Raw genomic sequence first — 72,089 nt, 5'->3', positions numbered from 1 at the left:
ACTTATATCTTTTCTCATTTTTTCATTTCCACACCTTAAGAGAGTTAGAGAGGGAGATTGGGGGCAACTTCCAAGCTCTGGACCTTGAAGAATCAGGCTAGGAATTGGATTTATGAAGAAATTATGCAGCTCCTCTTCTTCTACTCTTTCTCTCTCTTTTTTTTGTGTGAACATGTTCTGATTTCTTTTTCTTATTGATTGATGGATCTAATTTTGATATTGTAAATTGATTGTGGATCTGGATTTTAAGATCTTGATTGTATTGAACGTTTAATTCTTTCTGTAATGCAATTCTTAAATTAGCTATTCATTTGAATTGAACCTAGAAGATTTTTATCAATGGAAGTTAAGTTAATTTCTCATATTTGAATTGAATGTCAAGGTTATGGATATCTTAGGGATAAGAATTTGTGATCTTGTGATCTCTTAATTTCTCATACTTAATGCAATGTTTGATTGATTTACACCTAAGGAATTAGGGTAGTTAACTGAATATTAGGATCATTGAGGCAAGGGATTGTCCTTTGATTAAATAAGTGAAATTGATCATCAATCAATTATGGAACTTAGAGTTCATATCTACTTCAGTTTTGCAATTGATAAAGAGGTAAAATCAGTTCTAACTCCATTTACACATCAATTCATTTCTAAATTTGTCACTCTATTTTGCTGTTATTTTTTTATTTCTACACTTTATTGCTTTTATTTGCAAATGCTCAAAACAGTTCAAAATTTGTTTAGCTTAACTAGTTATTGATTTGTGAAGCGGCAACTGATAGAATTAATCCTTGAGGACAATTACTTACTACAACTACCTAGTACACTTGCTAGGTAGTGTTCTCTCAACTTAGTGACAAAGGTCTCCTCAAAATTCTTAAAGGCCTTCTGTCTTGCCTCATCGGTCCTCCAACTTAACTGTCTACCAACTTTCCTTTTGCATTGGCTTCGTAAACTCAACATTTTCTCACTAGCGTCGACAGGTCCATCACTTGGAATACACTCAACGCAGTGCAGATGTCAGCTCTTAGCCTATTTTCAAATTGGGCACATAGATCTTTTTCACCGCCTTCATGCTGGAAATGGGGCCAATATTTCCTTAGTTCATGAAATTTGGCTGCATATTCTCCTACCGACATCTCCCCTTATTTCAACTCCAGGAATTCTCTCGCCTTCTGTTTCTGCAGATCTCTCGGAAAGTAATTTCCCAGAAAGCAAGTCTCAAATGCTTCCCATGAGATGTGACCCTCTTCTTGAGGTAAGGTTTGGCTGGCGAATCTCCACCAGTCTTCAGCTTCTCCATTCAGCATATAAGTGGTATAGCTCACTTTGTGATCTTCACGGTAGTCCATTGCGTTAAATATCTTCTCTATATCCACGATCCATCTTTGAGCTCCTTCTGGATCAAATTTTCCCTCAAACCTTGGAGGGTTGTGTTTCGTAAAGGACGATAGTGTAGCGTTCTAAATTACTAAAACACTGATACCAACTTTATAATATGATAGTTTAGAAAACACCAAAATCTGGTAATATTTTTATTTTCTTCTTCATACAGTTGACAAGTGTAATTCTCTCTCTCTAAGAGAGAGTTAACATGCATATAAGCTTCTCATCTCGTCATAATATAATCCAATTTCAATAGCATAATAGAACAAGAGTAAACACAATCCAAAATCTGATAATATCTAAATGTATTAAACTTCGATTCAGCGGAATAGTCAAGTACTAGAACAAAGTTAAGAAAGATAAACATTATCCAGATACATCATAACATAACATAATATAAGTAGACCAGACTTCCTAAGAGCAGTTCCCCTAAGACATAAATAAATAAATAGGCATTAATAATAAGGCGAGTAATCCTCAATGGGATCAGACTCCTCAGAAGATGTCAGGGAAGTAGAGCTAGAGGAAGTAGTCGTGCCATGACCTCCATCATTCCAGCTGTGCGAGGAGGTGAACAAGTAGCAGTAGGTGGGACTAAGGTAGATGGGTATGCAGGGTGCATGTAAGATGGCATGGTAGTATACCTAATGAAGGATTCCACCACATGGATATCCCTCTCCATTGGCACGGGTGGAGAAGTAGGGGTCATGAAAGGAAATGGCACAAGCGCTGGAGCTAGCCTAATAGTAGGAGTACGGGGGTCAATAGACATAGGTGTTGGGGAAGCAAATAAAGCAGGATAAGGTAACTGAGTGTCACTAGGAAGGACAAAAAAGACAATCTCAATGGGGTATTGGCAGCATACTGGGTGATCCATGAACCTCCACTCTCCAATCCATGAATCACTCAAGCAAGTCCGCAGAAGATACTTTGCTGAGCAGCGGAGTCGAACACCCACATATCCTCCTCAGAAGGAATGATCCACACCTTCACCTTGTTCCTGTCCATCTATATAAATAAAGGAAGAACAATACAAGACAACACAAACAAAGGGGTGAGTTCTCCAAACACAAACATCAATCATGAGCCATACCCCAAGGAAGGCGGCGTCACAGTCACAATTTAATCCAACAATCAACATTCAACATCATCAAATATTCAATAATATAGTAGGGTGATAAATAATATTCATAATCATTCTCATCTTCACAATTACTCAATCATCCCTAATAGTGATGCACATGATGCATGAATGCAGGTTTCGATCTCACCTATATAGCCACTCATGTGTCAATAGCATGCAAATGATGCATGGGGATCCCATTCCTCTATGACTAGCGACTTGCCCAGTTTTTAGTATAGAGATAGATAGATAGATTCAAGTCGTATGGCGATTAGAGGACTTCATTCCCTACTCTACACAGTGATATCATAGATAGAAATAGAATAATAGCACATCAGTCGATGTGTAGTGTCATTCGGCATGTTCAGGAATGGACCTCGACGACCCTAGTGTTATGGAGTTCACGTCAGGTTTGGCTAAGGTTTTGCAAGTGGGTCACGACCCGACTTCAGGGAGCTCAGCTGCCATGTGCCACTTAGGTCGGATGTTCCCCCTTTCGCCACCCCCCGAAGGTCTACTTTGGACCAAACTTCCAATACCCACAGTTGTGCCTCTGTTATGCCATCAAGTCGTTTCACAAGATAATATGATGCATGAAGTAGCCTTTTCATTTTTCTTGTGATAGTTTTCTCAACTCATTTCATTTAGCCGATTGGGGCTATTGCACAGTAATAATAGAAGGCATTATGGGCTTAGAATCATAGCATATAGCATAGAGCTAGACGTCATTATAGACTTAGCAACATGGATAGATAATCTCCATGAGTCATATGTCGTAGCATGGATAGATAGATTCCATGAGTTTCATAATAATCCTCAATGAGTTCATAATAGTTTCAAGATAGTATATTTCAGGAACTCAAGGCATAACATGAATCTCTCATCATAATTTCATAATCTCATGGTTTTATAAGTTCACCCTCATGGATAATTTTAGTGCAGCATATAATATATTGGACCATAGCTCAGGAAAATCCCTCAAGCCTTTATAATTCTTTTCCTTATTCTCAATTTACTCTCTTTCTTTCATTTTTCAAGTCTAGTCTCTCTCGAGATTTAGTACAATCCCATTTCTCAATCCTTGCAATCTCGTCATTCAAGTTTCTCCTAACCATTACATTTATTTCCATCAATCTCTAACACCTTCTAAACTATAAATCATTCAACTCAAACTTTTGTTCTCTTGATTTCTTCCTCTCAGTTTTTCTCTCCATAAAAGAACAAATCATCAAACTTAATTCCTCTCTAAACCATCAATTAAACAAGTTGATTCACAATAATCTAAGGGTGTTACCTCTCAGTTTTTCACTCTTCATTAGGTTATCTCAATCAAGCTTAAGTACTCTTTGTCACACCAATTAATTCAATCTATTTCACAACAATCTAAGTACTTTCCTCTCATTTGTCACATTTTTCTTGCATTATTACTTGCTGATTTTTCATTCTCAATACTCAACCACTCACAAGACAACTAGATCATAAAACTTCTAGTAATCCCAATCATATTCATGGTCCGTCTCCATCATACAGCCCTCAAGGGCACTAGATCATCAAGATCACACTATAATATAATCATTTTCGCTGCACATTACCATATTCATCAATTCTTTCATAAAGGTATGCAAATGATGCATGTGATGCTCTCAAATAGTGATTCCATAGCATAATTCATAATGAATAGTAAGCAACCCAAGTTTTCAGCCAAGCATCACTTCAAACATACCTCACGGTTTTCTAAGAACAATTATCAAGAATGAATAGTACTTTATCTCACATCATTCACATTTTTCCAGCAATTTACCCAAGTAATTTTCATAAATTTCAAATATCATAACATGGTAAAATCAAGACATGCACTTACTTTCATCTAAGGTCAATCATATAAGTTTGCAAGCAACAATCAACCTTTCACACAAGCATAGTCCAGCACGGTTCAATCAAATCCAGCCAAGGTAAGGCACTTTTCAATTTCATTTTAGCCTCCTTACACAAAACAAGGCATGCAAGGTGTATTTCAAACTTTTATAGTGTTTTATATGTCCAAAATCGAGGTTGTCCACTAGAATTAGCCTTTCCTTTTGTGTAATCCATTTTTGAAGTTTATACCAACCTTTTCCAAATAGTTTCAAGACTTCAAAATACAAAAGTTCAAGCCTTTCTCTTAAAAATCAAAATTGTCCAACATCATAGTTCATTTATTCACCAAGGTTCAAAGCATGCAAAATAAAGAAACCAACATGCAATGGCATAGCTCCATCATCCAAGTGCAGAACTTTTATTTTCAGCAAGGGATTATGCTTAAAAAGACCAAACTGAGGCAATACAAGGTGGTTTCAGCACTCAACCATTTAGTTTTCCAAAGATCTTGAAAGTAACTTGTTTCAAGAATGATTAAGCTTTAGAACAAGGAATCCGAAACATGTAAAGGTAGGAAATTAACATGAAACACCTTGTCTTACCATCCAAATACAAGATCTTTGGTTAGAAATGAAGATCAAGCTAAACAAATGGAAAACTGAAACACACAAGAGTTGATATCTACATGCAAGTGAAGGAATTTATCATGTAAGCTCACGGTTCCATGGTTCTAAAGGGCAGATCATTATTTGAACAAGAAATCCAACAAAACAAGTGCAAAACCAAGACATGCACAAGAAGGAATCGACATGCAAGTAGTGAAATTGCAAACTTTTTGAGGAATCACTTCATCCAAGCATAAAACTGAAAGTTTAGCAGTAGTAAAAGTGAAGAAATCAAGTGGAACTCAATATGCAAGTGGTAAAATCATCTTATCCAAAAATATTGAAGATAAAAATGAAATTTTTCCAAAGATTTTTCACAAATCCAACCAAAGGAAAGCAAGGTAAGGATGAAAGGTGAGAACTCCCCCTTGCCTTTGAGCTTTGAGACGTGAAATAGAAGAGATGAGGGCTGGAAATGGTAGATCTCCGAAGATGCTTGCTGGACCGAGAAAACAACACCAAGGATATTCAAGTTCCTCCTCCAAGGTGAGCTCTTTCAACACGAAATTTGGAGGAGAGGTGGAGGAAGATGTTGGTGAGGTAGAGATGGTGTGTTTGTATGGAGCTTCTCGGTTTTCTTGAGAGAGTTTGAGAGAGTGTGAAAGGTTTTGAGAGAATGGAGAATGAGAAATGAGAACGCAAGTGGAGAGAATGAGAGAGAGTTTTCGGATTTTGGGTAGTAAAATGAGCAAATGGGTTAGTTTGCCAATTTATATGGAGGTTCCAAGGCTTGAGTGACCAATTGCCACTATACACCTCACAGTTGGCTTATTTGGCAAGGCTTCTAAGTCCAAAACTGCACACGGCTCAAATGGTGTAAAATTGAAGGGAATTTGGGGAAAATTTGGATAAGGAGGGGTATCATGGTTTTTAAGTAGGAATAGTGAATTTTAGGGAAACTTGCAAGCAAAGTTTACACATTTTAGCAAGCTAAATGTATGAAATGGTGTAGGGCTGCATGCACACAGTTTTGATACCATAATTCTCAAAAATTGGCACAAAATTCCAGAGACAAGATTTTGGGCAGCATTTGCATGTAATTTGATTGGCCGAAAAAGAATGTGACATGACTAGGTTGACAAGTGGACGAGACATTTGACATGGTGCTAAATTCAAGAAAAGGTAATTGATTAATGCAATCATGGTGTCGGCATTTTGGAAGACAAGAAAAGCATATTCCAAAATGATTATGTCTGCAAATCGGGAAACAAAATCTTCTTTCATGAAATTTTAGTGGCCGATACTAAATTTTGGAAGATTCGGGTAATTACGATGTTGGTAATTTAGGGGACAAGGTCATGTTGCATGAAAATCTAGTGGCCGATACTAGATTTGGAAATCTTCAAAGTAATGATTACTAGATTTCGTGAGATTCCGTGCAATAATTTTGACGGCTAAGAAATGATTAAAAATCTAATGCAATGATTATTAAATCTTTGCAATTATTATAAAATCTCACATTTTTCAAGGCAGATAATTATGATTTCTCAATAATTTAAATAAGACAAAAATTAACTTTTCGGATAAGACTATCAGGGGCATTTTAGACAGTACAACTGAACAAAATCAGAGAAATTCTTGGACGATATTGAAACCAAATATATTGCATGCAGTTACCCTAAAATGCCGAACTCAGAGGTCAATCAATATTCTATCAAAAAAAAAATCAGCATCTATCTAATTATTCCGATACTAGCAAGTCAGAATTAGCAAGTAATTACGATTTAAGAGTTACTAGCTAATTTACGAAAATCGGGGCATTACAGATAGTCTCCGGTACTCCGCTGGCTCAGCATCCTAATTTTGTACTAGAGCTTCTAGTACTTGAGTCATGCGGTTCAGGATTTCATTCGTAACTCCCGCGGGTCTACCTCACCAGCCATGATTCTATATCGAAAGAGGTTAATTAACTTATTAGTAACCACTATTTGCGCCAGTGCACATAAACAATCAGGGTAAACAAAGCATTCACATCCCTATTTGGAAAACCAAACAGGTTATTCTAAAAGTTAATCAACTCATATTCTTGTTAAGCAAGAATATAAGAGCACATAGCATAGACAACTAGTACCATACCCAGTCCGGTTTGGAAGAATTGTTGTGATACCAAATTGTAACATCCTTATTTTATTCAAAACAATAAGAGTATAATTTTGGAATTTATATGAAAATTTAGTTAAATTTATTACCGATCAGATGAATCACATGAAATCATTATATATTCAGATTATCTTGCTCAAATGCATAAGAATTTTGAATAAAAAATAATAATAATTAAACAAATTTTAAGAGGAAATATCAAAATAACATGAACAAACATTGTGTTAATAATTTACAGGATGTTAACATTTACAAAATATTCATTAAAATACATGAATACATTAGGACTCTTTTCCAACATTTACAAAATACAAAACATAATAAGTCCTAATGAGCAGCTTATCCATCACGTGACTAAAGAGATACTAGTCATCCTCGTGCCATTTCTCTATCATCGCTATATCATCGGCGTCAAGGTCATCGTCCGATCAGAGATATAAATCACCAGGATTTGCAATAACCTAGGTACCCGTAATCCACTCAAACGTCTAATGAGATGGTCTTTCTAGATAATCGTGGTCATGGTACATGAACAGGTAGGTCAAAGCTGTTGGGGTCCTCACAGTGCTAGAAAATATATATACACAGAGGGTATGATAGATTCTACTTAAGAGGAAATCAAAAGAAATACTATAAGCTAATTCCATTTCCATCAAAATAAGGTCACTAGGTACATCTTTTACATCTACAGCAATCCTAAAGAAACAAAGTCTTAGATACTCATTAAATACATAATTCAGTCTATTAGCTACAAAACTATCTACTAATTTAATCCTCTTGGTAGGTGCTGTCATCTTGGTTCCCTGAAATGTTTACGTAAGAATGAGTCTCTATTCATATTACCAAGCATACATTCACACAGTAAAACAAAGATAATACAATAATCAATCATGTTACAAAGTCATACTCATATACATGCAATAATCTTTAAGTATTCAACTTATTACTCTTCATCTCTAACTTAATACTCGGAATTCTCATTTCACTTTCATTGCCCTTAGGATCCCTCGAGATCTTCCTTAGCATAGATAGTCACTAGATAGCCGCAGCTACATGGATACAACGTGTATTGACCCAGCTCCTTTTAGTAAAAGCATAGTCAGGAGTATTAGTCAAGAAATGAGTGTGAGACCTATGGTGCTCCTATTCTCATTTGTTTTGCGTAATTCAATAGGAGCATCCACCACCTTCATTTCCCCAAGACTTCTCAGTCGTCTCCATCTTCCACACTCCAGTGTACCTTTGAACTATCCATACTCATTCTTATCATATTTCATTCTCATTTTATTTCTCTTTCCATATTTCTCATCTCATCTCAATATTTCTCATTATCTATTTATTAACATATTATTCATGCTTTTATCTCTTTCTTTTACTCTAGTTCCCTCGGACTCAATCCACCATGTACATGCATATACAGTCAAAATAAAAATCATACACATCATAAAACAGGCTTCAAACATAACAAAAAACATGTTTTCATCTAACATATACTTAAAATTATACATTTCATCACAATGTCTTCATGAATACAAGCATACCACTTCCTTAGTAACAAAATAGAGCTCTTCTTACCTTAAAATAGAAGTTTAGTCAAGGGTTTTCGAAGGATCTTGCTTAAAACATGAGGTTCTTCCTAAATATCACAAGAGATCTCATTTAGGAAAGGATAATCAAGAAAATAACCAAAGGAATGGAGAACCAAGCTTCAAGAACTTACTAAGGAACAAGGAAAGTGAACTTTCAACCTTTGATTAGAGAAAGGTTGAGATTTTTCAAGGATTTGCTGAGAAAATGAAGAGAGAAGTCAGAGAGAACGTAGAAGATTGTAACTTGGATTATAATCCAAGTTTCTCAACTTGAAAACCCTTAAATACCCCTCAACTCGCAACATTCTCGCTATAGCGAGCGATTCTTGCTACAGCGAGACTTCCCCTCGCTACAGCGAAAAAACTAAACGAAATTGCACTTTACTGTCTGTCATTCTAGCTATAGCGAGAAGATCCTCACTACAGCGAGAGAGCATCAGAATGTCTTATTCTGGACGCTAATTTCTCGCCACAATGAGAAATTCTGCAACTTAAACATCTAAAACTCTTCTAATTTCAAACAACATGCATTAACAACTCATATCAAATACAAAACTAAATAATAAAAAATAGGGGTGTTACACAATGCATCTATCACAATCGCACTAATTGGTGTTTTTGTAACACATATATTAGTTACTCCCTTTTTACTTATATTTTCTCAACACTTACAATTTATAGTGCATAAAAGCAGAGTCGCTACACATTCGCATTATAAATTATTACATTAATAAAATAACTTTTATTTATATTAGATAATTGATTAGTAAGTTAGTAAATTAGAGAGGAAACATGTCTTAATTAATTAGATAATTATATTGATAATTGATTAAGGACAAGATATGATAAATTAATATTGTATAAAGTTGAGGTAATGTAGGTACATGTAAGATTTATCAATTTATAATACATGATGATAAAGAAGCTATGCGTTAGTATTATATATTGATACAATTTTATTATTATTTATTCATTTATAAAAAAATAATTTACTTATTTGTGCCTCTATTAGTCAAATCAATCCCCTTGCCTTTGCAGGAGAGCAAGATTTGTTTTTTTTGGAACCATAATGATAATGGTATCTTTTATGTGAAATCTACGTATAATCTGCTTTCCCTTTCTAATCAAAATCAAGTTTTTCACTCCAATATATTTGATCTGGTTTGGGATTAGGAAGGCCCTCCAAAATTAGGATTTTCCATTGGAAAATAGCCCATAGAAGACTTATAACTAATGTTGAAAGATATAACCAAAAAATGTCTATGTCTTCTGATTATTTCAGGTGCAATGAGGTTACTGGTTTTCTAGACAAATTTGGAATCAAATAATTCTCCTAATTATTAAGTTTTTTCTTATTTAGTAATGGGTTGTCTAGCTGGCTGTATCTTAATCTTCAAAACAATAGTCTCCCCCTTTTTCATAATTGGAGGCTTTTGTTTAGTATAACTGTGTGAAACCTGTGGAATAATAGGAACATGGAAATTTTCCAGTATTCTCCCTTAAGCAATAAGTCTTTTTTTTACAAAATCAAATATGAGTTTGACTATCTTCTTTTCTATGGTAGGACTAATCAGATGAAGGGAGCTGTTTGGCAGGGGGCTGTGTTCTTTACCAAATGGCAACCTCCTTTGCACCCTCAGGTGAAGCTCAATGTTGATGAAGTTGTCTCCCAATCTGCAAGATTTGTTAGCTGTGGTGGGCTTCTTAGGGACAATCTTGGACGTTTCACTTTTGGCTTTCACAGAACCTTGCCACTGTACTCTCCCTTGACTGCTGAACTTTAGGAAGTTTATTAGGGGTTAAAACTTGTCATTTCCAAGAAGTTTCAACATGTCTTGATTAAGTGTGACTCCAAGGAAACCATATCTTTACTCTTGAACATTCAAAGTAGTTTTATTTTGTCAATAGTGAGATTAGAGAATTATTGAGAGGAATTAGATTTATTAAGTTTGACCATGTTCTGAGAGAGGCAAATTAGTGTGCTATTTGGTTGGCGAATAATGGGCTAGAAAATTATTCTATTTGCTTTGAGGAGGCTTTGCCTTCTTTAGTCACATTCTTAAGACTGAATTCCTTAGGATCTTGGGTTCCAGACTTATAATCTAGGTCTTTGTGTGTTTTTGTTTTTTTAAGCTTCGTTTATTAACAAATAAATAAATAAAATTACTATTCATGAAATAAAAGAAGGTAAATCATAAATATAAAATTAAATCACATCAACATTCTACAAATATATAATAAATAAAATAAAATAAAATAATAATTCTAAAATAAAAATAAATAACATAATAATTAGGACATAAACAAAGAAATAATATAAAAATTATGAAGATAATTTATTGTTAATGTTAAAATGAAATAAATTTTATAAATAAAACTTGTCGTTATTTAGTGTAATTTAGATTACTTGCTACGAAAAAGAAAAAGGAAATAAAATTTTTGAATTAAAAAAGTTATTTTTTTATTAAATAAAGGCAAAAAAGTCTAAATTTTAAAAACTTTAGATTCGAGAGATTGATGGAGGTCGTGGTTGGGTGATGAGTTGATGAGTTGTTGTTGGCTAGAGATGAATTAAAGGAGATGAACTTTCATGGATGAGAAAGACTTTAATGGTGAATTTAAAATGTTAAGGATGATTAAAAGAGGACTTTAAAAGCTTTATTGAATGAAATTTATGATCTAAATATGCTTGAATATACATGAAAAATTTATAGAATGTATGAGAGACTTATTTTAATTTCTTAAACCTCTTTTCTTGCTTTTCTTTATTTCCCCTTCTCTTCACCTCTTTCTTTTTCTCTCCATATTAAAGTCCTCTCAAAATTTTTTAGTTTCTCTTTGATGCCTCCGCTCTATGGTTATTTTTTTTTCTTTTATTTTGATATGTTTTTGTTTTAAGATTTTTACAAAAGGTCAAAAAGACTAAAAATTCTGAATTTTTTCTTCTTCATGTATAAAGTAAACATTGCTTTATGGGTTTAATTATTTGTAATATTTTTTTTAATTTTAAAGTTAAATTTAAATTTTTTTATTTTGTTAAAGCAAACTTTAATTTTTTTAAAACATTTTGTTCTTATTCTTTTTAATAAAAAAACATTTAGAATATTTTTTAAAAATAAAATTTAAAAATTCTTAAACAAAATTTGGATATTCATTAAATGTATCATAAATCACAACTTAGTCTAAATTATAAATTAAAATAAATTTAACTTATTTTAAAAAAGTAAAAATACATTGAATAATTATTTTAAATTAGAATATTTATAAAGATAAAATTAAAAGTATAAATTACGATATTTGTAGTTTAATTTAATTCAAATTTTTTAAAAAAATATGAGAATAAAACACCAAACTAAATCACGTAAGAAAAATAATATTTTTAAATTTTTTTCAGTTAATAATTTAGTTGGTTTTATTTTATTTTTATATTACTTTGATAATTTGGAACGATTTGGATAAACTCTTAACCATTCCATCAAAAGGCGTTCAGTCATAAATAATCAAGACTACCATGTGTGACATATCTAAGAAACAATTTAATTAACAATATGTGCACTAATTAACTAAACTCAATTTGCTTCCATATCTCATTATCCTATTAAGTATATGAAAGCAACTAAAAGAACAAATCAGAAGGCTAAATAGAGAATTCACATTTTAGAAAGAGAAAGAATACGAAAACAAATGTATTCAGGAGATGCAGCCATAAGAATAAAAGTTGACATTGGTTGGCTATGACAATTGCATGGTTGACGAATAAGATACTCATCCAATAAAGAACGCAGAAATGATGAATAAAGAACATAGAAATGGTCACCATTAAGGCTAATCTTATTTTATTAATATACCTTAGAGCTGCTATATTCATTATTTAATCACAATAATATTTTAAGTTTTAAGCATTAGGTGTCCAATTTTAAATTATTGCACCAAATTGCAAGAATTTATTTTTGTCTTTATTTTTACTAACATGATATTTGATGAGCCTACATTAGAGAATAATATTCCTTTCCACTTACAGAAGTTGGTCCGAGGAGTAAGCGAATCAATATCGCTTAAATAAGGTCTTAAGTTTAAATTTTTGTATATGCAAAAAATTACTAATGATAGACTTAACTATCACGTTTAAGTATGCGACTTGAGTCAAATTTGGATTATAAATCGGATGAGGAAAAAAAGATATTCTTTTTTATAACCTCTTTATTTTTTCAAATGAAAGCACTTCTATGCTTCCTTCTTATAGCTTTTTGCAAGAGAACCAAATAGGTTTGAGTATATAATTTTCCAATATTTTGAAATTTTTATTTTAATATATTATCAATGATCAATTAAAAATATATTTAGATATGAATTTTTAATAATTATTATAAAAATTAATAAATTTTAATTATTTATTAATTTATAATTAGATAATAATATAAAATTATATTATTAGTATATTTAAATTAAGTAATTCCTACTTATAATTTTAAATTTAATATAATATCAATATAAAGGTTTTTATACCATCAACTAACAAAAAACAAACCTAAAATAACTTTGACCTTCCTATAACATGCAAATTGTCGTGTCCACCGAGTCAAATCTCCTAGCCCTGGAAAGAAGTGGTATAAAATCATTCCCACTAACTTTGCTTTCCAAGACTGGTCTTTGTAAAATCAAATAAGAAGAAGAAAAACCAAGAAGTTGTAAATAGGCTAAAATTCAAATTATCAAATATATTTTTTATTTTTAAAAAATAATTAAAAAAAAAAACAACTGTCGAACAGGCCCTATGTTTGCTTATGACCAAACCAAATGCCTATCATTCTCAGCTAAAATGGGCATCTAAATTTTTAAACGAATATATTTTTAAGAACTCTTTTAAATAATAATTATTTTATAAATTAATAAATGTTTTATTTAATATTTATTTTTAATTTAATCTTAATTTATTTTTTTATAATTTATTTTAACTTTTTTCAAAAACTTATCTCCTTAGTTTAATTTTATTTAATATAATAAAATATTTGTCATCAATAATTTAAATATGTATCTTTAAAATTTATTAAATTTAAAAAAGGATAATATAATATATCTTTAAAATTTTATTTAAAAATGTTAATTTAATCATAATCATATAATGCGCGAAAAACCCACCAAATTGATATTCCTGGACAACGCTCTTTTGGAGATTTTAATTAAGTCGTTTTCATGAAGATAAAAAAATCATTTTGCTTATGTTTATCCTCGAAATATACTTTTAAAAATATATAAGTCTAATTTTTGGATATCAGATTATCTAGTGGATTTCATAAAAATCTGCAAATTTTCAAACTTTTTTAAGATTTAAGAATATAACTTGAAGATTTAGAAATTTCGTATACCAAAAAAGGAAATATATTTGGAGTCAAAAGGACTATTGTGAGATGGAAAGAAGATAAATCACAGGAAGCTACGAGAACGTATAAAAACGACATTAGGAGTTAGAATTTTAACTACATAATTATTTTTATATTAATCATAGAAATTGAACTTGTCAAATAGATCAAGTTTTTGTACCTATTCTATGTTGTTATCTTTTTAATTACCTCTACTTTCTGGGCAAACTAGCAAAGACCAATTAAATTCGTTTCTTTTAGCAGCGTAGGTAACAAGTTTTCCTTTTCTATCTATCTATGTCATCATTGTCACGGAGCACCAATGAACATTTAAATTATTTTATAAATTAATTCTCATACATACAAAAAATTTGTATTTTAACTAATAGAAGTTAGTACGAGTGATAAACGATTTGGTATCACTTCAGTAAAGTTTTAAGTTTAAGTTTGTATGTATGCAAAAAATATTCAGTGATAGACTTATTCATTATATTTAAGGAAGGGATAGAAGGGGTTTAATCATGTTTGAGAATTGTTTAATTAGGAGAGAAAAATTTTGGAAGTTTTTTTAAACTTTCCAAAACTCTCTAAAAGCTTGTTTTTTGAGTTCTTCCATTTTGGAGGTTTTCTCTCTCCCACTCTTTTATACTATTTCACAAATAGATTTTTTTAATTTTTTTTTAAAAAAAGTTAGTTTTTCAAGTGATAATTTTTTTTAAAAAAATTAAAAATAAAAATATTAATTTTAAAATTATTTATATAATTAAATTTTCTATCACCCTTCCTTCTCAATATTAAACATCCAAACAAGGGAGGAATTTAAACCCTTTCCTCCTTCTTTCCCTTTCTCTTCTTCTTCCTTCAAACTCTTCCCCTTCCTCCTCCTCCAAACTCTCAAACAAAGCTTTAGTGTACAATCCAAATTAAATTTAGATTAAACTGGATGAAAAAAGAAATTGTATTTTAATTTTTGTATAAATATTTTATTACATTTTAAGATAACAACTTAATGATAAATAATTTTTACTAATAATGTTACAAAAGTTGAAATGTAACAAAATAATTATACAAAAATTAAAATGCAAATTTTTTAGTAGAAAAGTAAATTTGTAAATGAGCATCTATGATGATAAAATTTATATATTTTAAACTTAAAAGAAATAACAACATTTAAGCATTGTACTCGCAAAATTACTAATCCAAGACAACTGATATTTGCTTTGGCACTTTTCGTGGGTCTGTAAAAGTTAGTATGACTTGGTCACTTATACTAAGTAAAGTGGTCAAAATAATTTATTCACATTAATGTAATTCTTCTGTTACGCTTTTCATACTAAGTAATCATCAACCTTGCCGGGTCCAAGTGAAAAAGAAAAGAACTGGTAAAAATTAATCATCTTTTCTTGTATGCAAGTCTTATTCAGCCAATTCCAATATTCCATGCATGATGTATTGAAAAGAAAAGAACTGGTAAAACTTAATGGAAAGAAATGAATAACCTTCATAGGTCGTTGATTCGACATTGAGGAAAGGAAAGTTGATGGTGGCGCACTAGGAGCCCCTGCTGAATATTACTCATTAATTTATGCATCATTTTTTCATTTTTTTTAATCACTAAAAGTCATTCAATATTTTCAGTGGATATAACCCATTCTTAGATTTTGAAAGTTGATGTTATCCTTGTAAGATTTTGAACATTATTGGTCTCTATTTTAAAATACTTGCAAATTCAAAACCTACAAAAATCAAGGTCACAAATCTCAAAGGGATTTTTTTTGTACAAAAGTTGCAATTTGGCTTAACAGAATCAAAGTTAGAATGATAGAACCAGAACTTTGAGCAAGATGAAATGAGTGGCATATGCAATAACACTCCAAGTTAGTGTATATTTTCTACCAAACAAAATAATGAATGGAATAAAAATCCAACTGATAATGTACTGCGTACCATTAATATTAGACTTGTATGCAAATGAATCACAGTTAGAATTAAAAAAAAATAAAAATTCTCATGAGATAAATTGGACGTAGGAATATTTTAGAAGTTCTTAGTATGCTATGAAAGTTGCGAGCTTATGAGATAAATAACCCTTGACTTACATAAATTGATTTTGAGTGACGCAACTATTTTAGTTCTTAATAGTTATTGACTTCGGCTTGACCATACAGACCTAAAAATTAGTTTAGAAATATTTTAGCTCAAATTTTAAAAATTTCACAAAGATATTAAAGACTTGCAATTAATTGCTATTAAATTACTGTTTATGTTTGACTAGATCAAATTAAAACTTTGATCGAACAAATCATTTAGATTCAAACAGGATTTATGTTCTAACAAATGATTTGGCCAGCGTGGTTTTTGGAGATAATCTACAAATTTTATCATCATGTACAGTTCAGTTATATACAGTTTTAAATTAAAAATAAAATAAAATTAAAAGATATTTTGTAACATATTTAAAAACAAATTGTATCATTTTATCTTATTATGAGATTAGTATTGATTTAAGAAATTTATTATTTATTACAAATCTTGAAAATTAATAATTTTAGAATATTTTGTAACATTAATTAGGTTAAACAAATTTTAATTTCTTTTAATATAAAGTAATAAGAAAAAATAAAATAATAACTTTCATATTAAAAATTTAAAATAAAATTAATAAAATAATCGATAAAAGTAATCAATTATGACAAAAAGAATAATATTTTTAGTATTTTTAATATTAAAAAAGTTTAAATATGTTATTGGTTTTATAAATATAGGTTGTTTTGTGATAAGTTTTTATAAAAAAATTTGATAAGATATAATCCCTACAAAGTTAAAAATTTAGAATTTTGTCTCTACTGTTAACCTCCTCTCATATAAGTGCTAAGGTGGCTAACAAGCCAGCTCAGTATTTCATGTCGCTCTTTCAAGACCCAGCCATTACGTAACATGTCATGTTATTTTTAAATTTTTTATTATTTAAAATTAATATTTACAAATAAATTCTTAGAAATATTTTCTATATTTATAAATAAAACCTCTCCACTTTTCTCTTTTTTTCTCTCCCATCACTTCTCTCTCCTCTCTCGTCCCTTAACCACTCCAACCTAAATGCAAACTGAGAAAGAAACAAAAACTAAATCCATATTTGGAGGTAACGCAATGAAACCTACTTTCCAAAATGCTTCTTTTTCATTACTACAAACACTCAATCTCTCACACAACAGTTCATCAATTTACTACACCTTTATGGTTTCTCAAACTTTAAAAGCTTCAAATTTTCTCACAACAACCTCAAAACATTACCTTTAGAGTCCAAAACCTCACCAATCTACACCACCTCGATCTCTCAAGCTGCAGCATCAAAAGAAACATAAAACTCATTTCTTTTCTTTCTTCATTGTCCTACTTAGACTTGTCTAACAACACTTTAAACTATAATTTCCCCTCTGACTTCCCTCCCCTGAATACCATCAAATTCTTGAACTTATCTCAAAGCATCAGTTACCTTAGACAAGTTCAAAAAATTTGGCAAATCCGTATTCATCTATGCTGGCAACAACTTCAACTACAACTACAACGCATCCAACACGCAAAAAATCAGTTCAAACAAAAATTAAAAACCCATTCATGCGAAGCAGAGAGCGAAACAAAAGGCAAAGCAAAAGTCAAAACACAAAACAAAAAGCATGATTGCAGGAGTGTCCTCTGACTCAGTAGCTATGGTAGTAATTTTGTGTATATGTGGTGTGTGGGGTTACAAAAGGAAGAGGGAAATGGCGAAGAAGAACAAATGGGCAATATCAAAATTGATCTTAATGTTAAGAGCATTAAGATCGAGAAACCAAGACTATTCGCGTTTGAGACAGAGTCAGGGACATCATGGGTGGCTAACCTAAAAGAACCCTCTTCTGCACTTGTGGTGATGTTCGAGAAGCCATTGATGAACCTGACCTTCATGGACCTCATCGCTGCCATGTCACACTTCAGCAAGGACTCTCTCCTCGCTGAGGAAAGCAAAAAAAGGAGAAGGAAGAGGAGGGGTATGAGAGAAAAAAAGAAAAGAAAAAGGGATTTATTTGCAAATATAGAAGTATAACTAGGGATTTATTTGTAAATATTAATTTTAAATAATAAAAAATTTTAAAAATGACGTGGCATGCTACATAGGCAGTGATTGGCCTCCAAATAGCTATGTGGAGTGTTGAGTTGGCTCTTCGTCAGCCAGCTATCTAGTTTTATCTCTTTCCTTCACTTTTCTCTTTCTCAATAAGTGTTCACCTTGTAGTATTTAGGAATATCTCTACATTTTGAGCAAAACTTTCCATTTTGGACGTGTTGTACCTTCTCTCTAGACTGCTAGAAAGATTTGATAGTAGAGTCTTATTTCAGGTAAGGGGACTAGATCCCAAACTCTAACTTTTATTTTATGTCTTGGCATAGAAACTTTAATACTTTTGTACTAAAGCCTTCATTAATTGGGATATTTGGAACATAAAAGTATGATGATTTATTTCTAAGAAAATAGTAAAAATATTACGAATATGTTTGTTCTAAGAAAAGTTCAAATTTTTCTGCATATTTATATTTCAGGAATTGAATAAACTCAATTTATTCTTTCATTGTACAATAAAGTATTATTTATTTTTAGAATCCAAAAAGTAGGGTGTTATAGTCTCCCCCTTCAACAGCCCATTCCCCTCTCATTCCTCCTCCTATAGCTCCCCACCCCTTTCTCCAACCTACCAATCCTGTCTCCTCCTCCCACAGTCCCTCTTTCTACTTCACGCTGCTTCCCCTCTCCTTTTTTGCAGCCCTCTCCCCTCCTCTTCCTCCCCCCACAGCTCTATCTCCCTCTCTCGCAGGGCATCTTTCCCCCTTTAACAGCTTTTTTCTCCCTTTTTTGCAGCCCCCTCCCATTCCGTTTTCCCAACCCACCAATCTTCCTCTCCTGCAACCCCTTTTCCTCTTCCTTTTCCCTAACCCACTAAAACATTGAAGTACACCTTATGTCATCAATTGTTTATGAACATAAGTATCTTTGGAGAATTCCAGATGTCATGGAATAGGTGGTTGTTATAAGAAAAATGTCCACTAATTAAGATGAGAATCTTTGTGTTGATAATTTATGTTATATGTATTGTTTAGACAAAGAATTAGCTTAATAGTTAAATTTATTGGTTACATCCAGCCCTCACTTAATACCTTAGCAATAAGAAGATATATAATATATTTTGTATAATTAAATTTTGCTGAACTTGGATTATGTGATTGTATTTGACATTTTTTTTCAGTTTGTGGGAAAGGGGAAAATGGACTATAGGAGGGTCAGACAAGATTGATGGGTTAGGGGAAAAAGGTAGGGGAAGGGAGGGGTAAAAAAAGGAGAGAGTGAAGCGAGGAGGAAGAGGAGGGTAGAGGGCTACTGAAAGAGGGAGATGAGACTGATGAGTTAGGAGAAAATGATGATGAGTCGTTGAAGGAGAAAGGGGAGAAAAAAGGGAAAAGAAAATTGAACTCAGCGCCACATCATCATTTATAAATAAAAAATTCACATAGGATTAAGTTAACGGTATTAAAATCATCTCGGCGTTATCTAAAATATCTCTTTGTTAAGTCATCTAATAGAGCTAATGAAAAGTAAATTTTACCTTAAAATTAAAAGATAAAAAAGTAATTTTACCTAAAAAAATATACTTAACTTACAATAAAAAGTTCTATCGAATAATTCAATAAGCAGATATAGTACTATTATTTATAATATAAAAATACATATTTTATTAAAATTATAAATTAAAAAATTAAAAAAAATAAGTATTGACACAAAATTATAATAAAAACATACAAAATATAATTCATAAAATCCAAACACTACACAATTAACTCTATGGCAAAAATAGGAGCAAAATAAGTAATGATGATCTATGTAAATTTTTCAGTTGAGGTTACACTTTAATTTGTCTCAAATTAGAGTATATTTTGTTTAAGTTTAATTTAAATAATTCTTTGCTTTAAAATATGCTGGTGAAGGATTAAAAAAATATTTTATTTATTAAATATAAGCATTGTTATAAAAATTATCACATTTTAAAATATTTAAAATCCTTTAGAAAATATAAAGATAGCATTTTGTTTATTAAAATTCAATTTCAAACCAGCCACTACAACAACTAACAACAACAACACTAAATTAGGTTGAAATTATAAAAAGTAAACAAACAAAATTAAATGACTGAGTATGAGTTATCGGTGTTGATGGAGATAAGATAAAACAGTCTTCGGAGTCTATAAGTAGTGCTATGAAAACAACAAACGAAATCTGAATTAAATCCCCTAGACATTATCGCCAACGCACTTCGAATATCAACGTCATCACTCTTCGCATCAAACCTTATTCATTTGACTCGATCAATTAATAGAAATCTACAGTTTCCACTGCACTCATCAAATGTCATGTCATGTCCTCACCCCTCCTTTTCTTTTTTCCCACCACTCCTATCCAACCAATCTCATAACATAACTTCCACTGTTTCCTAATCTATAATTAAAACACACTACCCATAAGCAACATCTGCCAAAAAAACAAAACCATTTGACTCTACGATTCTTGTTTTAAAAAATTATTATTATTAGTTTAATTATAAAAATAAAACATATTTTTAAATATATCAATTGTTATTTTTATAAAATAGTTATTTATTTATTATAAAAAGAACGGAATCAGTTGTCTCTTAGAACAGACCAGAGACGATGGTCTCACATGCCATAACTTGACTCTGAAGTAACCAAAAGAGTTCGCATTCACTCACAAAGAAAGATCGGAACAATAGAAACAGATTAGTTATTTGGGATTAATTCCCACCCACCAATGGACACCAAACTCCTAACAATCGGAACGCTAGTAAGCAGCCTCAATTCTCCCTCTGACCAAACCCGCCTCGCCGCACTCCGCCACCTCCGCCTCAATTCAAACCAAGACCCCGCCACCCGCCCCCTCATCGCCGCTGCAGGGGCCGTCCCCCTCCTGGCCGCCGCCCTCTACTCCCCCTCTCACCCCATCCAAGAACACGCCGCCGCCACACTCCTCAACCTCTCCATCTCCGACCGCAACCCCCTCGTCTCCTGCTCCACCCTCCTCCACGCCCTCTCCCACCTCCTCTCCCGCCACAGCTCCTCCTCCTCCGCCTCTGCCGTCCAGTCCTCCGCCGCCACTCTCCACAGCCTTCTCGTCGTCGTCCCCGAGTACCGCCTCATCGTCGGGGCCAATCACGACGTCCTTCGAGCCCTCCTCGGCGTGATGAGCTCTCTGGGCTCGCCGACGAGATCCCTGAAGGACGCCCTCAGAGCGTCCTTTGGCGTGGCGCTACACCCGCCGAACCGGACCGTTATGGTCCGGCTGGGCGTAGTTTCGGCGCTATTCGACCTCGTAAAGAGGGCGAAGAAAATTGGCATAATTGAGGATGTAACTGCGGTGATTGCGCAAATCGCGGGGTGCGAGGAGAGCGAAAAGGAGTTTGAGAAGGTTTTGGGGGTTTCTGTGTTGTTGGGGATGTTGGGTTCGGAAAGTGGGAATTGCAGTTTGAGGACAATGGAGAATGCAGTTTCGGGTTTGTTGAATTTGGTTCGGTTTGGGGGAGAGAAGGTTGTTGGCGAGGTTAGAGATAAGGTTGGGGCTTTGGATGGGATTGTGTACGTGCAAGAACATGGTAGCGCTAAAGGCAAGAGCAAAGCCGTGGCGTTGTTGAAGTTTTTGCTTGATGGTCGAAGCAATAATCAAATTGAAGACTTGTATCCCGTTCAGTTTGACTCCGGTTCAAGTTCCAGTGGGTAACTGCAATTGCTTTCCACTCTTATATTGCAATTTTGGAGACTCTGCAAGCCCATTAAATTTACAACTTTGGAACTTGTTTGGAAACATGTTCGAAAAACTGTAGATATGGATCCAACGCCCAAGCTACAACTAATAACGTTGAAGCAAATGCGGATCACATGCGTTCGACCGCGTGGATCAATTGGCGGATACTGTTTTAGCGTTGCCATGGATTTCAGGTTAATGTTCCGGAGGATGCAGCTGTGTTGAAGATTCAATGGAAAAACTTTACTGCCTCGAGCCGGATTCATTAGATGTCTAATGTGATGTTGAGATAATGGGGATACTTCTACCGTACAAATTACACAAGTTTTGTTTCTTTCTTTTAATTTTTTTAATTTTCTTTTTATATACTTCTATTCTTTGGTAGATTTAGTTGTGGGGGGAATGTGATAGTGTGTATAAAGTTGCCGACAGATTTGCGGTTGTTAGTTCTAATGTGTTTATAATCAGCAGATCAAGCTGAGCTTTGACAATATTTGTCGTGCTGTTCATTTTAACGGAAACAAAGTTAGTTCTAATGTGTTTATCTTAATTCTGCATGGTTAATCTTACTTTTTTCACAAGTTGTTTTGTGGTTATAGTTATTGCAGCACTATTTTTAATTGTCCTTTCCATGGATTCACTAGTTACATGAAGTCGTATGTAGGTAAATTACAGACTCTGTCATGTTCCTTGGAAGATTTTCCTGATTCAGCTGCACTGCTGCTGTGTTATATCAGTTGATTTGCACTCTCTTTGTTTTGGTTGCTTCTCGTTGGAAACAGATTGCTGGAGGAAGGCATAACTTTCTACGGATATCAATAATGTGGTTCATGAAGCACCATTCCGTTCTCACTTTTGTAATGAATGAAAGAAAGTTGTAGTAGCTGTTAGTTCTATGAGTATCTAATGATGGGTAGAATATGACGGAATTGTGTGAAGTCACATGGAATAGAAATTACCATACAATTCTGTTGGTTTTGACGGAATGAAGTCAAGGTTTTATTCAATTATTTGGGAAGTGAATGAAATGGCAGGGAGATTAGTGAATTATAGTTGTTTGGTATAACTTTATTCACTGGCATATTTAATGTCTTTCCATTCATTCTGCTCCATCCTTTACTTTCCATCTCTCCAAACATTACCTTAGTGATTATGCGTTTCATTTGCAATCAAATGTGGCTGCCACGCCGCCATGGGAAAGCTTTTCTTTGGAGGGCAAAATGAAGGTGGGAAGAGTATGATGGCAGCATACTGCATTCTTTAAGTCAAAGGACATGGCTTAAATGTTCTCTCCCTCTCTTTTTAATGCTGGTTAGAGTCCGAAGAAGAGAAATTGTACGTTTTTGCATTTTCATGTTACATGCTATTATCTGTACATAGTATCTTCCTATGCTTCAATTTTGTGGCATGATTTTTTTGGGTCTAGACTATTCCCATATGCATTATTGTTTATCAGTTGATTGTAGTTCCCTTTAGCTGCTTTTCTTTCCTGGACTTCATTAGATTCCTCTGTTCTCTTGCACATCTGCATTGAAATGATTTTGAATGATACAAATGTAAATAGCCAAGAGAACTTGGTATTATTTGCAGCATCCACAAGGGCTGCACTGCAAACATTTCACGGGGAGAATTCTGATGACAACAATTGGTGCTTCATGAATCCAAGTTTTTCTCTCAATTATTCTCGGTGCTCATTCATTGAGGAAGGAGTGTAGGCCTAATTGAGGAACTGAAATAAGCACATTTTCAGTAGTGCATGTTTAAAATATGTAGCCAAGAAGCTCAAACATATGGCCATTATTTTAGGAATCATATTAAGAGAATAAAGCCAAAACTTTAAATAAAGCTACAGTGTACCAATAAGGAATCAATCATAGTAAATCAGAAAGTTGCCTGACAGTAACCCTTTATTTGGGGAATCATTAAATCCCTCAATCTTTTGTATTTACTCACTCTTCCAACAGTGATATCGATCGGACTGTAATGACTGTGTTGACCAAATACTATTGATCTTAGGGAAAATCCTAGAACTTTATAACATTATTTATTCATAAGGATTAAAGGAATATATTGAAACACAGAAAATGACAACAAAAGTTTCATCCCTTGTTATTAGGCTATTGATATTTGGTTACTGACAAAAATAGTTTCCTTGACTATTTATATGCATTTTTTGTCTCAGCATGTAGCAGCAGATAACCACAAGTGCAAGAGATGGTTGAACAAGCCTGCATGATCATTGTGTTTGTGTATATTGACATGTGGTTGTTTCAATTTCTGCGCAAAACTTACAACAAAGCTTACTTCTTTAGTCACACCTGAATCAAATTGTAGCTAGAGTTTATTCAACATTAGATTCAATGACTTTATTGGAGAAATCGGCAATAAATTGTGCAGTTTTGATGTACAAGGAACAGAAATTTGGATCCTGATTAATTTATAAAATGTTTATTTATATTGGGTTAACACCTTCAAACAAATGTAAAAGCCTGCATAAGCATGATGTATGACATTTCCCACCTTATATGTTTTCTTTCTCTTTACGTTATATATGATTTTTAGAAATAATATATACACAAATATAGTATTTTTTAAAAAAATTATAAAAATATGAGATTTAAAAATTATTATTAGCAATTTTTTATATAAGTAAAAAATTAAGAAATAAAAGAATAAAAAAATTGTAAAGTATCAAAAATCGCTAATGATATTTTTTAAAAAAAAATTTAAAAATTTTAAAAAGTAAAAATCGTCAATAATAATTTTTTAAAATAATAATAAAATATTTTAAAAGTAAAAAAATTGTCATTATAATTTTTTATCCATGGCAATTTTTTAAAGTTTTTTATATTTCTGTGATTTTGTAAAACAAAAACTCATAGTTTTGTGATTTTAAAATTAAAAAAATATAAAAAAAGAGCCCACTTTGGCAGCCATTTTAATTGAAAACCTTTTTATCATATATGGGGAGGCTTATTCCAAACGCCAACTTTTGGATAGTGGTTTACGCTTTATATACACTTGTGACTATCATGGTTCTTTGGTCTTCTCACAAGCTTTTCCTGTTGTGCTGACCAATCCATTTTCATAATGGTTCTCTTAACACAGTTTGCACTGTGCATGGGATTCCACATTCTTGATTGGGGGCAGGGCAGAGTCAATATTTTATTAGGATATTCAAATTATAAGATCACCGAAAGTCTAAGAAAATAAAGTATATTAATATTATAAAAAATCTTAATGTGTTGATTATTTTATTCACAATATAATAAAAAAAATAAGTGACCAATAGTTGATAAGTGTTCTTATGACACTAATTAAAAAATTAAAAGAAAAAATTTGAAGAAAAAGGGATATCAACCTATATCGATATTTTAAAAAAATATTTATTATTGTTTTATAAATGTCCTTAAGATACTTGTTAGTGAGACTTTTTTTTTTCATAGTTACAGTTTTAGTCTCTTTGCTATGACTAGTGTGCAGTTTAGTTTTCTAAATTTTTTTGCTCGAATTTAATAATTTAACTTTTTAAATTATTACAATCAAGTTATTATTTTTTATTTTTTTAAAATTTATTTGTTTGATTTGACATTTCAGCTCAGTTTTTATTGTTTACATTTGATTAAATCGATTAAAGATATAATAATATTAATGAAAAGCCTTAATCTTTTGTTTGGCTGCAGAGAAAAGGCGGTAAGCAGTAGAGTGAAAAGAAGTAGGTTAGAAAAGAAATAAAGTAGGGTACAATTTTAGTTATTTGGACTGACAGAAATCAGAAAAGAAGTTAAAAAATCAATAACAATAATGACTTTTCTTTCACTCGGTAAAAGCCATAATAAATATTATATTTATTATAGACTTAATCGTATTTTTTTCTCATTTTATTATTTTTTATCATATGTATGATTTTGATTTTTTTTTCAAGTTAATTAGGTTTTTTTGCTTTTTAAAATTTTCCAAATTTAATCTTTTTATTGATTTTTCTCTACATAAAATATTTAATTCTATTATTTACTTAAAATATTAATAAAGTGAACAAGTTATATTATTTTAAACTTTCATTTATTCAAAAATTTATTCAAAAATAAAATTTTAGTAAAAAATATAAAAAAATAAAATTTTCATCTTTAAACTATAATTTCACATCTTAAAATAATCTTCTAATCTTGCAAATATTCATTAAAGTGCTCACTTCTAAAAATTTAAAATTATTTCATACAATAATTACATCATAAATTTCTTAAATATTTAGATTGAAAATAATAGTTTAACAATTTTAAGTATGATAAAATAAAAATAAAAAGGGCCAAATTTTCACTATTTTAATAGTTAAAAAACTTAGCTAAAAAATCAAAATTACACTTATACCAAGAAAAAATACAATTAATCATTTATTATTATCCTTATGAAAATTTAAAGATAATTATTGTATCATTTTTTACTAGGGATAATATAGGAAAGGTGAAAAATTTTGCACTAAGCAAAATATCTGTATTAGAGAGAGAAGATTATATGTTTTTTAGTCTCATTGTTTTCTTTTAACATCTTTCTCTTCATTGACATTCTCTATCCATCTTTTCTTTACCTCAATTCTCTCCCCCTAAATCGTTCCAAACAAATAAAAAAATTATAAATATTTTTCATTTGCAAATTGCAATTAAAAGAAATAACATGTAAATAAAATAATCAACTATTTGGAAAAAAAAAGGAAATAATAGCCAATAAATTTTTAACTTATTTACCTTTTTAACTCCCTTTATTTATGTTTAATATTTGAATTTGGTCATTCAATTTCTTTCCTTAAATTTAATCTTTTATTTTTTTAATTATTGGAATAATACTTTTTTTGTAATTGCCACAGGTAAATCTTTTTATACTTTTTGTCTACTTAAAACTCTTATTTTTTTAAAGTGTCGATAATTGACATTTATTGGCCATCATCAATCTTCTTTTACTCAAAATCTAAAAAACATAAATAATATTTTATTCAAAATAAAAAATATCATAATTTTTTTCCCTTTCAAAACCCAAACCTCATACCATACAAAGCTTTTAAATTTTGTCAAAATTTTAACTTTTAAACGATTTAAATCGTTTTTTTCTTCATTTTAAGCTTCTAATTATTTGAATGAAAAATACGAATTTATGGAATTTATGTAGAGAAATAGTGATAGAAAAAAAACTTGATTATAACAATAAAATTGTTTATATACTGATAAAAAATGAGTAAAAATAGCATAAAATTTAAATAGTTTTAGAGGTAATGAATGACATTCATCGTACCTCAAAAATAAAAAAACTCAGTCTAATGCAGCTCTGCCCCTAATAGTGGGTATGAATATGTTGAACCTTGAATCAAATGGAGAATCCACACCTGAGTCGCTTGGCATTATGATATTTTTAATCTAATTTTATTTGCCACTTTGAGTGGGCCATGTTAATGCTAGAAGCACTGTTCAAATGCTTTTCGAAAAGGATCATGAGTAGACCAATGTGTGAGAAATTTTTATATGAAAAATTATTTAGATTTTTCTCATATATCATTAAATCTTTACATTCATAGCTGAAATGTTATTGATAGATGCTTCACACACACTGTTCTTTGACTATACGTGTTTCTTTTTCATTTTTCATTTTAGACTATTGACAAGGGACAACAGTCGTCCATGTCTTGTTTATATTATTGATTCAGATTTTTTCTTTTCACATAAAATGTCTTAATTTCTTTTATATTTTATGTTAAACTTAAAATATTTAACAAACTCATCAAATAGTGTTAACCATGGAACAACCTCTAACTTTAGTAAACAATGCTTAAATAAATGACTACGTCTAGATATAACATTTAGACATGTAAGAGAACAAAAGTTTTTATCATATATATATAATTCATTATTGATATCTATTTTATCAAAATTTTAATATAATTTTTATGTTTTTTTCAAAGAGATCTTCTCTCGTAGACATGAACATCATCCATGAGCTCTCTGAAGAACACGGTAAGAGTGAGAAAGCGTGAACACTGGAGAGTCTTAACTTTTTATAGAGAACAAATTCGATCGTGGATCTCAAGATTTAGTTACAACTACATTATTATTGACAAAAACACTAAATTAAAAAAAATTTGAAAAATAATATATATATGAGAGATTTTAGAAAAAATTATAAAAATCTATAATTCGAAGAACTTAAGGCACTTTATTCTAAAAATGCTAAAAATTATGGGATATAAAAAATTATCAATTAAATTTTTTTTAAAAATATAAAAAATAAAAATTGTCAAAATTTTCACTGTAAAGTATTTTGTATTTACAAATGGTCTCACTCTAAGTATTTCTACTAATTATCGCGCTTTAGGCATTATGCTCCTATAGAGTTATATATTATTAAACATGAACAGTTTAATAAATTTATTAAATATCAAATAAAATTTAATAAAGAGAATTTAATAGAGAGGTTAAAAACAGCATAATTAAGAGGAAGAAACTGAATATGTTTTAAAAAGTTTTTTTTAAGGTTTTATTTGAGAGTTTGGAGGGGGAAAAGGAAAGGGTTTGAAGGGAGAAGGAGAGAAAGGGAAGGGAGGGAGAAAAAGGTTAAACCCCTCTCTTGTTTAAATGTTTAATATTGAGAAGGGAGAGTGATAGAGGGTTTAATTATATAAATAATTTTAAAATTAGTATTTTTATTTTTTAAAATTTTTTAAAAATAATTATCACTTGAAAAACTAATATTTTTAAAAAAAATTTAAAAAAAATCTATTTATGAAATAGTATAAAAGAGTAAAAAAGAGAAAACCTCCAGAATAAAACAAGCCTTTTTTTTATTGTCATTTATATTATCTTCTAAAATATTTTATTTCATAATTAAATTATCATTACAATGTGCTATTTACTAATTGTTTGATCATAACTTAATCACTTTAAATTAGTAATATTAAATATTTTGTCTTAGATAAACAAAAAAAAATTCATTAAAACTTAGAGTTTTAGTCTTTTAGAAATTTTGCTTTAACAAAATTTGTTTAAACTTTAGTTTCTTGTTATTTATAAAAAAATTTGATTAAAAGTTAATGTGCTCTTTCTATTAATTATTAACTTATTTTTTTAACATAGTGTTTTTTGAGTTATAAAGATAAGAAACATGTACACATGCTTGGTTCGATTCTGTTTTAGTCATATGTATTTTTATCAACCCCTTTTAACTATAAATATTATTTAGATTTTATCTACTAATTTAAATTTGATTATAATTTTCATAAATTATATTCAATTATTGTACGAGAAATGTTTAAAATATCTTTATTTTTAATATATGTTTAGTTATTAATTAAAATTTATTAAAAATTATAGAAGTATGAGAAAAACAAATAAATTAAGAGTGAAAAAATAAAATATATCTAATTTTAAATTTTTTTAATATTTTAATCTATAACTAATAACATATTAAAAAATAAATTAAAAAAATATGTTGCATAGTATTTATTGATGTTATGCAGTAAAAAAATTTTTTTAACCTACATAAATTTTATTTATTTATATAATAATTATCTCTCCATAGTAGATATTAAAATTCTGCATATGATTAAAACAAACATATCAAACAATATTATTAATAATTAAGAATATGAGTGTAATTTATTTTATAATTTATCATAAGAGAATAAGAGATTCATCGTCATCGTATAATTGTAATAAGATTAATTGTTTAATTGTTTGATACATTTATCTGTTGTCACGAGTGAAATATTGTATATATTTAATATGTAATCAATTAATCAAATAAATATATTAAAATTATGATTTAATTTGTGCTTTTCTTAGTAAAAAAAAAAGAGTTAGTAAAGTTAAATGGAAAGGATTTTTTTAAATATATTAATTTTAAATAAAAAATATTTGATTTTTAAATTGTTTTAAAAAAATATAAATAAAAGATATAAAAAATAATAATATCAGATATAATTATACTCTTCATACTCTACCCTTCAAATCTTTTTTTTCTCTTCCTTTCTAAATATTCAAATAAAACCTTAAATAATAATAATAAATATATTTTCAAAATATTAATTTCTTGAATATCTCTTAATAGAAATGTTTGAGTTGACTTTGCAATTTGGGTAAGGAGAATCTTTGTTCCAAAGCCAATGAAGATAGAGGTCGAAATCAAGGCATGAATTGTCTAGAGAATCAGAATAAAAATGATATATATTATGCTTATACTGTTAACTCTTTCAAAATACCCATATACATATTACGAGTTTCAAGTGGCAGAGAAAGTTGAATACCCATCCATATCTGCTTATACAATGTGGTTGACTTGAACATCAAAAGTAAACAACTCCACTGTCTACGTACATTTCTTTCCCACCCATTACCACTGAAAATTAGCTTTCAAATAAGAGTTGAATCCCAATCCAGAGTTGAATCTTGGCTTGTCTAGTTTATTATTTTGTATACTAAGAATAAAATCAACCTTTGACAAATTATGAAAATACATAAAAATAGAAAACATATATTTTATAAATAAAATATCTTCTATATAAATCAGAACAATTGTCACCAAAATTTATTAAAGAAAAATTTAAAAAATTAATTTTTAAAACTAAAAATGAATTTAAAGTCTCTTATGTAAAGATATTACTAAATAATAATTACTTTAAATTAATTATATAAATTTATTATAATTTTAAAAATATTAATTTTTATCTTAGAAAAGAGAAATAAAATTATTTTGAAAATTTGTTTTAACTCGACAAATCTTATTCCCGCTTCTATATATCTTCAGGTGCAATAAAAAACCTCAAAGTCATGTTGTTCTACCATAAAAATTATAAAATTGTTGATTAAAATTAAGTTTATTAAAAGAAAATTTATTTTAAAATTAAAATTATTTTCATAAAATTATCACGTTTAAGATACAAAATAACGTGGTTATACACGCATCCAACCATAAACAATATAAAAAATGAAGAGAGATTACACAACTATATTGTAGATCGTTAAAAAAAAGTTTTTGTAAATAAAATATTTGAATTTGATGATTCATATTGAAAGAGAATTTAAGATAGTGTAAGTTATATATAAATTTCTTATAATTTATTAAGCAATCGAAGGCAATATAAATTACACACTGATGTTACAAAAGTTTGTATAGTAAAATAAAATTAAGTAATCAAATCTTTAGTTATTTAATTTATCAAAATTAGAAATATAACTTAAAAAAATTTAAATTATAAAATTAATTCTATTTAATAAAAGAAATAAATATACCTAAATTGATTAATGTAGATCATTTTTCAATAAAAAGATTAAAACTTTTTTTAATAAATTTATATTGTATAGGACTCACGTAACGTCCCGAATTTCGGTAGTATTAATTATTGTTATTTATATAAATCTAAATACATATATATGTGTATAAGCGTAAAAGGGATGTTGAAAATTTGCATTGGATGCGTGATGATGGTGTTTTGTGTATAATGAGTATGAATATATGTACATATATGTATGTTGTGGATGAGTGTATATATATATATATATATGTGTGTGTGTGTGTGTGTGTGTGTGTGTGTATGCATGACTGGATAGGGCTGAAATGGGCTAAGTGCCTAAATGTAGGGCATGATACTGGGTTGTTCTTGCTGCAGCGAGAGGGCCTTGGGAGGAAGGGCTGAAAATGTCACTTTCTCGTTGTAGCGAGAGAGCGATAGTTTGGGGTACATTTCTGGGTGCAATCTCGCTGTAGCGAGATTCTGCAGAAACTAGAGTGCAATTTTCTCTAGTTTTTTCGATGTGGTGAGAGGGCGTGTCGCTGCAGTGAGATATCTCGCTATAGTGAGAGTATCGCGACCAGTAAAAGGATTTAAAGGGGGTTAGGGTTTAGAGAGAGTTATTTCTCCCTCTCCCTTCAAAATTCCTTTGATTCTCTCATTCTGAAAGCCCTATTCCGCCGATTAATTGCCTCCAAAGCCATTTGGAAGCTTGATTGAAGATTGAATCTGTGTGGGGAACGCTTGGAGGTAAGTTTTAATGGTTAGGGTTTCATTTTTTCATCCATTTTCTCTGTTTTTGTGGTTTCTTTGGATTCTCATGGAGTTTCTCCATGTGTTTAGGACGAAATCCGTGAGGAGGAGCACTTCTTGGTGGATTTAGCGTGTGGGACGTCGATCCGAGGTAAGGGAGGACTCTACCCTATCTCAATGTATTGTAATTCCTGTGTATTTCAATGAATAATGCAATGTGGTTGAAATAGAAAGTAGAAATTGTGTGTTTAATGGAAATTGGTGTGCAATGTGATGTGTGCTGAAATAGTTAGACCCCGTGTGGGTGATTGTGTGTGATGAAATGCCTTTGATTAGTGCCGTGTATTTGAATGCAATATGGCTGTGTGCCGTGTGTAAGTATGATTATTGCATGCGTGAATGGGCATTTTAGCGTCGTTATAATGTGCTGTGAATGGTTCAGCGATACACTAGGGGTGTAGGAGATGAGGACAGTAGAAATACCTTGGGGAAGAGGGAGTGGTGGTCGACACCGACTGTGGAACGGGTGCACCACGGGCCACACACTCTCTTCCTGACTAGACCTCTGACCATTACCTTTGCTGAGCGACCTGTGACCGCCCACGTGTTATCCATGAGGAGGGAGTAACCGACGACCATTCATGGTGTAAATCTGCGATCACAGTGCTGCAGTGAATGTGACTGGCGTGCATATGCATGGATTTATGAATTATACTTATGGATGTGAAATGCTACTGGTGATTGTGTTTGTTTAATCTATTAGAATGTTCTAGAGGTGAGACTCTACGTTTATTGTGTGTTTTTGAGTATTGTAGAGTACTCACTCTTACATTCATTTTTCAGGTTACCAAGACGGTCAATACCGAACTCAGTGAAGGGACAGGTGGACTGCTATAGGGCTTAGAATTTATTTTGAAAACGTTGTAATTGAATTAGTCTTTTAGTAGTGATTTGATATTAACTTGTAACCCTTCACTTATTTTGAAATCTTTTATGAAAATTTGGTTATCTGATTTGTGAAATTATTATTTAATTAAAGTTAAATTTAAGGTGTTACAACTCAAGTTAACATTAACACACAAAAGTCTTAAAATAAAGACATCATACAACAACACTATAAATCATTAGACTAATATGATTAAAATGTTTTAAATTTAATTTAATTAACTCATAAGTAGATAAATGAATTTTTTTAATAATAAAGTATAGAGAAATATTTTAGTGAAGAAATTTTAATTAGATAAAATAGATATATAATTGATTAATTTTAGAGATATAATTTAATTTTGAATATATTAACAGTGCACAAGACATAAGATAACTTAGGTACACATATATCTTAAAATTTATAATGCATGAAACTAAAGAAACTATAAGTTAGTGTTATGAATTTTTTTATAAATTTTTTTTTATTTAATAATTTTATAAAATTTTGAAAGAAAATATAAATTTTAAAATATCAAATTATAATTTGCGTCATACAAAAATAAAACAATAATAAGGATAATCATGCTAATTAATAAATGAATAAGATAAATAAAAAATGACAAAAGAATGCATGAATATTATATTGAAAAGATATTTTAATTTTTAATATTCATTTTACCATCCTAATACTATTATTATTATCATCTATAAAAACAAAGAGAAACTAAAAAAATATGACCCAAAGAACAAAATATTAAGTTTAAAATAAAAAAAAAATGCATAATTTTACTACCAAATAAAACTAAAGTATGAATGGATATGTTATTTTAAATTTTTACAGATTAACAATTTTTGTTACTATTCACAAAATAAAAAAATAAATTATTTTAAAATTAAAAGAAAATTAATGATAATATATATATAAAAGATAATGAACATGCCGACATTTAGATTTTCCTTTTATACATAGACTAAATCAAAGAATTGACACACATTCTATTTTTATGTTATAAAAGAAAGAATTTTTTTTTATAAGGTTTAGTTTTAAAAATTAAATCTCATAATTAATAACTTAAAAAAAATAAAAATTTGGCTAACGTCTTAGCAGAGAAAAAAGGTGAGTGATAGATTTTAGAATATGAAAGCTGAACTCATGGCTATTTCTTCAAGATTGGAGTTTGTTTTTTTCCTGCAAACCTCTTCATAAGGTGACATTACAAGTTGCAGTGAAAAAGAAATAAGAGATATTTCTCTTGCTAAACCCAATATCTCAAGAGCAATGAAGATATTGGCACGTAGCGTATAGAAACCCTGTCTTACAGTAATCATGGTAGCTTATTGAAACATACTTTGTTTTATTTTCTTTTCTTTTCTTTTTTTGTAAATTTTTTTATTTCTTTTCTTTTACCATCTCTTCCCCATCTTCATTCTTGTCTTTGTTCCCCCTCTTCACTTTGACTTTTTGCTTTTTCCTTTCTGCCTCCCTATCTTTCTAAAGAACTTTCCTCTCATGAAGACCAAGCACCAAGATCAAGTAATGCACTGTTAAAGGTGGAATTCCCAATAGTACAGTAGACGATAAAAGTGTCAGGATCCTTGTACTTCTGCGGCAGATTGGGCTGTATGAGGTTGACACATTTCTCCTCATGCTGACTCTCTTATCCCCTTTTAGTCTCCTCTTGTTAGTGCACAATTCTTTAAGGAACTTTGCATATTTTGGAATCTATTTTATCGCATCCAGCAGTGGAATGTTCACTTCTACTTTTCTGAATGTCTCAAAAAGTTCCTTATCAAAGTCTGTTGGTGCTTTGGCTTGGCCACTTTGTTTGAAAAATAGGAGAGGTGGTTTCTACACAATTCCTGAATTGCTAGGGCAGTTTGTTGCTCTGTATTTTGCTGCTTCTCTGTATCTACCTCATTTTGTACCTCTTTATCTTTTTGGTTGCTTGACAGCTCCTTCCCTCTGGTTGAGAAAGGAGTTATCTAGAACTTTGAGACTTGAACTAGTTTACAATGGTAGTAAGTTGGCCAATGTATTTCTGCAGGTCTTGAATGGAGGCATTGACATTCTGTTCGAATTGTAGATTGCTCTTAGCCATTTGTTTAACCAAATCCTCCAACAAAGGTCCAGAATTTTGCTGTGTTTGCTCCTGCCTCATAGGGGGTGGTCTATAGCCATTACTTGCTTAGCTAGTCTGTTGCTGCTGCTGCTGCTCAGAGGTACTATATCTCATATTTTAATGATCATTGAAGGCATGATTATGAGATTGGTACTGGAACCTAAACGGTTGTTGTTGTCTCTAAGGATGTTAGAAATTTGAAGTTCTATATTGGTCTTGTCTTCCACTAAAACTCCATGGATAGAAGTTTGTTTGCTATCATCATGCAGCAAATGATAAAAATTTAAGGTGTGCTCTATAGAGGAACAAATATGACAGTCTCTAGTCACCCCACCGTATGGAACAGTTTGTTGCACAATAGCTAGTTGTCTCACAAAAGTTAGTGAGCTTCTCAATTCTGTTCTCAAGTCTGTTGGAATTTACTGTCATATGGGTCGGTTGCTGCACATTATGCACCTCTCTCACTAGTACCATAACTCTTGTATTAAAATGTTGGGAGTTCTCTACCATGTTGTCAATTAGTGCTCTAGCTGCAGATGGTGTCTTGTCCATGAAAGCTCCACCACTTGCAGCATCAAGCATACCCCTCTCCATCAGAGCAAGGCCTTCATAGAAGTACTGAATGAGCAATTGGTCACTAATCTGATGGTGTGGACAAGTTGCGCATAGCTTCTTGAATCTCTCCTAATACTCATAGAGGCTTTTTTGGCTAAACTGTTTGATGTCACTGATCTTTTTTCTGATTGTGGCTGCGCTAGAAGCAGGGAAGAACTTCTCCAAGAATATCCTTTTCATGTCTATCCAACATATGACTGACCCTGGTTGTAGGTAATATACCAAATCTTTCGCTGCACCATCCAATGAGAATAGAAAAGCCTTCAGCTTGATATGATCTTTTGAAACTCCTTGAGGCCTCATTGTTAAGCAGACTATGTGAAACACTTTCAGATGCTTGTGAGGGTCCTCACCTGCACTACCATTAAACTTAGGCAACAAATAGATTAGACCAAATTTTAACTCAAATGCAGCGTCTACATCAGGATAGTGGATGGTGAAAGGTTGGTAGGTAACATCTGGTGCAGCAAATTCTTTAAGAGTCCTTTCGTGTTGATTATTAGCCATAATATCATAATACACAGATATGTTATCGGAATGATCATAATCAGAATGCTCGCAATTAGAGTGCACAAACACTATCAAGAGTATCACTACAATGACTATGCACACTACCTTCTAATTTAAGTATATTCAACCTGTTCCAAGTGCATTCAATCTCAGGATCAAATGCAAGTAATTGACTAGAATTGGTTTTAGTCATGCACCAAGAAGCAGATCGGTCGAAGTCAACATGATCAACAAAGTCAAAGTCAAAGTTAACCTAATTCTCAGTCAAATTTAATTTTAGGTTTTCTTTTAAAAAATGCAGATAAGGTCTTTTTGGGTTTTGAAAATTATAAATTAATCGAATTGAATTACAAACAGAATAAAATTGAGTAAAAATAAATCAAAAAGCATTAATCCACAAAATACCAAATGTTTGTAATCTCGACTATCACAGTATCTAAAGATTTAAATGCACGTTTGAATAATCACTCAATTCAATTATTAATTCAATCGAATAACCTAATTGAATAGAGTTACGAATTAAATCAAATAATTATTTAACCTAATATGCATGAATTATCAAATCAGAGCATCAATCGAGTCCTAATTTGAATTCTAACAACAGAAAAGTTAATTATAATCGTAATACACAATTCTGATATTAGAGAGAAAAAAAGAACAAACTTGGAGCAATTTAGCGAAGAACTTAGGTTAGAATTACAAAGTTTGAATTCATGGATTGAACGAGAGGTTTAGCCTTCCATTAAAGCACTTAACCCACACAAGAATGAGAAAAGAATAAGAAAGTTTGAGAGAAAGTAAACACATCTTATTTTGGCTAAGTATCAAAATCTCAAAGTGTTTTATCACCTTCCCTAAATTAGAACCTTATTAGTCTATTTATAAGCTTTTATTAGGATAAAGTAAATGGCCAAAATTTGGGCCTTAATTATAACTATAAGTCTAAATATAATTATCTAATACCAAAGGATCCAAATACAATCTCCCAACAATATTCAGTAAATTTGTCTCAACTTCAAAAAATCATAGAAAAATTGAAATCAACTCCAAATCTAGCTATCCATATATGTATTTTAAAGTCCTGGATGTGTAGAATCCAATGCAACTGGAATCAGATAAAAATGATATCTGTAGACAGTTATGGCCAAAAGAGTAGCTAGTGGTTAGAATTACCGAAATATACGAAATTAAAACATTTATTTGTAATAAGCCAAATTTATTCCAATTAGTAGAAAATGGTAAAAACACTAAAAATAAAGCATATTAAAAGTGTTTATAAACCAAAATAAAACTATAAATATAAACCTAAAATATGTCATATCAGTAGCCTCAAAACAAGAAACGAACTCAGCTTCCATAGTGGAAGTAGTAGTCAAGGTCTACTTCACACTAGTCGAAGACACAACTCCACAAACTAGCATAAAGATGTAACTAGATGTAAATTTTTTGCTATCAATGCAACCAACGAAGTCTGAATCAGAGTAGCCTATCACCTCCAAATCATCAGTCCATCTCTACATAAGCATATTATCATTTGTTTCTTGATGATATCTCATTAATTTCCTTGCAGCTTTCTAATGGTCAACACCTGGATTACTCTAATATCTTCCTAAAACTTCAACCGCACATGTAATTTTAGGTCTAGTGCAAACATAAGCATACATAAGACTTCCAACAAATGAAGAATATGAAATATTTTTCATGTGTTCCCACTTAAGGTCATTTTTCAAGTATTGACTCAATTCAAGTCTATCACCCTTCATAATGGGAGCTACACTAGGTGAACAATATTTCATTTTAAACATATCTAAAATCTTGTTGGTATAGATCTCTTGAGACAAACCCAAGATGCCTCGAGATCCTTCTCTATGGATCTTAATACCTATGACATAAGATGTCTCACCTATATCTTTTGTATCAAAGTTCTTTGAGAAAATTTGTTTCACTTCATATAGCATACTCTTATCATTATGAGCAAAATATAATCCACGTATAAAACAAGAAAACAAATCTGACTCCCACTAACCTTAAGATATATATGCATCGATCCATGATGTTTTCTTCAAAATTGAATGAAGATATGACTTCATGAAATTTTAGATATCATTGGCGGGAAGCTTGTTTTAATCTATATATGGACTTATTAAGCTTGCAGACCAAATGCTCACCATTACTAGAGAAGAATCCTTCAGGTTGTTTCATGTAAACCTCTTCTTCTAGATCACTATTGAGAAATGTTGTCTTTACATCCATTTGATGTAACTCAAGGTTAAAAATAAGCTACCAATGCCATAATTACTCGAAGAGAATCCTTTTTAGACATGGGAGAAAAAGTCTCCTTGTAATTGATTCCTTCCCTTTGAGTGAATCATTTGGCAATAAGTCTTGCCTTATGTCTCACAATGTTTCCTTGTGCATCTTTCTTTATTTTAAAGACCCATCTACATCCAATGACTTTTATACCATCAGGCAACTCAACAATATTCCAGACTTTGTTAGATGCCATAGAATCCATCTTATCTTTCATGGCATTGTACCATAAATTCAATTCCTTAGAACTCATGACCTATAAAAACGTTTCAGGATCATTTTTAGCTCCAGTGTTTTAGTCTGATTCTTGTAAATACATCACATAGTCACTAAAAATTATTGACTTTTTGACTCTAATATATCCTCTCGCTACAGCGAGACTGCACCCAGGAAATGCACCTCCTCTGTTACCCTCTCGCTGCAGCGAGAAACCTCTTTCTACAACAAGAACATAACAGATGCACGCCACTCGCCCAGGACCTTCTCACTATAGCGAGAATGTCCTTACAGCACACACTTAGCCTATTTTTCCAATCAGTGTAGCCTATCCACAAGTCAAACATTCTCAATACAGAATCAACATTCACACTCATGCTCATATACATATATTCACACACGTATACATATACACGTCCATGTCATCACACATATACACTTATATTCACATCATTATATACATCAAATGCTCATTCAATGAGAACTCCATAATTATACTAATAAACAAAATATTATTACGAAACTCGGGGTGTTACAAACCTCCTTCAGTATGTGACTTAAATAAGCAATTGGTCTTTCTACACCCTCACTTTCCTAAGCTATCAAACCATTTAAAGATTGTTAGGTCACAAAGAAGTACAATATGAGAGGCAATCCCTTCTTTGGAGATGTCATTGTGTTGGTGGATGTTAGTACTCGTTTGATCATTTCAAAGGCATCATTGTGTTTAATTCTCCATTTAAATGTGCCCTTTTCTCTAAATAATTCCTAAATGGGTGGATCAATTCTACTAAACCAAGGATGAAGTGCCTTATGTAACCTAATTTTTCAACAAATCCTTTACATTTCTTTGGTTCTATTTAGGGGTTTCATTTGTTGGATTACTTTAACTTTTTCCTGATTTATAGTAATTCCATTTAAGTGCACCTGAAACTCTAAGATTTTTTTTCTGTGGACACAGCAAACGAACACTTCATTTGGTTCATCTTCAATTTTGATACTTTCTACATATCTGAAATACTTTCTAAAGATGGTGCACAAGTTCCTTTTTTCTTTGGATTTAACAACCAAATCATCTACATAATCTTCTACAAAGTTGTGCATTACATAATGAAAACTAACAATTATGGTTCTATGGTAAGTAGCTCCTGCATTCTTTAATCCAAAAAGCATGACTAGGTAGTAGAAGTTTCCTACAGGAGTTTAAAAGGAAATTTTTTCCTCATCTCCTAATGTTATCTTGATTTGATTGAACCCACTAAAGCCATCCATGAAGAAGAACCTCTCATGACTTGATGTAGCATTTACCATGGTATCGGTAGCGAAAAATCATCTTTTGGACATGCTTTGTTTAGATCTATGAAGTCAACACAACACTAAATTTGCCCATTTTTCTTTTTTACTCGAACAATGTTAGACAACCAAGTGAGATGTTGTATTGACTTGATAAACTTGGCATCTAATAACTTTCGTACTTCTTTGATCTATTGCTCTATTTCCATAACAAATTTCCTTAGTGGTTGTTTCACTAGCATTGCCCCCAGATGTACCACCAAATTGTGGGTCACAAGTGACAGGTCTAAACTAGGCATTTCTCCATACTCCCATGCAAATACATCCTTGCACTCTTGTAATAATTAGCTCTTTTCAAAGAGCTTATAAGCAGATGCCTAGGCTTTTCTCCCTTTTTGGCCATGTTTATTTCTTCCATTTCTTCTCTGGGAATCTTGCTCATCAGTAAACATTTCTTCTATTCTCACCTTCTAACGTCGTCAAGGCTAATGGAGTTGTTACCTTCCATTAGTTTTCTATTTTCCTATAATATCCTCCATCGTACTATTCCACTTAGGAGACACTCCCTTACTAGTCCCCCTCCATTGAATCTGGTGATCTCGCTAATATTACAGAACAACTCTATATCCTTACTTTCTTCCTTTTATCACATTATCTCTTTCAGATATTTACTTCTTTGTTGTAGTTTAAATTTTGCACTAGCAAATTCTTAATAATCCTCGAGGATTCCAAAATAGACTCTTAGGTTGAATTTTCAATATTAAGTTCAAGTTTCTAAACTTTCTCATTGACTGACATCCTTTCACTGTCATAGTCGAATCGTATTGCTATTTCCTTTTTAACATAGTAGCTACAATACTTACTCCACCAGAAGGGTATAACTATTCAAAGTCACAATTCCTCAGAGACTTCATCCACTTACTTTATGGGCAATATAACTTTTTTTAACTGGATAATTATCTCAATCTTTTGCCCTTTTGATATAGTAACTTTAGATCTCCGATGTAACACCATTGTTGTCAGTTCTAAATGATACACCAAATACTTTCCTTCACGTAGCCTTGCCTTTCTAGTACTTAAGTAATTTTCCTTCATTTTAATTTTTGACATTCACATCTTGTACTATATTTTAAATTTTCCTTTCTTTAGATCAAACAAATCTAAAATCAATACCAACATTAATCATTTCTGTCATTCTTTATTCTAAATAAAGCTTGCTCCTTTTGAGTCAATTCAATTAGTGATGTCATTAGTTAAGAAAAGTTCTTAATTGTCATAAGAGATTGCTTGTTCTTGGCAACAATTACTGATTACTGATTACTGATTATTGATGGTTATTCTATTAAGATGATGATGATCTGTATACGTCCTTATGATATGATCCCCCTTTTCTCAATAAAATATAAGTACTTTTCATGATATCATATTTAGTTTCACAAACTACTTCTACCACAATTTCTTCACCCTAATTAACTCTATTGGTGACGCTACATGGCGCAATTGACATTAAACTAGTTTCCAATGCAATACTGATAGCTAACTTAAGTTCTGCTATATGAGGTGATTCTGTCTTTGTCACTTTTTATATAGAAATTTTCAGAAATTTTATCCATAATTGACATATATTTATGTCTGAAGAATATATTCGCAAAAAGAATAATGTTGTAATAACTCTAATCTTCCTTACTTTCATTAAATCATCCACTCCCAAAATCTAGGAATATATGATACACAAATATTCAAGGTTAAAGTATTACTCTTGTGTCAAACAAATATAATTGGACCAATATATTCTCAATACTATGAGTTAAGCAGAAGTGGGAGACAATTCAAATTTATTGAAAAAAAAAGATTTATGTGGAACTTCTATAGAACAGTCCAGGCACTGATTAAAAATAACACTTGGTTTATCATTGCAATTAGACATTGCAACATTATGTGACAAGGGCAGTACGGAAAAACAAGATTCTTATCCAATGAAAGATATAAAGAAATGCATAACTGATCTATCAATAAGATAGACATCACAATATATGTAACCTCATATGTATTTTCTTTATCTCCATATACGTATCCCTTTCATAACATGTTGAGTCTCCTTCATGCTTATATTGATGCATGTGTTATTCAACTTATAAGACACATTTGACTGCAATAACTCAAAAACCTCATCTTTCATTCTCATAGACCTTCACTAGCATCTTGAAAGAAAGACAAGTTTGTAACTCTTTCGAAAATCACCTCCAAAACGGTGTAAACAACAGGCTGTTCTTCTACCCCTAAATCATAGCGTAATCGTACATATGAAATAATATGAGAAAATGACAAGCCTTATGTAGAAGGTGTAACCTTTGTTCAGTTCATCTTAGAAGATTTTCGAAGACGAAAATTCCTAAAAGTAGGGGAGAATTGTAACATCTTCATTTTTGGCTCCTTTCCACGTTCACGTATGTAATGCGATTTTCCCTTTTTTTCTTAAAGATAATTCAATGTGTTTTACAAAATTTTATGATTTTGGTGAAAAAAGTTTTGATATAAAAGTATTTACTTTATTTTGTTCAAATAATTCGTCAATATGTGTTTAAATATTTTAAGAGATGGATCTCAATACTTTGGATTATTTAGAAATCTTGTAATTATATTTGAGTTCCAAATGCTATACGCACTAGCAGAGGCAGTGTAGAAATAGAAAGGTTAGTCCTTTTTCAGGAGTTGGAAGTCTCTAATTTCAAACCTGAGCAAGGTAGATTTTGCTTCAACAAGTTTTTTTTTTAATGAATTGCGAAATGACCAGACTACCCTTAAAATATCATGCATGCATGAGATAGGTGGCGAAACCATAAGATAGGTGGTGACAGGTGGCAAAATGTGGTGAGCCTTTACATGCGTGATGACATGTGGCAGCCACGTGTCAAAAAAGGAGAAGTCTTTGCATAAGTGACGCCATGTGTCAACCACATGTCAACGAAAGAAGACCAGCCCTTGCATGCATGACACACGTGCAGCCATGTGTTGAAAGATTGGTAAAACTAAAATTTATTCTTTCTCTCTCACCGTGTAAGCTCTCTCTCACACACACTCTCTCTTGGTTCTCTCTTCTCTTCACCATTTCTCTTCATTTTTCGGTGACCTTTAGGTTGTAAATCACTACCCTTCACAACCAAAGCCTTAAACACTTCCTCTCCATGCATAAGCCAAGGTTTTTGCACCTCCTCCATGAAAAAGCGTGAAACCTCCCTCATTGCATCCACTATTGGAAAAGCTTTCAAACGCAAGTGGTTTCACTCAAAATGAATATCGAATTCACAAGTTATAGTGAAAACAAAATACCTTTCCAACAGTATATCTTGAGCTTAAATTTGACATTGTTTGCCCTCTCAATCACCTAGAATACATTTTCATAAACTACATGAAAAGATCTTTCCAACGCACTATTTCAAGCTTGATCCAGAGTTTGTTTCACCACTCAACAACTTGATCTCCTTTTCAATACACTTTGCAACTCGTCAATTAGACTCCAATTGATCAAAATATGCGCAAAATGTTTTACCTTTCCAAAGAACTATCTTGAGCTTAATTTGGACACCATACCACTCAATTACCCTTCATGTTATAAGTGTACTGAAACTTGAAATTCTAGTTGTTCAAAATTAAGCTCCTTGTTGTAATAATACTGTTTTTAGCTAACTAAAATTATTCGACTTACTTTAAAACCTCCTCTAATGGTCTTTGTGTTTGTTTCCTTGAATGAGAAACGTGTAAGTATCTCACACACTTCATTCAGATTCTAAATGCCTAAGTTATGGGCTTAATAGCAAGAGTCGCTCAGAAAGGACGATTATTGATCCTGTTGAGAAAAATAAAAGTACAACCTAAACAAGGTTGGAAGTGGAGCATCTTTCCTCACCAAACTAAGTTACTCTCTAAGGTGAGGCGGTAAACTTTCATATGACTCGAGTTAGGAGTTGAGAGAATGGATAAGAATGTACTTAATGAAATTGTGAATATTGTGTGGTTAAAAACTCTTGAGAATTCCTCACTCTCTTGAGTTTATAAACATATATTTGATATTGAGATTGATATATTTGCTTGTGTTATTGTGGTGCACATATATATGTGAAATTGTGTGATTAAATGTTAAGTTAAGCAAAATTTCATGGTAAGTTTTAGACTCCTAAACTTGACGAATACCAAGGAGAATGGAAATTGTCCTTTACAGCATAGCATTAAGTACACCAAAATTAGTTAAATGAACTAAGCTATAAATTAACATGTGTATTCTATCACCTAGGAAAATCAAACTAAAATATGCTAGATAGAAATACTTAGGCACTTGATTCTTGATAATTTACAAAAAAAGGATATGACCCTTTAATCAGATTGTTGCTTAGTCAATCTAATGAACCACCGAGTCTCATAACTTTAAGTCATGCTAAGCTTAATTACGCTAATTTACAATTTTAGTTTAAAGAGGTAAATCGATAATAAGCAAGAAATTTGATAAGTTTAACAAATGTTCCAATAATGGATGAAAAAGGAAAGAGAAAATGAAGCCTTGATTTAGGCATTCGACCTTTTAGAAAATGTAATTGAATATGGTATAGAATAGGAACAAAATAACTTAGGTTATGTTTGATAAAATACTAGTCACGTTAACTATACCCGTGGATTTAGAAAATAATAATAATAATAATAAAATCTAAATTCTTATATATATCAAAGTGTCTGATGAAAAGATTGAATGAACTATCAGCAAGAAACTTAGACAAACCTAATGTAGGATGCCTACGAGAATAAAATCTACCTTTACTGGTGATGATTGAGGCATTATTGTTTTGAATATGTTATTATTTGCATATGCATAAGTCTTGCATACCTTGTTACACTTGAATATGAATGTGATGGGGATGATTTTAAAGTCTAGTTTGGCACATTTGAATTGATGACTCATGGCTAGTTGAAAGCATGTAGAAATGCATAGGCAGGTGGATTGAGGCCCCCATTATGATTATAAGACCCTGAAGAGGTGTATATGCGTTAATGAGAACGCTTAGAGAGAATTAACATGTAAGTATAACCACACTATTGAGTCTAGCCATTTGCTTGTCTTGGACCTAGAATTCGTAATAGAACCTTAATGATTGAATCAAGGAAAGCAAATCTTTGCGAAATCTAACATATTTTCAATCATGAGTAGTAAACTAACTAGGTGGATAAAATTGGAAATTCAAAGAAAGAGACAAGGCTAGTAAGCGAGGGACCCTTAGTGGATGTGCTTGAAAGCATTGGTATAAGTATATGTCAATCTTTTATGAAAATTATATGAATAGTTGAACATGGAATGTTGATCCTGGATTTAAACCAACGCTTGAGTGCGTGATGTGAAACGAGATAGGATATTATTCCTGATTTGAATTTGGCACCTGTGTGTGTGATATGGAGATTGAGCTTCAAAGAGAAATGACCTATTCAGATGGCAATGGATGTGGATACCTCTCCCCTATGAAGGAAGTCACGAGATTATTTTATAACTATTGTTGGTGAAAGATAGGGAGGACCTCGACGTTTAGGAAATTTAATGGAGTTGGGTGACTTACCAATAGTCCTATAAGTGTCCTAGGCCCTGGAACTCTGGCTAGGAGTCTCCACGTGATGCTCCTTTATCCTGACTTTCTCTTAAGGTAGCTAGTGAAACTCCCAACAACTTCTGATGATAGGAATGAATCTAAGAGTCACATGAGCATAACAAATGATTTTAAGCCAAACCAAAAGTTAGCATATGCATAAGTCTCATGCATCATGGTCTAGCATGGAATTGAAAATGTATGAGGTATCTGCTTATGAATGAATGAAATTATTTATATTATATTAGTTAAGTTAATTTTTGAAAATCAATGTTTTATATAAGTTTATACTTTCTCCTATTTATTTCTTTCCTTCTTTTCAAGTCCTAACTGTTTTTATGCATATTTGAAAAGTCTCGTCCCTCTCTTTTATTCTTATTTTGTAAATCTTCGATGTTGTGTCCAGGGGCACAGGTATACTTGAGAATTATAAGAAGATTTTGTTAGCAAGATTACTACATCCAGAAACACAGTTGTGTCAATCGGATCATGGTCACACAAGAAAATTCCTAGGCACGTATGAAATTCCATATGTTAACTAGGGTTATTAGAGTTAGTGGGTGAGTAATTCTTTGATGTTGAATTTTACCAAATTAGTATGGTACTAGTTAAGGATTTAACATTTACCTCATGAACTAATGTGGTATGGAACACATTAGATCCTTGCAATACAAGGTGTAAAGTGGTATGAGACGTCTTATGCCTTGTCCGAATGTTAAGTCAGTCTCTAGGACTACCAAGGAGGAAAGTCTGACAAGTTGCTTGTAATTGAAAGTGGTTGCTTGATTAGAATATACATGTGACAGACTGTGTGAGAATAATTCACTAAGAATAAGAATCAATTTAGTTTGGGTAAAAAAAAAATTGGCATTTTTGTCGTCAGAAAAAGGTCGTTACAAGGTGCATACTGATAATTATTGGCTAAATGTCCCTTGTTTCCGCAATAGTATGGACATAGGATAGTATTTAACCACATGATGTCCCTTACATCAGAAACATCTAACCCTACCACAAGATCTACTATTGCTACTATTGTCGCTACAATTTGGCACCTCAACTTGCTTGAGTTTGAGTTATGGTTTGGTATAGCTTTCTTTGAAAAATATATAGGGTTTCTTGTCCTGCTTGATAGATTCTCCAATCCCACTACCCACTGATCTGTCTTTCAAGTTAGTCTCGTAGACATGACATTTGCTTACATTGGCAGATCAGTCAATTAAAGAATACAAATTATAGTATGAATGTCTACTCTCAATCTATTTTCGAATTGGGCACATAAAGTTTCACCACCTTCCTCATGTTGGAAATGGAGTCAATACTTCATTAATTCTTGAAATTTGGTTGCATATTCACTCATTGTCATATCTCCTTGCTTCAATTATAGAAATTCTCTAGCTTTCTGTCTCTTTATATCTTTAGGAAAGTAGCTTTCTAAGAAGCTGGCCTTAAAAACTTCCCAAGCAACATATCCATTCTCCTATGGTAGACTCTAACATGCAAATCTCTACCAGTCCTCAGCTTCTCCACTGAGCATGTAAGTGGCATACATTATCCCTATGATCTTCACGACAACCTATTGCATTAAAGATTTTCTCCACATCAACAATCCATCTTTGTGCTTCTTCTGAATTGAATCTACCTTTAAACTTTGGGGGATTATGCTTAGTGAATATAGACAGTCCTTGATACTCTGCCGATTCTGCCCTTCTGTCATGCACTATGATTTCTAATATTTGTGTCATGTCACTAGTACAAAAATGACTTTCTACAACAAGATTTCACATCGTTTGATAAAAAAAAATTGATGTTAAAAAGAAGGCAATGACATTTTTAAAATTTAAATAAACTTTTTTAATTAGTTAGGTAGTAACCGATGTAAAAATGAATTTACTACATCGATTCAAAACACAATTGATGTGATAATAACTTTTCACGTCGGTTGAGACTCAACCGATGTGAAAAAAGAGGTGAGAGTTTTTTCAAAAATTTTGTGCGAAATTTTCTACATCGGGTATAATTCTCAACCGATGTAGAATGTGTTTTTTACACCAATCATTTCGACAAATGCTGTTAAAAAATAATGTTTACTATATATATATATATATATATATATATATATATATATTATATACATTTCATATTGGGTATAATTTCCAACCAATGTAGAAAGTATTTTTTACATCGATTTCTTCGAGAACTACTATAAAATAATCATGTTTAATTTTAATTTTTTTTATTATACTTTCCACATTGGTTGTGTATACAAAACCGTTTCAACATCGGTTGTTAATTATAACTGATGTAGAAAAGTGTTTATGTCTCCACTTTACCACTTACAAGCAATCACTTTTCTATTGTCCAGTATATAAAGCACACAAGTTTTTTCATTTCTCTCTCGCCCAAGGCATAGAGCTTGTTTGAATGATTCAATCTTCTTTCTGCGTCATACAAGGTACATAAATCTCTCTCCAATTTCATCTTATTTCTGTGTCCAGTACACACCGCGTTCTTCTCACACATTTCACGTTTAGGGTTTTGTGTTTTCCCTTCCTACAACCTCAGCAATAGTCACATTTTTCAAAAGAGTACTTCGAACTTTGTCTCAATAACCTTTCAAGTAAGTAGCACCTTTCTATTATTCCAGAAGAACTCTCGCACTTTGCTTTGATTATTCCATCCAATTGCATGCTTCTTTTCTTATTGTATTGTTTCTTTTATTTAACACAAAATAGTGTATTATGAACTTTGCCATTATATAAGTTTTAATTTTTGTCATAATGTAATATGAAATTTTATCATTGTATTGTTCCTTTCTGCTACGGATATAAGTTGTTTGATAAAAATGTTCAATAAAATATTTACTTGTTTGGTTAATTACACTTATGATTATTACAATTTATGTTAACTTCCTTTTATATTATTAAAGTAACTGTATTCTGAACTCTGTTGTTATATAAGCTAGTGTCAAATTTGTTAGCCCTTTTTATCTTGCACACAAAACTAGTTTGATAAAATTGTTCAATAATTTGTTCACTTGCTTAGTTTATTATAGTTTATGCTTAGTTTAGGGCCAGTTGATACAATTAGTTTGACCTATAAATAGATTTTGACCAAAGAATAAGTCTATAAAGGCTTGCTATAGAATTAGGGATGAACCCCAATTACAAATGAGGAGATTACAGGACTGCACCTCCCTAGTATGCCATAGAGTGCCCTTAAAAGGTTTCCCAAATCTTATTGAATTTCTCTCTAAACTACTCTCCTATTTACAAGCAACAATATGGTGAATGCAAACTAACTCAGTAATAAGTTAGTTTGTATAAGGCATGTTGAAGTGTACTACGTACTAAATAAGGAAAATTGTTGAGGATAGTTGTGGTAAAATGGTTTAGGTATATGATAACACATCCAAAAACATAATTTTTTTTTCACAAGTAAAGAAGTTGAGGTTTTAAGGTGATTCAATTAAGGAATTCAGTAACCATTTACCAGAAATATGTTGGATTAATATTGAAGGATTTTCTTTTTTGTTGTCATCGATGGACAATTAGCAATTGGGGTTCTCTCTTCCAAGTTGTATATTATATTCATGGATAATTAGCAGTGCAATTCATAGGTAACTTTGTTTGTTCCATTATTTAACAACCCTTCAATTGTTAACTCTTGATGTAGCTATGGATCGCAGTTGGATAAAGTGTAGATGTACAAATGAGGAGTATGAGAATAAGGTCGAATAGTTTTTGTAATTTGCGCAAAGAAATGTGCCTAATAATAAAGGAAGATTTTACTATCCTTGTGTAAAGTGTTTGAATTTAAGGCAATTGAGTGTTAAAGATATAAGAGAGCATATGTTCCTTTGTGATGGATTATGCAAGAGTTATACAACATGGATATGGCATGACGAATTAGTAAATATACCCAACTTGTCCCAAACAATTGATGTTGATGTAAACATGAATGATCGATTGGAATGCAGGTGGTTGGTATTCCACTGGATTAGGTGTGAGGGCTATTTTTGAAACCAAGGGTGGTTCCATGTCCTCGAGCATGGTGCACTTGTCTCTGCACACCTGTAAAAGTCATCATAGCTCCCCTTATGTCATTATTGCATCATTTGCATTAAAGTGCTCTTTACTTGAAATGTTGTGTTGAATAGCCTAATGGGGGTGATGAGATTGGTTGTCTGTCTTCATATGAGTCATCAATTGTGTCAAACTTTATTGGTTGACAAGTATCGAGTTAAGAACAAAGGTTGGGATCAATATTGAGGGTACATGTGGGGTTGAGGGAGGTTTTCAAGTTGGCCCAAGAAGTTTGCTTCTCTTTCATTACTTTCTGGTCCTTATGGATGGGTGATTTGTTCCTATTGTACGCTAATAGGCTCAGCGTTTGGAAAATCCTCCAAACTAAAGGACAACTGCCTTGGTGTAATGCTTCGTCCTGCCATTCTTTCTTCACAAACTTCATACTTCCTTAGTGGAGTCGCCAATTGTTTTGGAATGAAATACAGGGAGAAGATAGATTGGAATAAGATAAGTGATAGAAAATACTGTAACTAGGAGTTGTGTATTTCTCGCTTGATTCTTTTGTTCATAGAAGATCTCTTTTATAGTTACAATTTGTAAGTCCAGACAAACTATACATTTATTAAGTAAATACAAAATAGGAGCACTTTTAGTCAAGTAAGTGGAATGTTTTTCTAGTCTTACTAAAACATGTATTCTACATGTGAAACGCATATTTCTCTTTAGGTATCTGAAAATCTATTTTGCTTGCGTACTCTTATCCCTTTGATAACAAGAAGTGAATGTTTTTTTTCATTTTTTCTTTTTTGTGACTTCATACTTTTGCACTATTTTTCAGTCTATCTCTCTTGGTTATTCAGAGTCTTTATTTTTATTTTTGTTATTATCTAGTCTCCAACTCTTAATTTTGTCTCATAACGAAGCTTGTGATTAGGTTGATCTTAGTAAAATTATGACCCAGAACAAAGTCCACTCCACAAAATACAGCTACTCCACTCTAAGGTATTGGTTCTCCAAAGTTTGAAACTCTCCTTATGATTCCAAAAGGTTACCAATATTATCATTAATTTGTTCTTCGCTATTCTTGCTCTTCCCCCTCACTTTTACGATATTACTCCTCAAAACACCAATATTAAAAATACCAAAAGCTTAGGTTTTGAAATTTATTGGTGCGTTGTTTTTACTTTTAGTAAAATATCAGTATAACTTTTCAACATTTTCGACTTCTTTTATTTCAAAAACAAACACCACAAATGATACCATTTAACTTCATGATTGTAAACTCGTAAAGTTTCTGCAGTTCTTTACTTAAAGTTTGATATCGTCTAAAGCAATGTTTTAAAAATCTAACTGGTACATTTTCTTATTAATTCAATCGGTAATAATTAAATATATGTTTTTAATATTATAATTTATTAAATAAAAAACTAGGCAACACAAAATTATTGGAAAATATAAATTTGATAAAATTTTAAATTAGTATACATAAAAGAATCATATTATATATTTTAAAGGATAAATAATAATAATAATAATAAATTATTAAGTAATCATTAATTTAATCGTGTTTTATATTTGAATCTTTATTTATCTAAAAAATTGAATAACAAGAAAAATATAAAAGTTGTCGTGTAAAAAGATTGGAGCAAATAAGTTTTTTAATTACCAGTTCTTATCAATTTTAGTAAGTTTAGACAAATTTTAAACTGATATAACTAATTCTTAACCATTTTTTTCATTCCACCAATTTCTCATGTTATTAAAACTTATAATTTCATCAATTTGACAAATTTGTCGATCAAATCGGCCAGTCTAATCCTTTTTTTCATTTATGATTTGATGTGCCATGTTGTAAAAGTGATTTTAAAAGAATATTTGACATGTAACATGTTTCAAAATGAAAATTTTAAAAGTGATTTTTTAATTTATTTTCAAAAATAAAGTTTTTAAATTAGTAAATATTCTTTTAAAAATTTTGAGTTCCTAAAGTTATTTTACACTTTTTAAAATTAAATATTATTTTTTAAATTAAATATCTAAAATATTTTTTAATCTATTATAAAATATAAATTATAAAAATAATATAATTAAAAAGTGATACAAAATGTAATAATCCTTTTAATATAAAGATTGGTCCAAATGGATTGCTGAAACTTGGCCATATACTTATGTCCAAAACTTCAAATTTCTAATTTTAAAAGTTTTCAAGACAAAAAAATTAAAAAAAAAATCAGAATAGCAATTTATAAGTATCACATTAATATATTTTTAATTAAATAAATTTATTTGTTTGAAAAAATAAGAAAAAAAATTATTTTATTTAATTTAACATTCAATTAAAAATATTAATACAATTAGATATAAAATTTTAAAAGAAACATGTATCGCACAATTAAAAAAAACTAAAATATGTAAAAACGAAAATACATATAAAGGTTATTTCACTTTCAATAATATAATTATTATCACAAAGGAGTAACTTTGCAAAATCATAGAAATAGAAAAAAAAAATACATTTGTTTCAATGTGCTGGAATAGCTCAGTTGGTTAGAGCGTGTGGCTGTTAACCACAAGGTCGGAGGTTCAAGCCCTCCTTCTAGCGTTAGTTTTCGCTTTACATGCTTTACTTTTAATAGTTGGATCAACGAGAAGTAAACATGTCTAAGTTATATTATTGATAAAGTTTTTATTTTTTATTTTTATTCTGATAAAAGTATAAATTTATATTTAACATAATCACATGTATTTTTCTTTTATTTTAAAAAATATTTTTAAAAGTTTCAAACTATATAATAATCCCAATATATTTTGTTATTATCGAATTAAAATTTTTTAAATATTACTTTTTTATAAGAATTAATAAATATCTCCATGTGTTGCACAAATTTATTTTATTTTTTAAAATTAAATTGTTTTAAAATAAAATTATATGATTTAAATATAATATATATATATAAATAAATTTTTATTATATTAAATATTATTAAAACAAGTATAAAATATTTTTTTATATATAATATTTTTTGTAAATCTTATATATTTTTCCTTTTCTTCAAATTTAATGATCTCATATAACTATCTATCATTATAAAATTAAAAAACAATAATTATAACAATAATTTATTAAATATAAAAAACTTTTTTAATATGAGTTATAAAATTTAAATAAAATACCTTTTAAATTTTTACTTATACATTTATTTATATTTATTGAACTAAATTTATATAATATATCATTCATTTATAATAATAATTTAAAATTGATAATAATTTTTTTATTATATAATTATTAAAGGATGAGATAATTTTTAAAAAAATAATTAAAAGAATGAATATTATTTATTGGTCTAAAATTATTTTAAAAATTATAAATATAACTTCAGTATAAGTATATTAAAATATTATATCATTATAAAAAAAAGTATATAAACTGTTTTATTATTAAAAAAAATAAATTAGTTTACAGAAATATTATATATAAAAATTAAAAAATACATAAAAAATAAACTAATGGCTACAAATATAACAAAAATATTTTTCAATTAAAAATAATATTTATTATAATGGATGCAAATGTGATATATACTTAAGTAAGACACATCTAAACGGAGTCTAATTTTTTACTTTCCAAGCAAATTAAAGTAAATATTAAGATAAATTTATTTAATAAATTATGTATAAAATTATTTACTTATAATTTTAAAATGATATATTTAAACTTAACTTAAAATATGTGGTGTGCTAAATAGATATATTTTAATAATTTTAATTTAAATCTATATATTTGAGATTTGATTATTACTTTTAAATATATTTTTTTGTATGATGTACTTATTGTAATAAATAAAAATATTACTTAAAATATATATACTCATATATTTGTTGTGATTAAATAAGAACCATACCTATACAATATATTTAAATAAAAAAATTAAAATATGATTACTCTAAAAAATTTCACGTTAGTAGATGTGAATATTGTAATATTAATTTTTTTAAATAGATTATTTTTTATTATTTTTTTAAATAATAAAATAAAATTATTCTACAGTATTACTTTCACTTTATTTTTCTTACAAATAATTCAACTAAAATTAAAATATTTTCTAATTAATAATTATTTCTAACTTTAAAACAATTGTTCTTATTTATTGCAGTTGAAGTATTATGACATTAACCTTGCCTTGAACAATTTTTTTTAATATATTTTATATGTATGACTACTCTAATCACATATATTTATAAAATAAATAAATTTAAAAAATTAATTGATAAATTAAATATAAATTATATAATAAATTTTAGAAAAAATTTATGTTTAAATACTTATTACGAAGTTAATTTTACAACGACTTTCCAAATTCTAGAAGTTCACAAATTCAACAATATGTTAAAGAAGAGCAAAATCTAATACTAGTATAAGTCTAAAAATTCTTACATCTAATATAAGTATTTTATTTAACTTAAATCTAATGGTCAGTAAAATAATAAATTATAACACGTTAGATTTAAGTTAAATGAAAGGTTCAGATTATGTGTAAAAGTTTTTAGACTTACACTAGTGTAAGAAGATCTTTCCCTGTTAAAGAATTATGCTATTATCATGATTTAATTCTTTCATAATAATAACATAGAATTGTAATATGAAATATTTTTTTTAATCACAACAAATATATTTTTATTCTTTGACAACAGAGAATATTTTTCTTTCTTTTAATATACCCTTGAACTTGTGAGTAATACCTCTCCTTATTGGAGCATGTATATAATTGCTCTATAAAAAAAATTAATCAATTAAAAATAAATCAATCAAAAATTAGTTAATATATGATAATGTATAAAAGATAACATAATTAGAATTTATTAAAAAATATATTTTTAATAAAAAATACAAATACAAATACAAATACATTTTCATCAATTAGTACATATTGGTGCTAGTTAACTCTTTCTTGCTATATATTTTTAGAGCATCACATAATCATGATATTTACACTTTTATTTTTTAATCATCTATTGTTAAAGTCAAACCGTTAAAAAAAGTCAATTTATCTAAAATTAAAAGTTATTGTTTTCTTACAAAAGTATAAAAAACATAAAAATAAATAGTTATTTGTGATGAATTTAAATTGCACCTACACATAAATATGATCAATTTGCATTAATAAAGAAAAAATAGATTGATTTAGATATTTTAATTAAAAATATTATGAGTGCTATAAAAATAATTAAATATTTATAACATGAATTTTTATTATTTTTCGTGATAATTTTTTGAATATACTTATAAATTTTTTTATTTATAAATTTTAAAATAAAATATTGATATCACTAAATAAGACTTTATTGAATTTATTAAAAAAATATTGATAGATTTAATAGAATTTAATTAATTAAAAATAAAATTTAATACACGGTATCACTTAAAAATAATAAAAATTTATGCTTACTCAATAAATTAAAATATAATACATGAATATAATTTAGTAAAAAAATAATAAAATATTAATAAAAAAAATATATGTACTTCTTTGGATAAGTAACTCTTGACAATTGATATAATTATAAAATATATAAAAAAAATGAAAGATGATAGAACAAATTGTGAGCAAGCTTTCAAAAGTTATGTAAATATTATTTATATAAAGACAGATAAAGTCCTTATTAGTGATATATGAAAAGTTAAAAAATAAAAATTTAATATAATAAAAATTATCATTTTATTTGTATTATAATTTACTTATTTTTTATTAAAAATTTAATTTAATAATATACAATATAAAATAATAATCTTATAAATGTAATTTTTTTAACTAAAAATATATGTTAGTATTTAAAGTATATATTTAAATATAGAATATATTTAATTAATTAATAAAATAATTTAAATCAATAACATTTAAATTTAAATAGATTTTAAAGTAATGATATAATTTTATTTTTTATTAAAAATAAATAAATAATTTAACTACATTTTCATGAAAATACTTTTGTACAATTTAATCAATATTTTTTATTTTCAACATTTAACAATAAATATTTCGTAAGATGGGTTTAGATTAATCTCTCAAACTTTGAAAAGTTAACAAAAATGGAGTTAATAATTGCAAATTTATCGTTCAAATTAGCCAATTCATGAAAATTTACTTCTGGGATTTTAAAATATTTATAAACTCTTTAAAAAAAAATTGTTTTAAAAATGATGAAGTCAGATGATGTAATGATACAGATTATTAATTTACAACTACTTTTTTATTTGTCTATTCAACGAAGTGATCAAAACCTCTTAAGTTTTACAAGCACTGTAGCAAACATCTTAAATTTATTGAATTTCTTGTTATATTAAGTTATTATCCTATTATCATTATTTTAGGAGAAAATATGTTTAATCACTTAGTGTCATAATTTTGTTTGCAAATATTTTTGGTCAAAGACGAAAAAAGAAAGAAGAAAACACAACTAATATATATGAATTTCTTATTATTTCTATAATATGGATAGTTTCAGTGTTTAAAATAATTTAAAGTTTTATTGTTTTAAAACTTTACTGAAAGATGCTTCTGACACTCCTCAAATACCAAACTTGATGTAGGGTAATTCAAGAATATTGATAAGATATTTTACAAATAAACTTAAAAATGAGCAGTGTTCTTATAGCTGGTTCAAGTTTTAATATTATATAAGTTTGAAAAAAAAAATCAACATCTTCAAATTAGTTCAAATAATCTTTTTAATAAATATTTATAAAAATAAAAAATTAAAAAAATAAAACTTTATTACAAGTTCAAATCAATTTATACATCTTAATTTATAATAAGGAAGTTAGAAGAGGAAGCTTATGAAAATGTTGAGTTATACTAGTTAAGTAAAGTTTTAAGAAAAGTTAGATTCATTTTATTTTATTTTATGTTGCTTTATTTTTCTTTTTCATCGAGTGTTTACAAGATGTTCTTCTAAACTAGGTCATAAAAAGTTGTTGATTATGCATTTAAAAAGACTTGTTTATAAACTCAACATAACAAAAAAATTATACTAATAATTAATAATTTTTATTTTAAGTTGGAATTAAATAATCCTAAACAAAATAAAATATCTAATAGTAAGTAATAGTAATAATTTAAAATAGAAACCCTATTTGCAAAATTAGAATATAGATAAATAATAAACACGAATTATCACGTGTTACATGATTGTCGTATATATAACTGATATTAAGAAAAGAAATATTTTTTAAATAATATTTTTATATTATAATAAATAAAATTATAAACTTCTTTTATTTTATAGTTGTTAAATAACTTTGTCAGTTAATTTTTAAAAGATGTTACAAATCCCTAAATCAGCTATAAACTCATACTACTAAACATGCATTCTTAATAATCACCTTTACAAATCCCTAAATGACTTTTATTTTTTTTTAGTTAAGGATGATTTAATATCAAATCTATAATAGAATGTGTTAACTATTTTAAATTTAGATTTAAGTCTAATTTAACCCAAAAAAATAACTCACAAAATGATAATTATTTTAATTTTTATTAAAAAAAGTTAACCATATTTATTGTTCATTTAAACGTCATCACTTTATTATTATTATTATGGCATTGGCTTACTCTTAGAATGACAGGTTCACGATCATCTGTCAATTGCAAACAGCATTGAGCAAATCTTTCTTCTCTCTAAGGATTGGGAGAAGAGAATATGAATCGATACCAAACATAAACATATACATATTAAGTCAATCTATTCGACCGATGTCACAAGGAGGGAAAGGGAGAGTATGAAAAGACCCATTGTCCTATTTACTTGATGTTCTAAAAGACTTGTATATTTAAGTTAAAGAAAAAGTTTAAAAAAAAAATCATTAACAAGAATCACGAGCTAAAAACGATTAAATAATTTTTTTCATTAAAAATCACCGTAGAAATCATATTAACAAATCAAATTATAAACGTTGATATATTTTTTTTGTAAAATATTATTGATTTTAAAATTATTAAAAATTACTTTTCAAATCCTTGTTGATGAGTATTTTTGAAAAAGAGAAAAGGACAGAAAGAACCAAATGAAATGAGCTATAGGAAGCTAGTTGGAGCTTTTAGGATAGAATGACCCAATAAATTAACCCTCCATCTTTGGTTTAATTGACGTGGCCTAGCATGATTCTTGAACACAATTTGCCAAGCAAAGTCGTCACTAGAAAGGCATTAGGAGTAACTTTGGGTCTAGTGGTTGTGCATCACTAAAAGACCTTTCAAAAGGCACATAAATATGGCTAACAAAAGTGCAACCTGAGAGAGACAAGGGGAGAAAAAGGGAGGCCTATAAAGAAGAGATAGAGAGAGAGAGAGCAATAGCTATTTGTTTAGAGTGATGGTAGCACATTGGCTGGTGGTGGTGGGAATTGAAATTTGAGGGCATTGGTGAGGGTGTTGGTGATGAGTATCTAAGGAGAGTGAGTGAGGGAGTGAGTGGGTGACACACCCACGTGACTGACCCACCACCACCCTTGTGGATCTCTTCCTTCGCTTCATATCAACGCTAACACCCCCAATAAGCACCAACCACACCCTTCCTCACTATCACTTAACACTATGCTTTTAAATTCCAGTTACATTTCTCAATTCTACAAGCTTCTCAATTTTTATATCAAAACACAATAGATTAATATAGCTCATGCAACCTTAATTGTAATTAAAAGAATAGTTTTATTCTTCTTAATTCTTAAAGATGATTATTTTTTATTCAAAATATTTATAACAATTGAAATATAAATTGTCATGATCTAATGTTATTCATTTTACTTTTTTTGTTATTTCTCTTTTTACCTTGGTATATAAATTTTATTTAGTAAGAAAAAAAATATTAAAATAGCATTGCTTAAAAGACTTTAAAAAGTTTAATGTTATAGCTAGGATTGTAATTACTCAGCGCAATTTTAAATCTTATATAACATCATCAAGCACCACCTCTCTCCCACAAGGGATTGACATCATTAACTTATTTGATAAAAGTGAACAATTTTTTTTTCCCTTTCCACCACCCACTATTGCTATTTTTCAATTTTTATTTCTTTTTTCTTAACTCACTTTCTAATGCTAGTGGTTGTCTCTCCCTCTTGTTACCCTTTCTTATTCATAGACTCACATGAACTCAGGAGCATGTTAGCAGCTAAAAACACAAAGGGTTAAAAAAAGTTTTGGTACATGGGGAGATGAGAGATGGAGGATAAAGCAGAGAACCAAGATGATAACCACCCATCTCTCCTCCCTAATCACAACACAACCACCACCATCACAACAAAAGAAGAGTCTCCAAGAAAACCCATTGGTGGTGGGAGTGATAGGCTTAAGAGGGATGAGTGGAGTGAAGGGGCTGTGTCAACACTTCTTGAGGCCTATGAGGCCAAATGGGTGCTTAGAAACAGAGCCAAACTCAAAGGGCATGATTGGGAAGACGTTGCAAGATATGTTTCATCAAGAGCAAACTCTACCAAATCACCAAAGACACAAACACAGTGTAAGAACAAGATTGAGTCAATGAAGAAAAGGTACAGATCAGAGTCAGCAACCACTGCAGATGCATCATCTTGGCCTTTGTATTCTCGTCTTGATGTTCTGCTTCGTGGGACAGGACCAATATCCACAACACTGCCACCACCACCACCACCACCAACAACAACAACAGCACCTTCTCAATCACCACACCCTACCAATAACCAATCTTTGATCTTGTTGGAGCCATCACAAGCACCCAATATTCCTGTTGCTCCTCCACCACTTGCAATTGCACAAAATTCACATGGATCCAATGGTGTTGAAAGATTCGCCAAGGTAGAATTAAATGAGGCACAATTTTTCATTTTGGGTAGTTTTTGTTTTTTTATTTTATTTTTTATTTTTTGTTGCATTTCATCATCATGACAAAGCCGTTTCTCAAGGATTTTTAACTTTGTTAGGTTGGGATTACAACACAACTTATATTGCTCAAAACTTTATGCTAATTATGTGTGGGTAACACTGCGCATAAGACTCGTGAAAGTCATTTTCTTTAACTTGATTATATACTTTTCCGAAAAATCTATCATTGTTGCATCAAGCAGCGTGTCGTATGATAGAGAAAACAAGTTTTTAGATTTTAATTACACAAACGCAAGTGAAGAGAATAAATGATTTCTGAAAATTTATTGTCTTCGTTGCATGAGAACTGGATTGATTTTATTTGAAGCAGAAGCGAGACAAATATCTGTACAAAGTAAAAATCATATTTGAAAATTACTATAAAAGTTACTACATTAGTCAAATAATTAATATATCGGAAATAAAGTTATTGAGGTTTTTCTTTTGTTTAAAAACATGAAATTTGGAAATGAGTTAATTTTTAAAAAATTTATTAACGAGTTTTGAGTTCTAAAAATCATTTTATTTTATATAAATTTTCAATCACAAATTTTGAATTCTCGTATATATATATAAGCCAGTTACAGAATCCCATTTTTGGTTGACCTGAGTTTTCCATCCATAAATGCATTCTATTTAAAATGAGTGCAATGGACAGAAGTAGGTGCCTTAATGTGTAGGAGCTATAGTCTACCTATTAATTTATTTTAACCACATATTTTGTAAGCAAAGCTGACATTAAACTAGTCATGAAACAAGTTGGCATTCCAATTGAGACCCTCAGTCCCTTTCTTTGTCCCTCAAATTGAAAAATATCACCTTATAAAAAAATAACTTTCACTTTCCTGATTTTTAAATTTTTCATGGTATGGTATATTTTTGGTTTAATTATACTTTTTTATCCCTCTAATTAGATTGTGTGTAATTTAAGTTTCTCATTTTTTTTAAAATTAAGCAAATGCGATTCTTCCGTTAAGTTTTTTTACTTTGAATTATTAATTATTAATTCGTTTTACTATGAAATCTAGCAGAAACTTAATAAAATTTAAAATGTTTTATAAGCTACAACACAATTAGGTCTAAATAGGGGGAAAAAAAGATATTTTTATGTAATTTGATGTTTCCGTTAGGGGTTTTTTAGTAGAAAATAATTTAATTAATTTAAATTGTAAAAATTTTGAATAGAAAATACAAAATTTGTGGATTTTAAGTAAAAAAAATTAACAAATAATAAATTTGCTTAATTTTAAAATTAAAAAACTTACTTGACTCAAATAATATTAAAAAAAACTAAAAATTTGTACATATATTATCCATATAATATTTTTTACAACATATTTTTTTGCTTTTTGTGTTTTCATAACATTACTCATCTTATTACATATTTCACCTATTTATTTTCTTCCTATATCTCTCATATTTTGAATAAACTGTTGTATAAGTATAGTGTAGAAGTAACATCTCTAATATAAATATATCAATGTTTGTGAAAAATAGGAAGATGGGTTAGAAACTAAGTCATCTGATCATGTATCTAACAAGAATCCATTGGACTCGGATAGTAGCACTCCTGCACTTTACAGTGAAAAGGAAAAGGTAAGACACAACAAGAGGAAGATGAAGACAGAGAATAAGAGGAAAAGGAAAGAAGACATGGAAATAGCCGAAAGCATAAGGTGGCTAGCAGAAGTGGTTGTAAGGTCAGAACAAACAAGAATGGACACAATGAAAGAGATAGAGAGGATGAGAGTTGAAGCAGAGGCAAAGAGAGGAGAAATGGATCTTAAGAGAACTGAAATCATTGCTAATACTCAGCTAGAGATTGCTAGGATATTTGCAAGTGTCAATAAAGGTGTTGATTCCTCATTAAGAATTGGAAGAAGTTAAGGGTAAATTATGGAAGCTGATCACATGTTTCTATGTGTATAGTTCACAATCAGCATAAGGTATATTGAAGGAGAGGGAGATTTATAGTAACTAGTTATAATTCACCTAACCAGTGAAGAAAGTACCATATATAGGGTAGAGATAATAATTATCTCTCCTAACTTTAATCCTTCTCTTTCATTGATTACTAAGTCAAAGGATGTTTCTTCAGTTGTATTAGTAAGAAGAATAAGTTCACAAAATGCCCAACCTCTTTTGGAAGTGAGATTAATCCATGTTCGGGACTTGCTTTGCTTTGGCAGTGGTAATAATAAGATATATTTTTTCAACGGGATTTCAAGTTTTACATTACAATAAGGTTTGCAATTCCCCAATCCAATACCTTAAACTAGTTTAGAAGAATTTATGTATTGATTTTATTGAAAAGTAAATTCAAACTCTTCGTCTCAACATTTTTATGAAAAATATATCAAACAAACTATGTAACATCTATGCCTAATAATAAAAAATAGAATAAATTAGAGTATTTTATTTGCATTTTTAAAAAGAGTTTCTCAGTTTTACACATTTTCATTTTATTCTTTTTTAATGAATTATTCCCTATCACTGTGCCAAATTTAATATCTTGTAACAGGCCTTTTATGACAGTTTAAATTTGTTGCAGAAATAAGTAAAATATTTTTTTACACTTAAATTATCATCTCACAAAAACTACATATTAAATATTGTTTATTGATCCCTTTATTATTTAAAAAGAGCCCTAAGATTCTAGCACACTTTTGCTAACACAAATTCAAGATGAAGAAAACAGAAGGCATCTAGCCTTACCTAAGTCCATTCCCCTTTTTTTATCTTATCCCTTTCATGGTTTTATGCTTTCCTAGCCAATTATCAATTACCTATTCAAGTTCTATTAAAATGGAAAAACTTTAAATGCCATTAATAGTTTTATTAATTTACTAAAAGAAAAATTAATATTTTAATATTAACCATCTAAAAGCATAGGTCCTATATCGGTTGGTTGAGATTAGTTTGATGACTCTTCTCTTGCAACTGATCAAATCATAGCATGCTAATGAGCACTATAGGATAAATGCAATTATAAAAAAGGAAAGACATATCTTGTTTAAATGTTTAAAATTTGAAAGAGGAAGAAAAGAGACGATTGACCATTAAAAACAACATTATTTCCCTTTCATTTAACAATTACTTTAGATTTTTTTCATATTTTTTAAAAATCCAAATATATATGGACAAAAATTATTTTAATTTTTCTCTTTAATTTGTTTTAAAATAAAAAATTCAAAATTTTGTCTCCAAAAATTATCATTTTTAAAAATTCTTCTTTCTGATTTTCCCTAATTTTTTTAATAATTTTTTCTCACTCTAAAATTAACATATTACAAACTTTTTGTGAAATTTTCTGTATAGAATTTTCTCACTACTTTTTTCTCTCAAATTTAGCATCACTTCCTAAATATATATTAAATACTTTTCAATTTTCTTCTTTCTATCATGCAAAATATACGGAATATATTTAATCCTTTTCTACTATTTTGTGTATGTGAATCAACTTTTTGTAATTTTTAAAAATATATGTCAATGTTCATTATGATTAACTTATTCATAATTCCACGAAAACAAATTAACTTGGGATTATTGATAGCACACTTTTCATTGTCAGCGTGATAGATTTAGTGATATTGATGCCGCTATAACTGACTTCAAAATCATCTTTTACTGTAATTTTATTATATGTAAATTATGTTTCCTTGTTAAGGAAAGTAAATCATGATCACGGAAACAATAACAAAAATAGTAATTAAAATTAATATAATTTATATATTCATAATAAAGAATTAGAGTTGAAGATTTACCTCAATAAACTCAACAATATATAGGTTATTGAAGTGAAACTTCAACTCAGACTAAAAACCAGCACCAACAATACATATGACAGTATTTAAGTGTTGTCTCTGTAACAATAACAATTAGCAGCTAAAATAGCACTTAAAATATAAGCAATACTAGAACATTGTGCACATTATAAGCTTATCAACAGTGTTAACTATATAAAAAAAATCATTCGACGAATGTTTAAATTCAAAATTCATTAACATGTGAGCACACTTTTTACCAATTGTACAAGTGGGAGTGGAATCTAAAATAATAAAAGGCTTAAAATAGATAATAAAATTAAAAGGAAAATTATAGCAAAATATCACTGAACAAAAATGTACCATTGCATCCATTTCAAGCATTTAATTCAAATGATCGAATTGACAAACTGCTGATGACAAGCAATAGCTTAAAATACTAACTCGTCCAAATCACAAAATTTAAAAACTAGCCAATCTAGCTAGCATTTTACCTACTCCTAAGACACAATTAAAATAAATAATAAGAAGTTATTGCAATATACACAGCTAATCCAACAGAGCATTTTACCTACCCCTATAAGACTCAGAATGATAACCTTCAACCATACACTAGTATAGTCTACAAATAAAATAAGAATTTGAAGAGTTATAACATCAAAGTAACCTTTTTTTAACTTCAAAAATATTTTAACTTAATACTCTATTTATTTTATTAACTTCTCATTTATTTCATCTTTATGTTTCTTAACCTTTTGTCCTCCTGTGTAACCCTTTTAAGTTTTCTTAATTATTAGATCTTTTCCAATTTTGTTACCATCAACTCATTAACTTAAAGTAATGTTTGCATTCCTCTACTTGATATATCATAATTTATGAATTTTAAGTTTTGTAAAATGCATTCTATTGTTGCAATTACAATATATAATCAATTATTCATTCTTTATTGCCATATTATTTACTATTATTATGCACCATCGTGAATAACTCTGAAACAAATGATTTTATTGTACCCCGAGACACAATACAACACAACATGATTGTATTCTTTTATTATCTTGGTATGCATAAAAAATATATATTATAAACAAAACAACTTTAATTATACTCGAAAATCTTGATGTTTTACAACAACTTATAATATGGATGTGTAATTTTTCTTTATCTTTCATATTTTTCATTGTAGGATAACATGTATAGTTGCGCTTTCTTGTATCTTAAAAGATATAAATAAATTTTATTTCATTTTTTTAGAAAACATAAATAATTTTAAAATAAGTTCTTTTAAAATCTTATAAATTTCTAATTAATAAAATAATTCTATAAATTTTTAGATAAAACTATGTGATTTTGAGTTCTCCATTACACGTAGAGATATATAGAAGCAGGAATCGAACATGTCGAGTCAAAATAATTTTTAAAATAATTTTTTTGAAGATACTAATTAATATTTTAATAAATAATGTCTTCTTTTAAAATAAGAAAAACAATAATCATTGTTTAGAGGTTAAATAAATATTTTCTAAAATTAAAATAAATTTGCACAATTAGTTTAAGATAACAATTATTTAAATGAACGTTGAAGAGTGATGGTACATTCCTTGCACAAGTAAACGACTCTCCTGAACTCATTTTTTGATTTCAAAGATCATATTATTTTAAATTTTTAAAATTTTTTTTAATAAAATTTAATAGCGACTCATTTGATTTTTAGAAAATATTTTTATTCTTAAAATATGTTTTTATTAACATTGGAGAGTAATAGTACATTCCCTGCATAAGTAAACGACTCTCATGAACTCATTTTTTGGTTTCCAATATTATATTATTTTAAAATTTTAAAATTTTTTTAATAAACTTTAATAGCGACTCCTTTGATTTTTAAAAAATATTTTTATTCTTAAAATATGTTTTTTTAACACGTTTTCGCTATACTGTTATAACTATTTGATTGTAATAATACTCTTACAATAAAGTTAGTAAAATAGTTGTGTCTAACTAGAGGAACTCAAATGTACCTAATAAAATGTAGAATTTTTCCTTTACATTTTAAGTCTTAATTAAATATTAGACTTTTAGTTAGATGTGATCAAGCTACATGAGAGTTATTTGGAATTATTTTTACCAACTCAAATTAAATAAGTATTTTTTTAGCCTAATTTACTAACGCTTGTTACGTGTTATAAGACAACATAAATGAGTCAATTAACTTATTTTTCTTATTCTATTTTTACAGGAACACCTGTCTAATCAATTGCCTCAACTAAAGTTGTAACAAGTAAGGTCAAATTAATATTTAAATTTCAAACTTGACTTGTAAAAAAGAAAAATAATGCTCTTGTTTGACTTATTTATTTAAACGAGTTAGATTTAAAAGTTATTTATTTATAATTTTTTATAAGTTTTTGAATAATATTTTTTTATTAATTAAATTTTTAGTGAATATTTGTATACTAAGGAGTAAAATAAAATAATAAAAAAAATAATTTTATTTACATAAAAATAGTTTAAGGTTAAAAATAATTTTTTATGATAAAATAATCTATTTCTTTAAAAAATAAGGCCACTTGTTTACAATATAACTCTTGAAAATTAAAATTAGATAAATAATTTCACACGTAATGATAATAAGACTTAATTAAATACCTACAAAAGTTATATTTTTAAATTTAGTTTCTATCAAAATTTTATTAATAATTCCTAATTTTTCAAACCTATTAAAAACTTGTTATTATTATTTACCAAGTTCAGTTTAACTTGGTAACGGAAGTTTATTATTTTCAAACCTATTGTCGCCATTGCCACCTTCATCTGCCGGCGAGTTTTTGACCAACAACTAGCGGATTTGGTTCATCTTGTCGTGCACCACCCATCCTTAACTGTTGCGTCTCAATTTGAGTTTTTGATTTCAATTTTTATATCTTCTATTGTTCAAAAACTAAGAAAAATGGGAGTGGAAATTTGTGAATTTTATTAATGAATATGCAAACTTGATTCGTGAATATCATCAATGATGAAAGAAGAGCTTCCATATCAGAATTTGATTTAGCTAATGAATTTTAGACGGGCAGATATATGTAAGTTTGGCTCGCAGCTTATGATGAAGATGACCATGGATATCATTGTTTCAAATTTTTAGTTAGAATATTTAATTTATTACTTATTTTTAATTGTTTCCAAATACACATCAATTTGTTATTTTTAAATGAGATTAATGTTACCTAAATTTGAATTATTAATTATTTGTTTTAAATGATAATTTTAAATAATTTAATTTTTTGTTAAAAGACGTGTAAAATATTTTAATAATTAAATCCATTTCTCAAAAACGTAATTTTAAAAAAATAATTATAGTAGTTTTGAGAAAATAAAAATATAATTTGTATAAAAAACAATAAAAATGTTAATTTTTACAAAACATAAACTCATTTGGCATTTACTGACAGAGAAGAATCCGGTTCAAAGAGACATCTAAACTAAAGTAGATATGGTAAACCCCTTCACTCAAAACCCACTCTTATGCACTTTTAACACATTCAAATCTGCAAAAGCAACAATGGCTCTCTTCCATTGCCATGCCCCTAATCACGCCATTTCCACTCTCTCACTCCTCTCAACTTTCTCTTTCAAACCTCTCTGTGTTTTTCAATCTCATCCCTCTTTCTCCTTAACCAATCAACACCCTTATCCTCTCTCCACAATCCCACACCTCAACAACAATAGCCCTCTCTCACTCTCCACAGTGCCCAGAAAGTTGCTTTGTAAGCCACCCAATGGGAAATATGTCAGAGATGATTATCTTGTGGTATGCGACATCAAATACTTCACTTTTTCTTTGTCTCTCTTATTTTTTCCTCTCATGGGTCCTATGTAACATTTTTTTTTTTGTGAATTTTCATGCTACATAACCATTGTATCTTGCTTTCGGCATTTTTTTTTGTTTTTTTCCGGTTAAGGTGCAAAAAAATCAAACTTTCAATTTAACCATTGATTTGTGTTTATGATTTAATAACTGCTTTTAAGAAAATAAAATAAAAGCTGATATATTCTTTTTTACCTCTTATAAGTAGTAGGAACTATAAATCATTTTTTTATTTGTTGCCTTTATAGCTTCTACGGTATATTGTAGGAGTTCTGGAAAAGAAGAAAGAAGGTTTGTTTGTTCTTCAATAAATTGAAGCTTGATGATGTAGTAATGGCATTGTTTGTTATTTTGGATTTGCAGAAAAAGAGAAAGAAGGTTTCTTGTTATTCAATAAACTAAAGTTTGATGATGTAGTAATGGCATTGTTTGTTATTTTGGATTTGCAGAAAAAGTTGTCAGCACAGGAAATCCAAGAGTTGGTGAAGGGAGAAAGAAAAGTGCCTCTTATTATTGATTTCTATGCAACTTGGTGTGGACCGTGCATCTTAATGGCTCAAGAACTTGAAATGGTATGTGGTTAATTGATGTTGAAAATTCTTGGCTGTTGCTCTGATTTGACTATGAGGATGTGCCATAGCCTACCTGATGTTGGTTTCAGCTTTCAATTAAGCTCAATGTTTGTTTAATGTTTATTTTAACCTTTATTTTATCAGCTGCCAAGAAAGACGATAGTGTATAAGATGACTTATGAGTCTTTAATCATTTTGTAGATCTTGTATTATGAAATAGATAAAATTCCATTCACTGAAAAGTATATTAAATTCTTTAAAATATTTAACAAAGATTTTCCTATTAGTAAAACCGACCATAGTTGCCGAACATGCTCCTCTCCCCCACAAACTAAACTGGAACATATGCTTCCATTCATAGTGCTTTTTACTATCAATTTGATATGAACTAGGTATCTTATTAAGAAGAATTAGGGATGAATTCCAATTACAAAACTCACACTGCAGAACTTCAAGTGTCTGCACCTCCCAATGCCATAAGGCCCTAATTTCCTTTCACCCACCCACCCTCTTTAGTCTCCACTCTTATTTATAGGCAACATGCCTTGTTCAACTAACTCACCTAACTAACCAACTAATAGAGATTAACTAAGTAATCTGTTTAGACAAACTATCAATGGAGTGACCTATCACAATTCATTGTCATTTGCAATTTGGACGCAACAGTTGACATTCAAGCAGAAGAAACAGTGAAACACTGTTACCTTAAAGCTCGATATTTCAGCTTGTCATAGCCTCAGGCAGTGCTTTCAGCGTGGTTTTGCGACTCTCTGGTAGCAAGAAAGGGGTGCAAGATTATGCACTGCAATCATGGAAAGGCTGATGATGCCACTTCCAGTATTTTTGAAAGGAAAATGGGAAGTAAAGGTGGAGATATTGTTGTGATGAAAGCTAAGAAAGGATCTTTCTAGTCCATATGAATTGGGAAGGAAAAGCAAGCTAACAGTGATCAAGAAAGAGGTTTAAAATTGAACAGTGTGAACTCTTTTTGGTAACAGAACTGTCTGAACTCTGATATTGATGAGAAAAGAGACTTTTCAAAGGTTATTTCTTAAAGAAAATTAATAAAAAACACTATTACATATATACTCAAATAACATACCAACTAATTACATTTTAAAACATACCGTAAAAACCTAAATAGTGTACTAACTAGGGGTAGGCCCCCTCCTATACCATATATTTTATATAGAATGTACTGCATACCCATACCAAAGGGAATTATGTAGACAGCTGGTTTGCAAAGTTGGAAATTCAATTGTAAACAAAGTTTGGCTCAATTATTTGCAACTAACATTATTGTAGGAATTGGATGATGATGGATAGTTTTATTTCATTTTATATTTGTCAAATTGATTTCATGAAATGATTAATTTCATCTTTAATTGTCCAATATGACAATGAATTTGACTTATTATAATCTGCCTTGTCCCCAAAATCAAGGGTTTCCATTTGGTTCAACAATCTGTCTGGTTAAGCTGATCATAACAAATTATGATGTATCTATTCCTAGAGCATTGTTCTCATGTTGGAGTTTATCATTAGTCGTGTTGAATAATTGTTATGATGTTTATTTCTCCATGTGGATGATATCATGGCTCATCTACATGATGTTTTGTACTCCATATGGCTGACTTCACCTAGTGGGATAAGGATTCGATGTTGTTTTTGCATGAGACCATGGCTATCTAGTTCTTGTTTTCTAAATTATATGTAGGTATTCTATGTATTGAAGGTTGAAAACAGAAAGGTGAAAGGTTTTGATCTTCACTTCTAGTAGGAGAGCATTGAATGATAAAAAATTCATTTGTGACAATGTATCATATTTTTATTCCAACATCGTATGGAAAATCTTTAAGGATAAGCTGTAAGTTGTGGCTTTTCTATCTTTAGGTGGCATGCAAAGTCAGAACTTACAACAAGAAATAATTTACTACAACAATAACAAAAGTGTTATCCTACTAGATAAGGTCAACTGCATGAGTCATCCAAAGCTATTGGGTTATATCAAAACCAAATTTGCACATTTAATAACTTAATCTAATGTTCTTCTCTATAAAAACTGTGCAATTCACTCTCCTAACTGGTGCTTCCAGTGACTTTCTTTGCTCATTTCTAAACCACTACAACCAATTTTTGTCATTTTCTCCTAGATATGAGTCACTCTAATATCACATCTTATGCAATCATTTTTTACTTTATTTTCATATTTGCTACTTCACTTTTTCTTTTTCTCTTTAGAGCTCAACATTCACTACCATAAAGAGTAACTAGTTGTAAAGTAGTTTGATAAAATATTCTTTCGAGTTTAATAGGTACTTTATTTTCATAAATAACTTTTGATGTTTTTCTTTATTTTAAACACTTAGCTTGTATTGTGTATTTGACATCATTAATTTCTCCATAATTTGGTAAGATTGAACTTAAATACCTTAACTTAGAAATTTATGGTATGACAACATTTTCAATTTTACCTTAAAATTGTTTGTATCGTATTTCTTCCTAAAATTGCAATGCATATACCCCTCTTAATTCTACTCATGCAAAATTTCTTTTATTCAAAGTCTATCTCTAAAACTCAAGTTTATAGTTAACTTATTTTCTTGATTCCTCAATCAAAACTATATCATTCATAAAAAGTATTAATTTAAGGATAATCTTTTGTATGTTTCGAATAAGTACACTCATGACTAAATTAAACAAGTAAGAATTCAAAGGCAAGTTTTAGTTTAAACTTATCTTTATAAGAAAGTCTTTAGTTATTCTTTCTAGCGTTGTTACACTTGTGGTTATCTCATCATACGAGTCTTATAAAGCTTATATATAAGTTGCTCAAACACCTTTTCCCAAGCTTTACCTAACACTTCTCTTGACACCCAATCAAATGTGTTTTCTAAGTTAATGAAAATCATTTGTAAATCTCTTTATTTGTTTTAGTACTTTTTCATCAACTTTCGTAGAAGATAAATAGCTTTTATAATAGAATTTATTGACCTAAATCCAAATTGATTCTCTGCGATCTCAATCTATTCTCCTAACTTATGTTCAATAACCTTTTCTCATAAGTTTTATCCTTCTATAGGTTACACAAATGTGAATACTTTCCTTGTTTTAATATATAGCAATGCTGTCAAAGTCGCCCATTGGATTGTTGGAGCACACAATTCAATAATTTTTTCTCCCTTTTGTGTGTTGCACGCCATTGTGGTGTAATTTCCTAGCAAGAGTTGTGCATTAAAGCACAACTCTTGCTAGGAAATTACACCACAATAAGCACAAACTTGTTGGAGCTCCCTCCAAAATGAGTTGAAACCCACATTTAAAGCAGGTTAACCAAGTTGGGTGGCATAGTTTGTTAAAAGACCCTAGTTTGAGAGTTGTTTTCTTGAAAAAGCTTCACTTTGGTTCAACCTCTTTGTGGTTGTCTACTGCCCAATAAAACCTACCTGTTCTCTCTCCCTAACACTTGGATCCTTTTCCCTCTCCCAAAAGATTGAGCCTTCACTCTAGCATTTGTGCTTTGTTGTTGATGGATCCCTCATTGTTTGTTGTTGCAGTCTTTCTAGTTCTCCCTCCATTTATTTGTTGCTGTGTCCCTCATTGTTGTTAGTCGTTGCATGATTCCCTCTCTATGCTCATATTGCATGCTCCATGCTCTATGTTTTCGTCAAGGAAGACATTTGTTGTGTACATCTCATTTTTAATAGCTTAATTATGTTTTAGTTCTTAAAAAAAGTTGCTCTTTTTTAATTTAGTATCGATAAAAAATTTTGTTAGGATTTAGTCCTTAATATTTTGAACCTATAGAAAATTGATCCCTATTGTTAACTAAGTTCTGTTGAGTGATGAGTTCAATGACAGAAGTTCAACTCATCATTGTCATGTCATCATTATTTTTAATATTTTATTCTTTAAATGTAAATATTTGCAAAAAAGTCTCCAAATGTCAAATATTTACAAAAAGGTCCTCTACCCCAAAAGGTTGTGGTTTACCTGCCTCCCCAAATTGAACCACCCTGCTGCTTTTGTCTCACCAATTGTTGAACCTACAAAACCAAAACACAAATAAATCAGAAAAATAAAAATAAAAATAATCTATTTTTATTCAATTCAAACATTCTGTTGTATAAACTAAAAAACCTACTCACCCTAATCTGTTCGAAAGGCATTGCAGAAGTGTGTTTGGGAAGAGTTCTAGTCACCAATGTTCAAGTTCAAAGCATGAATCACCTTTGCCAGTAACAGAACAGGAGTACAACTTGAAAACAAAAGAACACCTTAGACTCAAAATTGAACCACACAACAACTATAACTCCAAGGAAAATGAAAAAAAAAAAGAAAAAAAAAACAGAAATAATTAATAACTAACCAGTTTTTGTGCGAGGCTAAGAAGGAATCTCATAATGGTAAG

At 29.8% G+C, this 72,089-nt stretch overlaps 4 protein-coding genes, 1 non-coding gene and 1 pseudogene across 5 annotated transcripts in view; 5 read left to right on the top strand and 1 right to left on the bottom strand.

The window, feature by feature from the left end:
• LOC113855642 overlaps window positions 1–1,349 on the bottom strand; it is a 2,634-nt gene extending 1,285 nt beyond the window's left edge. The window contains exon 1 of the mRNA XM_027487271.1: window positions 1,244–1,349. Within this exon, the coding sequence (XP_027343072.1) occupies window positions 1,244–1,349 (106 nt within the window). The remainder of the gene's footprint in view (window positions 1–1,243) is intronic.
• Window positions 1,350–17,227: 15,878 nt separating this feature from the next.
• On the top strand, window positions 17,228–18,164 carry LOC113855641 (annotated as a pseudogene).
• Window positions 18,165–20,933: 2,769 nt separating this feature from the next.
• LOC113855640 (U-box domain-containing protein 11-like) lies at window positions 20,934–21,896 on the top strand. The gene has a single exon (XM_027487270.1). The coding sequence runs from the start codon at window positions 20,934–20,936 to the stop codon at window positions 21,894–21,896; it is 963 nt and encodes a 320-aa protein (XP_027343071.1).
• A 30,213-nt stretch (window positions 21,897–52,109) lies between these two features.
• TRNAN-GUU lies at window positions 52,110–52,183 on the top strand. The gene has a single exon. It is a non-coding gene; the product is annotated as a tRNA-Asn (tRNA).
• A 6,384-nt stretch (window positions 52,184–58,567) lies between these two features.
• LOC113855386 (trihelix transcription factor ASIL1-like) lies at window positions 58,568–61,490 on the top strand. Its single transcript, XM_027487011.1, has 2 exons — window positions 58,568–59,414; window positions 60,978–61,490. Exons 1-2 carry the CDS (start codon window positions 58,803–58,805, stop codon window positions 61,365–61,367), a joined length of 1,002 nt encoding a protein of 333 aa, XP_027342812.1. The 5' UTR covers window positions 58,568–58,802; the 3' UTR covers window positions 61,368–61,490.
• A 5,208-nt stretch (window positions 61,491–66,698) lies between these two features.
• Window positions 66,699–72,089, top strand: part of LOC113855390 (thioredoxin-like protein CITRX, chloroplastic) — an 11,681-nt gene continuing 6,290 nt past the window's right edge. Inside the window, exons 1-2 of the mRNA XM_027487017.1 lie at window positions 66,699–67,049; window positions 67,556–67,678. Coding sequence (XP_027342818.1) covers window positions 66,732–67,049; window positions 67,556–67,678 — 441 coding nt within the window. The 5' untranslated portion in view covers window positions 66,699–66,731. The remainder of the gene's footprint in view (window positions 67,050–67,555; window positions 67,679–72,089) is intronic.

The sequence above is a fragment of the Abrus precatorius genome, unplaced genomic scaffold (assembly GCF_003935025.1).
Source record: "Abrus precatorius isolate BTA unplaced genomic scaffold, Abrus_2018 Scaffold11, whole genome shotgun sequence".
NCBI lineage: Eukaryota > Viridiplantae > Streptophyta > Magnoliopsida > Fabales > Fabaceae > Abrus > Abrus precatorius.
This window is presented reverse-complemented; position numbering and strand designations above follow the sequence as displayed.

Coding starts and splice junctions, on each gene's coding strand:
- LOC113855640 (XM_027487270.1), top strand. CDS start 20,934: ATGGACACCAAACTCCTAACAATCGGAACGCTAGTAAGCAGCCTCAAT.
- LOC113855386 (XM_027487011.1), top strand. CDS start 58,803: ATGGAGGATAAAGCAGAGAACCAAGATGATAACCACCCATCTCTCCTC. Junction 59,415..60,977: donor GTGTTGAAAGATTCGCCAAG/GTAGAATTAAAT, acceptor TGTGAAAAATAG/GAAGATGGGTTAGAAACTAA.